This window comes from Vespa crabro, chromosome 12 (genome assembly GCF_910589235.1).
Source record: "Vespa crabro chromosome 12, iyVesCrab1.2, whole genome shotgun sequence".
Taxonomy (NCBI): domain Eukaryota; kingdom Metazoa; phylum Arthropoda; class Insecta; order Hymenoptera; family Vespidae; genus Vespa; species Vespa crabro.
In genome coordinates this window covers 2,791,779-2,863,867 of record NC_060966.1, presented here as the reverse complement: position 1 = coordinate 2,863,867, position 72,089 = coordinate 2,791,779, and the positions used below count along the sequence as shown (strand labels likewise).

The window sequence follows — 72,089 nt, the reverse complement described above, 5'->3', positions numbered from 1 at the left end:
TCATTAGGTTTCTTCTTAACGATTTCTCTAATTGATTGCGAAAAGGTAAAATATATTAACAAGACGTAATTTGTTTTTACAGACGGATTCTATTGTATCGGTCATAACGAACATGAAATAATCTTATGGACTGTATAATTTTTAAAAAATGGTCTTGATAAAGGCATTATAATATAAATTTACCGCCAATCGTGGTAGTGTCGAATGTAGTAGTGTATAGTTAAAGTATCAGGACGAACTAAATGCTCGTATTGCTGTATCCACGAATGTTCATTTACATCGTTACACTTCGTTCACTCCAATATTTCAAATATCATTAAAAGAAAATTAATGCATTGCCCGGCGATATGTTATACATAGAGAAAGGGTTAATTGGTATCAAATATCGAGCATGTACAAGAAAATTTATAAGAATGCATTCCTGAAGTTTTACTAATTTCTAGAAAAACTAATTTATAAGAATTTGGAAATTAACAGTAAGAATGATCATTAAAGTCTTTATCCATTGATTACTTATTATATAAAATTGCATGAGATCCTTGTGTAAAGTTTTTTTACAGTTACTAGATTGTACGATTAATAATTTACATCTGCTATAGATCTGTCATCATGTACGGAATTTATTATGTATACAAACATAATATATTAACAATGTATTTATTACATTTATATATATTATACAATTTAATTCTTTTTTCAAATTTTAGTCTTACAGGTCTGGCCGGCTTTAACATAACATTCATTTTTATCAGAATTTCTTCAACTATTACTAACCGATTTATTTTAATGATATAACTTATTAACAATGGAAATTATTATCATTATTTCTAGCATTGCAATTTATTGACTTTAGAATATAAAATCCATGGTACATGCGGCTTCTACAATTTATGGCATATAATATGTATAATATATAAATATAAATATAAGAAATAAATGTAAACTATGATAGCGATCAGAATGAGTATTAGTTCACGTTCAACTTCCAAGCGCTCTTGGACTAGATGAAGTTCGTTGGCCATTACTCTAAACAAATATACACGTGTATGACAGGTATGAAAGAGAGAAAAGCACGATTACATAACATATGAAATACTAGGCATGAGTGTGAGAGAGCACATCGGTTGTTGTACTTCAGCAATATCGAATATCGAGTATCGAGCGAATGAACAGATGAGAGTTTGTTTGGTCGATGACAATATAAATAAACTGAAAGCTTTTCACGGTTGAACTGTATGGCATTGAACGTGTAATTAAAAAATAATGTTTTAAAGGTACGTTAGGCAGTTCTCCTACCACATAAAAATATCTTTATTTTTTGTACTATAGGTAGATAACGTTTTGATGTGTCAAGGTATTGATAGTGGAGGCTTTGGCGATAGACGTGATGATATCGCTGATATCATACATTATTTGGATTTGCTGCATTATTGTTAATGTATACTGATTATCCATTGAATAATGTAAATCCGATTTATTGATTACCACAATATGTAGTAGATCGTTTAGAACTGAGAGTAACACGAGTGAACAGAAAATTCCATACATATATATATTACACAATTTAAAAATAAATTTAAATTATGAAATATTTAATTATATTATATTTATGTATTATAAATCATAATGGAATATGGAATATAATATTTCATGTACGATATTATCTTTTATACTTCCTATGGAATAACAAATTTTATTCAAAGAAAAGAGAAATGAAGTAGATCATTAATATGTTGCAGGAGTTTATATCATGAATGTTCACAATATTTGTCAGATTTTGGTTAACAAAGACTCATTCGAACGATAAAATTATTTTACACGAGGTTATTTTATAAGATTTTTGGAAAATGTTTTATCCTTTGCAAAAATCATGTGTTATAATAATTAATTTTCAAGAGTAGTTTTATTATGCTTGTCTATATCTTTCATGCGCATGCACCACTTATTTGGGATTGATCGTTTCTATAATTAATCGAATCGATTTAAGCATATTTTATAAAATAATATATTAAAACTTCCTGCGAGCACTAGAATGGATTTCTACAATTATCAAATATTTGTACTTGATTGATAGAATATTATTGTTAGTTTATCCTATTGTCTGTTCAAACAATAAAAGGATGAAAATTAAACAAAACCTATTGTAACAGATCTTTCTCACGCCTAATAAAGGAGGTATCTTAATATCGAATGATGACAAAACAAAAATCTACAAGGCTTTATGGTATAAAGGAATCTACGTTACCGAAGGTTACCAAAAAGATTCTTCGGTATAGATTAGTGGTTAAATAGGAATCTACTTTGGTGACTATTGATGAAGTAAGAATCTATTTAACTATTAGTTAATAGCAAAGATCACTGTATACAAACATCATTCAAAAGAAGATTTCTTTGTTGTTGACTGATACATTATCATCAATCGATAACGAAGAAATGTTTATTATTACTCTATTATAAAAAGAAAAAAGGAATCTACTTTATCGAGAATCGGTAAACAGGAATCTCGTTAGATAACCCTGGTAAAAGGGATAACTGAAATATAGATTGTCGATGAACGGCAGGCATTCAATTAGAAACATTTTTACAGCTATTAGAAATGGTCTGTGATGACGGCTGATTTGCACAGAGGATATCTTCGTCTCATCCTAAGAAGTCGGTATGAATGTTCTAATGACAGTTCCATATAATTAATAGAGAAAAAAGAATCAATAAAAATATATGATTTGTTTTTTAAATACTTTATTCAAATTTTTCCAGTTATCAATGTTATATTTTTTAACAATGTGTTCTGAATAATAAAAGAAGCTATCGAGTAAAGCAATCGGAGAAAGGAATCAATTATGCGACGTGCGAGAAAAGATGGCAAAGACAAAAATAGAATGGGTGATAGGAGATGGGTCTGAATGAAGGGGACAGAGAGAGAGAGATGAAATAAGAGATAGAAGGAGGAACATGTACTTTGATTATCATATATAAATTATCGTACGTATTTACATAATGATCAATAATTGAAGCAAATCATGTCGAATTATTTTTATTATATCAATTATTTATATCGATTCGACGTATTACACATGGTAACTCAATAGGATTATGCAATAATGATTCTTTTTCTGTTTACTATTCTAATAATATTGTTAACTTACACATCCTTTTCCTTTCTCTCTAAATCGCTCAAGAAAAAGTTATTAGAAATCGTAAACATTGAGGACGACTAATTTATCTCATTTTAATAATCCTATCAATGCGATATATATGGCACATTATATATTGTATTTACGTTGATACATATCATTAACATAAAATACTTTTAATAACAGAAAAAGTTCATACATAAGCACACAAAGATAAAAAGTAAAACAAAATGATAAAAATGGAAAGATATCAGTCATCATATGGAACCTATATATATATCCAAATGAAAAGTATCCAGTATTGGTGACCTAACATAACGAAATTTGGGGATGACATGTAATGAAATAATAGATATGATATATAAAAATCTTATTTTATTAAAATCATACATTTGGAAAATACATTCCTTATATATGTAAAGAAAGTATACTTTCTCTAGGTAGATTTGTCACGCGTCTCATGGCCCGCCCTTCCTTTGTTTTTGTTATCTACAAATTCTTTTTTTACCTACAAATCGAGCAGTTAAGATTTGGGGAGCGAAACTGGCAGTAAGAAATAGAACGTAGACGAAAGAAGTAGTACGAGAGTGAAATATAAAATTTAACAAAGTGAACAATAAACGTGAATTGTCGTTTCTTTGTTCACAAAGAAATATATTTTTCGTTTGTCACTTCACCCTAATTAAAACGAGTTAAAATAAAAAATTAAGATATTATATATATACACTTACTTATCCGCTATTAGACGTAATATTTAGTACTTTAACATAAATAACATAACTGTGAGATTGAAGGAGGTATGTATTTGAAGGATAAATATATGTACTTAAATATGTGTAAATGTTAGATAGTGAGTAGAAACCGTACAAAAGAACAAGACGAGAAATGCGAAGCCCATAAGAAAATTCGCTTTCTCTTTATCGGTACGCGAATGAAAAAAAATTCAAGTATAAATTACCTACATCTCGTTTGCGACGTTGGACACACATAGCATAAATAACAATAAGTTATTAAAGATTATATACTTAATCTTATGTGTGAACCTCGCATACAGTAACAAAAATAGCATTAAAGTATTATATATGTATGTCATGGGCTAAATGATTAAACAGATTTACTAATTTATAGTGCTCGACCATTGTGAATAATGACCAGAATGACTCCGTATTATGATAAATATTTCTTAATTTATTGAACTAATCAGACATTATGAAGACAGCTACATTTAATCTTGGGCAATTTAATCTGTTTTGGCATTGTAATAAATTTCAGCATGAAGGTTACATCTTTCTAGACAGTTTTCTATCATTATTTTATTACAATGCTTATAATAATGACTTTGTTCATATCATATCACAGACTATTACGATGCTTATAATAATGACTTTGTTCATATCGTAACACAGACTTACGAATTAGTCCTCACAGTCTAACTCATTGTAACTAATATATGTACAGATTTGCCTATTCCTTTTCATATTTATATTAATTGTTTATCGGACTTTCGAATGTTCTCGGCATTATTTCAGAAAATTAACAATAACTGAATGCTTCACAATCTTTTTTATTTCCATATCAAGGTAAATACGCGGCTCAAGCCGAGATTCTTCCTTCTTTTTCTTGAAATATAATACTGGAAAATTACTTACCAGAAAATAATAGAAAGTCTATTCCAAATGAGAAAAAAATTAAACTGCGGCAAGTATAATTGCATGCAACGTGAATTTACTGTTCGATACTATAACGTAAAATCATAACACAAAATCCAGACTCTATTTCACTCCTAGCCCAACTCGACCGATTCTTATACTGTCTAAATAGTATTATTTATATCATTTTGTCCTACCAAATAGTAACAGATCATATTGATCTGTTAATATGATGAATTATAATTAAAAAGATAAAATTTATTACTTTTTACTAGTAAATTTACGGTTTTGTTTGTCAATATTTTTGTTGAGTGGACATTAGAAAATTAAACATTTTTAGGCATTTTTATTACAAAAGAAAATATTGAATCATCGGTGTTGTGAATACTGACATACTGTCATGTTATCAAGTCAATAAAAATTTTAATTGAATTATACTTATTAAAAAAAAACATTTTACATACGCTGTGCAAGTTTTATTGCTTTATTAAAGTTAAATTTATAAAGAAACGTATCTCCTGGTTGTTTACTTTATCGTTACTTATTTTTATAAAAGAAACATTTTCTGTAAATATTTAAGAATTGTTTATTTCGAATAAACGCATAGAATCTCTTTACCAGTTTTCTTAGTTGTGTTGGAAAGTTCTGAAGAGCAAGTAGAGAAATAAGAAGAGAGAATTATGAATATTTGGCTTGTCTTGTACATATTTACACGTTTCTTCTGTAAGATACAATAAGCGAACAAATTCCTAAACAAATGGAAGAGAAATTTTATAGGCTTATTATATATACTAATATATTCTATATACTTAGATATGATTCGCTCATTAATGAATTTCTAAAATTGAATAGGAGTCCCCATCCCCGTGTTCTGATTACTTTACAGCATTAAAAGTAAAAAAGGTATAGAGAAGAAAATCTATATGGATGCAGCTTTGAGTTTTCACTATTTTATAAGAAATTCGAAATTAGTAGTAAAAGTAATCTTGAAATAATCAGATTTTGGTAGACGATTTTTATACACTACTTATTTAATACATTTATTAATTTATTTCTGCTACCGATTAACACGCACAAAATTCGTTATGCATGTATATATATTAATTAATTTCCTCTTTCAAATTTTATTTTTATTAGTTCCGCTAGTTTTAACTTTCAAATTTACTCCAACTTCTTCAATTCCTATTGGCTAATCTATTTTAATTATAGTTGTTCTTACCAGTGTAACAATTATTATTATCATCTCTAGCGTAGTGAATTTTTTATCTAAAGAAAAGAATAAAATCATTTATAAATGCATTTTATTCTATAAATTTATGGTATGCTATTACTATAATATATAAGAATATATAATTAACTATGCAATGTCTTCTTCCGTAGCTGAATGGTAAGAATTTTGATAAAGTAGTCATACTTGGTAGAAACCTATCCGCATTGAATAGTAACGGCTGGGTCGAATATTTTTCGTCTCGATAGAATTTATAAGACTCCTTTTCATTATAGTCCAATTTTTTGTAACTTGCTTTAATTAACCAATAAATATCATTATTAAATAATATTAACAATAACAAGTTATATCATTAATTAATTATTAACGATAACTAAATATAAAACTTATCATTTTATATGTAGAGATATCTTCTATATCTTTTTTTACTTTCCGAGCGATGACTAGACCTGAAGAAAAAAGAGAACGTTACCTTGATCACTCTTTCCAACAATTTTATACTTTTAATATAATTGTATGTTATTGTATGTTATATAATTGTATGTTATTTCGGATCGTTCGAACCTTAGATTTGGTTCAATTCCTCGTGTCCTTTCTGATCGCAATTGTGATAAGGATGATAAGAAGTTAATATGAAAATTATTTCCGTTATATAGATACGTACGCATACGTACATCTCTCCATTGTCCGCGGCACTTTGTCTTAAGAGTTTTATATCATCATTGGAAATATTTATACTTCGTCTTAAGGATTTTATATCACCATTGGTAATATTTAATTGGGAACCTATTGGATATTAACTAACAAAATGCATAGATAAAAACACGTGGCCACCTTTGTCTAGGCCTAGGCATTCTTAATAAATTATCTGGGACTTGATAATATGTCAATCCGGCTCATAAGTAAATAACAAGCATCGACAATTGTCACAGATCATACCGAATAGTTTCTTTTTTCGTGGATTTTGGTCCTATTGCATCCTAGCGTTCACACCCGAAAATTTAACTATTATCTAATAATAAATGTTCAGGTTTCTATCTCTTTCTTTCTTGCAATGATCGAAATACTGAGACAGCACATGTGGAGTTATTTTAGAAAACATAAAAATCTTGTTGACCAATTTATCTGATTTTAATAATGGTATACATACGTTATACATTGTAATGATTTATGTAAAATGCAACATAAAACGAGAATCATTTTCTATAATTCATTGAACTGGACGCTCTGGAAACCCTGAATGAAATAATCACGTACTAAACTTCTGATAGATTGTTTATAGCAGCTATATACGACAGTCAATTGATGTTATAACTGAACATCGTTTTATAAAACGGTTATTAATTAATTCTTCATTGGAATATTAATAATTCATATGTCATAAATCATACGAATATGTTACGAAAATCATCTTTTCTATTAGCTTGTTACTTGTATATATATGTCTACTTAAATTTCTAATTTTGGCGTAATAAACAGTAATTACATTATTCATTATACAAAAAGCAATTCTTTTCTATTTTCATTCATGAAAAATATTTCTTATATACATAGATATACAATAAACACTGATATTGGAAATAACAATATATATGAAAAGTTATCTATATGAAAAATTCTAACTATATGTAGAATTAGAAAAATATCCTCTGTGCAAATCGGCCGTCATCATTGACCACGGTAGAAGTGCAACGCACTTATAAAAAATTATTTTTTAATTACACGTCCAATGCCGTGCTAATTAACAGCTCCCAATTTATTTATGTCGCCATAAACCACACAAACTTTCATCTGTTCATTCGTTCGACACTCGACGTACGATATTCCTGAAGTAAAACAACCGATGTACTCTCTCGCATTCATGCCTAGTGTTTTATATAGGTAATCATGTGGATTAATACTCATTCTGATCGCTATCATAGCTTACATTTCTTCCTTATATCTATTTTTATATATCATACAAATTATATACCATAAATTATAGTAGCCGCATTTAACATGGATTGTATATTCTAATCTACTATATTGGTGGAAGTCAAATCAAGCCTTAAAGTATCAGTACGAGTTGATACTTAAACTTTATACTACTACATTTGATGTTATTGCCGGCAAATTTATATTACAATATCTCCATAAATATCTTTTTTCGAAAAATATACGGTTCATATTTATTGTGAACGATAGAACAGAATCCTATAAAAAGGATTTGGTCTTGCTTGTACACCTTACTTTTTAACTGTCTATTAGAGAAATCATTGAAAAGAAACCTAATGAAACAATAAAGTTTTCCTGTAAAAGAATGTGCAACATCTTTAAAAAGTTTAATTGCTCAGTCGAAGAATGTTAAAGAGCGGGAGAAAGAGGGAGAAAGAGAAAGATTGTGTGGATCATGAAGTGATAGAGGGAGATGGAGAGAGTGATAGAGAGAAAGAAAGGATAACATAGTAAGACTAACAAGAAGAAAAGGAATGTACGTATGATCAGTTGTTACAATTGTGACAATTATGTATCAAGGGATCCTGGCTATGAGCGTAGTGCATATTGCTCGTGAAAAGTTATCTTGGGATAATATAATTATGAATTTTTGCATTCTTTTTCTCTCTCTTTCTCTCTCTCTCTCTCTTTCTCTCCCTCAAATCAGAACGCTTAGGTCAAATATATAAATTTTTCTATTAAACCAAGAATAGACAAAGTGATTACTGTATTTCCTTTTAATGAACCTATCCACATCTGACATACTGCTATGATTATAATATTCATTCACACCAATATTCATGTTGACAAAATACTTTCAGTATGGCAAAATATAATTAGAAATAATCCAATTAACGAAACGAATTGAAAGAAACAAACAAATCCAGACGGTAATGTCATGATCAGGTCATGATTAAATTCAGGAATTTCAGATTGCCAAACACTCTTCGGGCGGAAGTCGAAGCAAAGCTTAACAAAGACTTATATAATCAACCTTCTATTTCAACAATTGACTGTCGCAAATAGCTACTATAATTAATCTATCAGAAGCTTAGTACGCGACTGTTTCATTTAGGTTTGCTGACCGTTCGACTTCAAAGAATTATATGTTCAGATGTAATGAACTTTTTCTTACTAAAGGTGTTTTACGGAAATGATTATCGTTTTTTACATAAATCATTACAATATATAACGTATGCATATCATCATTAAAATGAGATAAATTAGTCAACATAAATTTTATGTTTTCTGCAAAAACTAGTGCGACCTTTTCAATCTTGCGAGTATGTTTATTGCATGAAATAAAAAGAAAGAATGCCAAGCATTCCGAATTAAATAATATGATCTCCGTCAATCCACTGGCATGAGACGTATGGGAATGCAGAAAGAACGAGTAAAGCCTGCAAAAAGTAAGAGAGAGAGAGAGAGAGAGAGATAGACAGAGAAATAGTGAGCAAGATGAAATATGCAAAATTTGATCAAAATTTTGATTCGCATATTAACTACGGTGCGAGAAGGGTAACATAATTCGCTTTGGTAATTGATAATTTATAATGTAACAAATCTTTTTCTTAATGTAAACCAATCACTCTATGTTTAATTCGAAGTAATACATGATCGTTTTAATTGTTTCTCTAGCGATGATAAACAGTTTTCATTAACAAGTTAATGACTCCGTTTATATTTTACGTAGTGCAATCTTCCAATGGTCGAGTTCATATCGATATTTTGATTGTTTCACTTGCATTAAGTATTTCTTGTAGTAACTCGAAAAGTAGAATAATGAGAATCTTATTAAATATCTGATCAAAGTATACACAAACTATTACATAAATTTAGAAAATATTGTAATGAGAATTTTTTTATTATCAACAAAATGTGTGAAGTCTTAATAGAAATTTCTTTAATATTAGAGTATATAATTTGTATACATTATAAATTAATTGAAATATTAATGGAAAAATATGAGATGTTCAATTTTAGATATTAAATTTTACATTAAATTCAGAAAATATGCATGCAATTGCGCTGTAATTATTATTTAATAATATAAGTTCATTTAAGGATAAATTCTCTAGGTTACATTAAAATTTGTTAACTTTGCGGTCTACCTTCATATAATATCGTTTAGTTTCATATGTAATGCTTCGTATATAAGTGTCCTTCTCATTCATTACCTTTATGTTATTGTTCATCATATCTTATGATGATATACATAAAATTATTTCTTCAAAAATATTTCTTGCAATTGTAGTTACTCATTCAGTGTTTGTTTTTTATCATCAAGAAGGGCGAAATATTTGCCATTTCGAGGACTTTCAGAGTTGTACAAGGGACTCAACCATTGGGAATCTTCCATTTTTTTTCGATACCCGTCCATTATAATAAGTATATTGTAAAAGTCTTTAAATATAATTGATAAACAGTAGAATCTCATTATAACTTTTGAGCAAATATCATACTCCGTGTTTTTCAAATAACTCTAGCCGTCACAGGAAAAATTAAAAGATGTATTTCCATTTGTAATTCGAACAGGACGAAAAGAAAAATATTCCGAACAAGGTATGTGTAGATATAATGATAATCCAAGTTAACTTTATTAATATATTCCATTCTATAACTTCTACAGTTAAACGGACATTGCTTATAAGAAAAGACATATATATTCTCTCTATAAATCTCGTATATCCTTGTCCAAATGTGTACTAGTAGTAAGTCATTTCTAAATACTTGCCTTGTTTATACCCATCAGAGTATTTATTAAATTGTTTCAATGCAAATGAAGTTTCAACTATCCCATTTTAATAAATTTCCTTTAAAATTTTATTATCGTATATAGAAAAATATAAACGAGTAATGTTATAAATACGTGAAAAATAAAATATATATATAGACGTGTTTGTGTGTGTGTGTGTGTATGTATATATATACATTCACACACATATGTTCACATAGCAGAAAAAAGATGCAACAAGAGAGGTAAATGAAATGATAATTATCAATCGATCGGTACTAAATCAATACCAGTAAAGATAAAATCATTTTCTTCCCATTAATATGCATAGAAACATCGCGTGACTCCCGATCTATACGATATTCACTGTAATTTAAGTCATAATAATTATCTAAATTGTTTAGAATCACAGTCTTGTGCGACCTTCTTTCATAATCGGATTGAAATTTTCCCGTTTTTTTAGAACGTAGTCGTTGATACATTCAAATTGAAATATAGCACTATAATTATCCAATCAACAAATAAAAAAATGGCGTTGGTTGTGTCATTGAAAATGTTTTTTCTTTCTTTTCTTTTTCTTTTGAAGACCGCAAGTTCGTCTGACTTTCATTCTATAAGCGACGAACAAACTCCATTTCTCATAGATATATGCAAATTATACGGACCGAAATCTGTAGTATTTTTATATGCCGAATCGATAAAAGGTAAAGATATTTTTCATTCTCTTTTCTTCATTTCTATCATATTTATCTTCATATTCCTCAGAAATGGAAATGACAACGATGATGTTTAAATGGAGGCGTGCACTTTCTCGGGAAGGTATTGCGAGCACAAACTTGCACTTTTCACAATTGCACGAATCATCGTACTACGTAAAAGAAATTGTACGACCGTATTACATCGTAGTGATCCCTAATTACAACACGATTAATGAGTTTTCTTTAACAACAAGTACCTTTGATATGTCTTTAGCTGTGTGGCTAGTGATATTCATTGACAAGGGAAATAGTTTCGATTATTGTCACAATCCACCAGGTAATATATTTAATCTAAGATTCAACACCGAAATGGTGGTACGTTGTGATACAGAAAATATTTTACGAGAATGGTATTCGGTCGATACGAATCTAATCGAGATCAATGATATAGCAACATGGAGCTTAGAAAAAGGAATCATTAAATTAGTTCCAGATTTTCTTTACGAAAGAAGATATAATTTACAGGGTTTGGTTATGAGAGTTGTTGTACTCAAGGTAAAACATTTTCGTGTAAATGTTTACTCTATTTTATATTAAAAAAGATTTAACTTCATTCTTTTTCTTTTTACTTTTTTTTTCCCTTAGGAGACAACATCCGTTAACATTAAGAACAATGGAGAATTAGATGGTTCATTCGGTAAAATATTAAATGAGCTTAGTGCTACTCTCAACTTTACTTTCGACATTGTCTCCGAAATGGAAGAGTATGGAAGGTGGAATCCAAAAGAAAAAACTTGGTCTGGAGCAATTGCAGAAGTACATAGTGGACGTGCTGATATTGCTCTTGCAGATTTTTCCATTACCCATGAAAGATTAAATTCCGTTGACTTCACAATTCCTATTTTCACTTTCAAAAATTGTCTCTTCATTCGGAAACCAGAAAAACATGCGATTAAATGGACATCTTACTTTTCAGTACGATTGCGGTCGAATTTTTTATTATTTTATTTTGCATAGATTAACCTTCATCAATCATAAAGTTGTCACTTTTATAGACTTTCACTAATTCGGTTTGGATTACTACGTTTGGATTGTTAATTGCTGCATCGATCTTATTGATTTCCATCAAAATAAAAAGTGGGAATATATGTAAAATAGGACATTTATTATCTGATAATTTTCTGGATATTTGGGGCATATTTTGTCAACAGGGAATCGAAGGCTTGATTCAATATTTTTTAATTTATGTTTTATTTGTTTTTTTTTTAATAATTATATTTCCATAAAGTATTCCTTTGTTGTAGATTTTTCTGGTAGTTTTTCGTTAAGAATAACATACTTCTCTATATTTCTTTTGGTTATCGTCTTTTGGGCCGCCTATTCAGCGGCATTAATAAGCTATTTAACAACCGTTGTGTACATCATACCCTTTGATTCATTAGAGAGCTTCCTTCAAGATGGTACACATCAACTTGCCGTTTTACGTGGTACATCTTATTATGATAAATTTGCAGTAAGTATGATACATACGTCATTGTATGTATATGTATATAACCTACGTTATAGTATGCTAAAAAAGTACAGATGGACAAAAAAAAATATTTATTTGTAGAATTCGAATAATCCAATAGCAAAGAAATTAATGAACTTGATGCTAGAAGAGAAAAAATTACCTTTAACTGCTCTTGAGGGATTTAATATGGTACGAGGGACTATATATATATAATAGAAATGACATTTACATGAACAGGCTATAAAGAATCTACGGTGTAAAACTTCGGGAAAATATTATTTATATGGAAGAGGAAAAAGAATATTGCTCTTAATTTTACAATTAGTGTACTGCTATAATGTTTAATTTATTTTCTGGAATTAAATCTAAGATATTTGTTACATTATATACAAATATGTTACGCGTCTATTCAATTTCTTTTTATACAGAATATATTTAATATTCAACGTTATTAATGTTGAAATTTATTATTTAAATATTGAATCTATCATAATTGTAGCAAATAAATTTAATTTTAAGAGCCCTAATATCTTACTTAAAAGTCTTGTAATTCCAAAATCAAGCAGTTCCGAACTCGTATTAATACTTTCTCCTGTATATATGACGAATACATTCCTGAACTCTTGTTTGCTAATTTCGTTACATTTTTTTACATAGTTTTATTATTAATATCCGTTAATTAATTACAGATTTGTAACAATCCAAAATTAGCTTTTTACATGTTTGACGATATGCGAAAGAGTATAGGTAATATAAAACCATGTAATCTGATATGTGTTGAAACAGGAGATGTGAGCAGTGTTGCTATAATTTTATCTAAGCACAATTCATTCACCGACGTCATCAATTTTCAGTAAGAACACAAGAATCTAATAATGTAAATTTTTAATTATCGTACGTTAAAGCACTAGTTTATTTTAGATTGCGGAGATTTCTCTACAATGGTATGATTAATTGTTTTAAAGAAACGAAATTTACAAAGAAAACCGATGACATGATCAAGCACCAACCGGTCCTCCTAACCGACGTAATATCACTTATTCTTTTTATGTTAATTGGTATCATTTTGAGTATTTGTATATTAATCATAGAAAAATGTATTGTCATGTGTAAAAGGAAGAATATGTCGATTTTAAATCGTATCCCGTCGATTAAGTTGTCAGAATTTTATCTAAGGAGGAAAAAAGTTATTAGAAATATTACAAAAAATTATGTAAGTAGTAAATGTACTTACATAAAATATCAATGATAACAATAGTATATGTGCTCAATGAATTTTTATATTCAGATTAAAATTTTCTAATTCATTAGAAAATTATATTTGGATAGCAAAATCATTGTTCTAAAATTTACTAAAAATTACGCTGAAAATTATGTTGATTTGACCTTTCTTCTGGATGCAATCACTATTTACTAATTCTTATTAAATTTCAATACATTTCGTAGAAGATAACATGAGATTTCCTACTGCTTTTTCATGTATTTTTAACTTTATATCTATTTGTTAATTTAAACATTATGTAAAATTATTTTGCAAGAGAACGTTGAGTTCCCACTAATGATTCCTTTGAAATTCTTTATCCTCATGACGAATAAAATATATTGCACATGAATACTTAACTTTGAATTACAAGGTAAAAGTCAGTTTCTCCTCAGGTTTTTTTAACAAATCTCTATCGAATCTTACATGTAAAATCACACTAAAATAGTCTTGAAATTTAATTTACTTCCACTTTGTACAGCGAAACGTTTATTTTTTTAATTCTTCTTTGGTCCTTTTTATTCATATAATAATATATAATATAATAATAAATAATAATATAATAACTGGCAATCACTGAATAAGTTGATGGCGAAGCAATTTTAATCAATAAATGTACGGAGAATCCTAACCCGATCGTCCATACATTAATGTAACAACTATTATGATTTAACTATCGGAAATTTCATGTCTGTCTCATTAATAATGAATGCTTGTCGACATGAGTATTATTAAAAATGTCGTTTCTGTCATGCTACGTTTTTATGTTTAGTATGTTCATTGTCTGTAAATAAAACAGTTTTCTGAAGCAAAATTGTGACACTAATGAATTTTTTTTATCCATTTCTATAATAGATTATAGGATTCTATAACGAAATTATAATAATTTTATTCATACTTAATACAAAAATATTACAATTTCATGTATGAATAAAAATTTTTTTGATATATGTTTATTGTGATAAGAAAAAGTTTTCATTTTATATTTATTACGCCGCTGGCATAATAACTCCAAGAAGACTGTTGCTTTTCGTGTTTGAATAGTTGCAACAATTATAGTAGAAAATAGCTGAGTTGTTAAATATTGAGAAGATTCAAATAAACAAAATTTTTGAAAATACATTTATTTCGCCGTAATTACAAATTGGATACTACTTTTTAATATATCTTTGTTAAAATGTATAGATAAGATATAATAGATTATATTTTAATTACTCCTTATGAATTAAAGGGAGCTTATTGTAAAACATTAATATCAATTAAATGACAGGAATACAGAGTATACAAGTTTGATTTTAACATTAATGAGATATCATATTTCGTGTAAATTTATTTTATATTCTATATGAACAGATACAAAGAAAACGTAAAAATATCCTTTAAGAATGTATTCATTTTATATCCATTACAATTGTAATATCAGAAAATCATATTTTCCTTAAACAATTTCATCGTATAATATATTGGTATAATAGAATGAAAATATTTAAGAAATATTAAATTTTTCGATATTACATCTGCAACGAATAATTGATGTGAAATGATTACCGCATAATAGGATATTTTTATTGTATATATTCATACAAATTTTAAATTAAATTTACATGAAATATATTATATAATTTATGTCATAATTAAATTTGTATATTTCGTTAAACATTTTTATAACCGACTATAATAATTTTTTACGGTACGCTCCCATTTGCGGCTAAGGAATTATTAAAATATAATGCTTATATATATCTCGGATTGCTTATGGGAGGTGATAAACGAAAATATGTTTCTCTGTGAACAAAGTAATAAATCTTTATTTCTTAATCACTACATAATTGCCAGTTAGTCTTACCTGTTAACAAAGAAACGACAATTTACGTTTATTATTCATGCTTGTTAAATATTATATTACACTCTCGTGCTACTTCTTTCGTCTACGTTCTATTTCTTACTGCCCGTTTCTCTCCAAAATCTTAACGCCACGATTTGTAGGTAACAAAAGAATTTGTAGATTACAAAAGACAAAGGAAGGGATGGCCATGAGACGCGCGGCAAATCCACATGAAAAAAGTATACTTTCTTTATATATATATATATATATATATATATATATATATATATATATATATATATATATATATACGAATGTCATTTAAAAAACAATAGTCGTTTAGAAATTACGACTATATAAACATATTTTTAAAAGTTGCCTATATTTATAACATCATTTTATTTGTAAATATATACATAGTTATTTTGTAATACATTCGCTGTACTTATTTAATAAACTTTTATTTAAACGTCGGATGAGTTTTTTTCATACTTTCAACATATACTTTCGCTGCAAAATCATTTAACCATTTTTAGACATTATGCTATATTGTAAATCATTATTTTCTTCTTTTGTAACTATCAATGGATTCATTTTGAAAATTGCGGTCAAATGCAAATGACTGAACATTCAAACTCATCTGAATATATTCACTAAATTAAAATATTCAGGTAGAAATTTCTTTTAATTTTTCAAAGACAGGCCAGTCGATAATAACGAACTATTCATCTGCCAGTTACGAAGCTCGACAAATTCCATTTCAAACGACTGTAATATTGTTTATTTTTGAAATTATTCGATCAAATTTTTCAAAAATATTCTTAAGACATCATCTTCGATCTTATCGAATAGAAATACTTTCGTTAAATGATTTTTTGTAAACATTTTAGATATAAATAAACATCGTTGCACACCACGTTTTAAATCACTATTTTCTGGGAGCATAATTCTTCCAAGAACTCTTTAAATTTAGCAAAAAAGTTGTAATCGTTCGAAGCCAAGTCTAAACTGTAAGCAGGATATTCCAATATCTCTCATTTAAAATATTTAAAAATGTTTTTGGTCTTCAGAGATACATGAAAACAAGCAAAATCGATTAAGGATAAATCAATACCAGTAAAGATAAAATCATTTTCTTCCTATTAATATGCATACGTACATTGCGTGACTCCCGATCTATACGATATTCACTATAATTTAAGTCATATTAATTATCTAAATTGTTTAAAATCTCAGTCTTGTGCGACCTTCTTTCATAATCGGATTGAAATTTTCCCGTTTTCTTTAGAACGTAGTCGCTGATAAAATCAAATTGAAATATAGCACTATAATTATTAAATCGACAAACAAAAAAATGGCGTTGGCTGGGTCATTGAAAATGTTTTTTCTTTTTTTTTCTTTTTCTTTTGAAGACCGCAAGTTCGTCTGACTTTCATTCTATAAGCGACGAACAAACCCAATTTCTCTTAGATATTTGCAAATTATACGTACCGAAATCTGTAGTATTTTTATATGCCGAATCTATAAAAGGTAAAGATATTTTTCATTCTCTTTTCTTCATTTCTATCATATTTATTTTCATGTTCCTCCGAAATGGAAATGACAACGATGGTGTTTAAATGGAGGTGTGCACTTTTTCGAGAAGGTATAGCGAGCACAAACATGCACTTTTCACAGTTGCACGAATCATCGTATTACGTAAAAGAAATTGTACGACCGTATTACATCGTAGTGATCCCTAATTACAACGCGATTAATGAGTTTTCTTTAACAACAAGTACCTTTGACATGTCTTTAGCTGTGTGGCTAGTGATATTCATTGACAAGGGAAATAGTTTCGATTATTGTCACAAACCACCAGGTAATATATTTCATTTAAAATTCAACTCTGAAATGTTGGTCCGTTTTGGTACGGAAAACATTTTACGAGAATGATATTCGTTCAATACGCATCAAATCGAGATTAATGATGTAGCAATTTGGAGCTTAGAGAAAGGAATCAATAAAATGTGGTTCCAGATTTTCTTTATCAAAGATAATTTACAGAATTTAATTATGAAAGCTGTTATGATTGAGGTAAAATATTTATGTCTTTTTTTGCTTAACAAAATTTCTCTGCTTTCTCCTTTCTTCTTTTTCTATTTTAGACTTCTTCATTCATAACTATAGACAAGGATAGCGAATTAGACGGTATAATCGGTAGAATATTAGGAGAACTTTATGTCACTCTAAATTTTACATTGGAAATCATCTTAAATCATCTTACCTCTTAGTAAGAAAATTTGCAGTCAAATTTGTTATTTCTTGTTTTTTCATGCGTTAACTTTCATGAATAATAAAACTGTTATTTTTATAGACTTCCACTCAGTCTATTTGGATTGTTATGTTTGGAGTACTAATTGCTGCATCAATTTTATTAATTTTTCTGAAAATAAAAAATGGAACCGATCGAAAAATCAGATATTTATTGTTCGATAATATTTTGAAGATTTGGAGTATATTTTGCCAGCAGGGACTTGCAGGTTTGCTTCAATATTTCTTGATTTATTTTTGGTAAAAATGAAGATGAGGGGATACATTTCCGATGACCTTGATCTTGACATGTATTATAGAGCTCACCTTCCTTATAACTTAATCTTCGGTTATCGTTTATTAACACGTTATTAACAAAAAAATTTGGAAAATATTGCATTTATTTTGAGTATTATGACGTATAATGAGACGAATAAACCAAAGTACATGCATGTATAGCGAAAACAGAAAAACGCAACCCAGCATTTTACCTCCTCTCGCCTACTTTAGCTTCATCTAATCCTATGATTTTACCATCTCCACCAATATTTTTTATCCATTCATAATCAATTTTTGCAAATAACTTAACTAAAGTTAATACAGCATACAAACAACATTACTTAATAACAAACATAAATAAATAATATAAGGAGTACTTTAGTTACTTTTCAACAAAAATTTGTTCAATCGATAACAGTATGATCGTTTAGTTGTATTTCATTTATTAAAGATCTCTATGGAGGTGGCTTCATCATAACAAATATACCAGCAACAAATATAAACAATATACCAGCAAATTGTAGGACGATTCAAACGTAATTGTTCATGTCATGTTCCATGGAATGCAATGATTTTAAAATTGCATGTACTTTTTGTCGTTTTCGATTTTTAATAACTTTATTATATATCTTTTCACAGTGAACTATAAGATTTTCCGCAACATTGCTTAATTTCAGTGAATTTTTACACCTTGGGTATATTATTTCACTGCGCATAACTTTTTTTTACATAAATAATTCCACAGAAGATCGAAATTGTGAGTTATATCTAAAACTACTTCAAAAATATATTATTAGATGGTCACAAAAGTTTCTTAAAATTTTTCAAGTTATTTGACTTATTAACTGATACGTACTGAATAAGACTGTTTAATATATTTGATTGAAGAAATCAAAATAAATTTTTTGCATTTATACTACTATTGCATATAAATAACCTAACATTTTATATTAATATTTACAATATTTACGATAATAGAATAACGATGAAATATCTCTATTTGTAAAATTCGGGAGATCCGCTTGCAAAGAAGATGATGCTCAGCGAGAAACGGAAGAATTTAGGAGAATACGATATAGTTATTATAAAACAGAAAGATTAAATAACATTCATTTGTTCTGTGTGTCAAGTGACTAAGCGGCATTATTTCAGGAATGAAATTGGTGGATGAATGATATAATTGGCTCCGAATAGCGATTGTGATTTGTGTATTTATTCAGTTAAAAGAATGTATAAAAATAAGAAAACAAAATTTCCAGTTACTTCTGAATTTTGAAATAAGTATTATACAAAATTTATACATATTTAGCACATTTTTTGCAAATTATTGAGTCCTGAATGACACATTTGTCACACACATATTTTTTGGATTTGAAAGAAATCTTTGTAGACTTGTTTCCTTCGCAATATCTTATTTGACATTTTTTTCTCACACATGGGCCTACATTTATTGACTTTCCTTATATATCTTCTTATTCTTTGTGTTGCATATCTTGTAAATCGCCAGCAAGTTTTTCAGCCAATTGAAGTACAAATTGTTTCAAGTACAAATTTTTCCCGGATTGCTTCTTTATATAAAACCCACGAATTTATTCCGGGTAAATCAAGAATGTTAAAGAAGATCTACACAGGCCGTCTTCGAAATTTCGATTTTATGGGGTACTTTCGTGCTATCTGATCCGTCATGTCAAAACCGAATTTATTACAGTATTATTATAGTATTATAGAATCTGATTGTGTCAAAAATTATCACTTTTTTCAATTTTTATAGATTAACATTTTGGGCATATTAGAAAAACTTTTTTATTTAGCTTACTCGTAAACTCTATGTATATAATGATCCAATTTGTACAGATTTGTTGAGAAATATGGTATACAATTATCCAACTGTTTTACGAATTTTGGTTAAACTCTTTTATTTCCACGAATGGTTCCAACGATAGTGATTTGTCTATCTAGTAAATTTGCTATTAGTGATGTGCTCATTAACTTTATAAAAATTAGTTCTGCAAATAAGTATGATAATATATACCAAAAAATTATTCCACGAGTTTTATGGCAACGGGAACCATTGCAGTAGGTACGTCATTTATTTCTCAAAGAAAAAAATAAAACAGAATAAGAGAGAAATAAATACATTGGGATGAAAATAATAACAAAAGTCGTAAAGTCAAATGGCGATTTGATAACGTTATGTGTAAGAAATTCCGCCAGAAAGTTTAAAAAGGTTCATTTGATAGCTTTAGAATTAATACATTTTATATTATAATAGTAAAGACAATTAGGTTCAACTGATGGTGAGTAAAAAACAGTATGGAAACAAATGCATAACGGTCATAAAGTGGTAAGTCAAGAAGGGACTATAGTACACGAAAACAAAGGAAAAGTTTCGTACTTTTCATCACATATGTTATTTTTTTAGTTTTTGCACTCCGTTGTCATTGTTGCGGTGATTTTGTAATATAAAACGGTAAAACTATTGTCAACGTTAGCATCAATAAATAACTTTGTATTTTTATACATGTCGGCAGATATTTTGGCATATGCTAATTGTTATCAATCTGGAAAAGTTCTGGAATAGCTGGTATCTCATAGTAAAAATGAGTTGGAGTTGCAGAAAAAATATATTGAAAATTTCTCAAATTCAGAAGGATTAGATATATCTATCGATGGGCGGTCATACGTCGAAATTATCGAAGATACTGGTCACCATGAATAATGGCAACTCAAGGATTGGAATTTTTTGGTTGTTCCCATGAAAATTAATTTTTTATTTTACCATTTTTCTGAAAACTCTTGGGATAATGCAATTTCTCTGATGGATTCTGAAGGACTTGTGAGAAAGATGCACGATAAAAAGCAATTCGTGAATTTAAATTTATAACGATATATCTAATATATCTAAGGTATACGAAGGTTTATTAAGATACGAAGATTTCGGTATTCACGTTTCGTTATTGTGTATCGTTAAATTGTGCTAGCTACATTCGAGTGAGACATGACTAATTTAGCCAATAAGACTTACTATCTTTAACTTCAAACTAGAGAGTTGATTTCGACGATGGCTTCTCTCGGGTTATCAGCGAAGACGGTAATAAAATAAGGAAAGTGAAAAAGAATGGGTCGGGTTCATGGAAGAATAATAAGTTTAAAAAGGGAAGATATGATGCTTATTGGTCGTGTACGCACCAGGATATTTCGACCAAAATGGTTAAATAATTTCATGTTGGCTCCTTTGTAGAGGCGACCGTAGACAATCATAAATGATGAATTGTTAACTTAAGAATCGGTTCATTCGCGTACAGTGATCGATCATATGTAAATGTTCAGATACAGAACGACTCTCAAACTGTTATATACCAATGGACCCTAAATCATATCATAAAATATTTTTTTTTATTAATTTCATTTATATTTTTTTTATTTATTTTGGAAAAAAGATAAATTTTTTTGAGATATATTATTTCTTTAAGAGTATGAGGAGTAAGATATTGCTATTTTCGAACAATAAACATTTTTTCTCAATAATAAGTTTACACTATTTTAAATTAGTATCGAATCATTCCTTGAGGTCAAAAACGTCTCTCTTTTTCTTTCTCTCTATCTCTCATTCCTTGCACACCATCTAACTTTTATTGATACAGACAGTATTGATACACGCATTCGGATCCAGACACGCAAAATTTCTTAATACGATAGACCGAGTCATATTCCTTTTAACAAAAACGGAATTCTTGCAAATTTATTATAATAGCAACCGACTTTTCTTCTAAACTTTATTCATCTACTTTTTTTTGGATATGACCCACAATGATCTCAAGTGGTCAATTTCTGAAACTGTAACCAGAATATTTATTTCTGTACTTAATTAGGTTTTTTCTAGCAATTTTATCGCTACGACTTATAAGACAATAAAAAATGAATGGATCTTAGAATAGGAGGACCGTTACTGTAATAATATGAATATTTTTGTGATATAGCCTAGACGAATGCAAATTTATTGAGTAACGTTTCATTCAACGTCTGGACGCTGTAAGTGGAGAGGATACGGAAATGGCTACTTATCTCAGAAAATATTGATATAGCGAGAAAATTTTTTTACATCATAAAAATATCGTTAACTTCGAAGTGTCACGTAACCATTTAATTGCTTGATGAAAAAACATGAATAAATATATAATTAAGATTGAATTCATCCAAAAATGAGAATAAATATTAGTAAATATAACGGAAAAGTAGAATAATTATTTTATTAAGGATAAATGCTACGTTTTCGTTGTTGGTAGAAGTTGTTCTAACGTTTGCCAGCGATCAACGAGATAATATCAAATTATTGAACGATTTCAATATTAGTTAGTAATACTTTCAAACTGAATGTTGATAAATTCTAAAGTAGTTATCATACGGGAAAATTTCACCGACCACTTCAGAAACATGACCTCACAACTTACTCAATGTTGTTAAAATTAGAGAAAGTCTTGACCATTTATTATATAAAATCGTATGAAATAATGAAATTCTTTTGTAGTTTTTGTACAATGCTTATTTTATACGGTTAATAATTTATAACTGTTACATATTACCTACAGTTATCCACAGTATTTGTTATGTTTATATATTAATTGTCTATATATTATATTTATATACATTAAACATTAGATATCTCGCCGGCTTTAACGTAACGTTCATTTTTATCAGAATTTCTTCTATTCCTACTGGCCGTATTTTAATGATAAATCCTTTTAATAAAATAGCAATTATTACCTTCATTTCAGGCATTGCGAATTTTTTATCTAAGAATGTAAAATCAATAGTAAATTAATTTTCTAGAATTTATGGATTACAGTTTGAATATTATATAATATCAAACGTAAGGAATAAATGTAGCCACAAGATTGAATGTCAGTTCACGTGCTGAGATTAGGCGAGCACTTTACGCCGGACGTAGATCATTGGCCTATGCTCTAAAAAACGTACACGTGGATAGCAAAAAGCGACAATGCGAGAGTAAAAGAGCGAAAAAAATGATTATCTATATAGAACACTAGGCATGATAACAGGGAGTAGAACACGTAAATAATGTATAATTAACGAGTGAATTTTATTCTTCTTAATATTGTTAAATACGATGAAAAGACATTACTTGTATAGTTTCTATTTAATTGTTATAAAATGTCTGTCATTAAATACCTAAAGAAATGATTAATTTAACATAATGATCATTTTAGCATTTAAAAAATCTCATCTTCTATTTATTTTTTAATTTCTAATGGCTCTTTAGCGGGTTAGTTTGGAAACAATCTCGTGAATAAATAAAGTATTCCTGCAAGAATTTACACAAATCTATATAAATCTAATACTTTAACTGATATTCATAAATAATATTAACAAATTCCTGTTAAGAATGTGAGAGAAAGAGAGGGAGAGGATGATATGAAATAAAATGAGAATTAAAAGGAAGGATATGTGTATAGGATTAGAATACCAAAATTTACATAATATAGTTTTTTCATAAACTTCCGTTGTGTATGACGCAACTATTACATATGCAGCCTCGGCTGAATCCGATAAAAAAGAATGTTTTTTGCTTGCATACTTGATAAGTTATGCATTCTTTCTCTTTCTCTCTCTCTCTCTCTCTCTCTCTCTCTCATTCCCTCTTCCTCATTCCCTTTCTCTCTTTTTTTCTTTCTCTAAAATAGTACGAAGCCGCCGGAGTAGAGAGGGAAATAATCAATCCAAGCTTATATAGACGCAACGTAAAGACAGCGTTTTTCGCTTGTTTGGTAGTCCATATTTTGTCCAATCGCTGAAATCACACACGTTACAAATGAAATGTAATGAATAGCGTAATTGTTTGATGGATAAGATTATATTTAAGACTGAATCAAAAAATTGAAATTTATGAATTCACTCTTCACTCCATCACTTACCCGTCGCGTGCGTTGAATAATATCACTCGATTCGTCTGGTTGAACGACCTATGAATAATTACCTTATTTCATACTAGAAGTATTTTATCATTATATTTTATAATTTGTAGATAAGAATTTTTAAACAAAATAGATTATTTACCTTATTTAGTTTCATCGCATGATAAGACTCTACATGTGACAGTCGAGTATTCTGATTTATGAGGAAGAGACAGAGAGAGAGAGAGAGAGAGAGGGAGAATGTATTAAAATATTAATTTATTAGAATTTCGAAATAAGCAATGATAATGACCTTCGAGGCATCTATTATTTATTTATTCATTAAATCAAATTACATGAAATAATTAGTGAACGATTTTTGTATAGTTTTTATTTTATACAGATAATAATTTGTTTCTGCTACAGATTTTATATTATATTTCACAGAATTCGTTATGTATATATATATTAATTATGTATGTATTGCATATATATTATATGTTTTAATTAATTTCTTCTGTCAAATTTTAATCTTATTGGTTTCGCCGGTTTTAATGAGAGGCTCATCTTTAAACCTATTACTGCTATTCCTATTGGATTATCTATTTTAATCAGAAATATTCTTATTAGCGTAACAATGATTACTGTCATATTTAGCATAGCAAAATGTTGACCTAAAAAAATAAAATCAATTGTAAATGCATTTTATTTTAGAATTTTCTGGAATATATTATAAAATAATCCATAGGAGTATGTAATTACGTATGCAATTTCTTCGACCGTAACTAAATAGAAAGAAATATGTAAAACAATTCTTTCCCGATAGGAACCTATCGGGATCGAATACTAATGGCCGTGGCCAATATTTTGCGCTTCTAGGAAGTTTATAAATGAGAAACACTGCTGAACTACCTTTCGGTATAGTCCAACCTTCTCTCATTTAATACAATTAATAAAAAATATTATTACTATATAATATATTCATATTATTAATGATAAAGAACTTAAAACAAGTCATTTTGTATTCAAAGATACCTTTTATATCTTGCGTCACTCTCCGGGCGATAACTGGATATGCGAAGACGTAACATTTCCTTAATCACACGTTCCAAAAGTTTCATACTTTTAATATCATTATATGTTATTGGAACATGTTTCGGATCGTCCGAGTAGTAAATTTCATGTAGTTCCTCATATACTTTGTAGTTTGTAATCGAATATGTAGAAGACAGGATAAGAAGTTAATATGAATATAATTTTCGTCGGATACATAATGACAAATTATTAAGAAAATGTATTATACACGTACTTGAATATCCGGAAATGTAGCAAGCATTGAAAGTATAAAGCTAATGATTGTGGCTGAAGTTTCGCTTCCCTGATACTAATATACAGTTTTTCTTAATTGTAATAAAAAAATTGTAATAAAAATGGTATTTTAGTAATTTAGTAATTGCAAAAAAAATGCAATAAAAAAAATTTTATTGCAATTAAAAATAATAAATACGGTTTACAGCTATAATTATTGTATTCATTTCATCGCGGACATCTTGCTCCGAATATTTTTCCCTTTCGTGCGACAATTCAAACAAAAAATCTAGAAGTGTCCTTATCTTTGGTTCTTGAAAAACGAAAAAAAATCTCATTAATATTATTAATAAATGAAATGATTGAAAACTAAATTTTATTAAACGTATATTTCATATTTTTACCTAAATTTCCCTCTGTCAATTCCCGATTAATTTTACTTTTCAATATAAATTACTTTTTTTCTTTGATTATATTTAGGAATAAAAAACAACAATATATATAAAATATAATATTAAAATTTGGAAAATTTGAAAAGTAGGAATAAAATTTAAAAAACGTTTTTTCTAATTATACTTTGTTTGTAAAGTTATGCAGATAAGACAAATACGCCTGATATTTCTTTTCTATAGCAGTGTTATAAAAAATTATATTCGGATGTAACCATAATATGAAGATCCTCTGTGCAGCTATATCCATTCTACTGATTAAGCAGACAAAAAACATACAATACATTACAAAAATAAAAGTATCATTATTATTACCATTCTATTAATTCAGCTAATTTGCAATCCGGATTTGTCAGCGAATTTATTTTCTTACCCAGCATGTCGTCTTCCAATAAAAAGTTTAATAAAATTATAATAAACTTTAAACAAAAGCGTCAATTATATACACGTATAAAAAATTTTAAATTCTACCACATATTATATCCAATGTAAAGCGAAAAATATAATGAAAAACATCTAATTCTTCTCCAACTGAAGTTTCCAATTTTTTCATTAAAAAGATAGAATAATTAATGAATACATCCATATGCGATTTTGTACGTTTTAAAAGAAAGACGTCATTTAAAATTTTTCAATGACGATTCCATAATGATGCTTAAAATCAAAAGGAAAGCAATACTTCACTTTACATACTTTACTTATTTTATTCGTCTAGACATACATATAATACATTTATTTGTATGTACAAATAAAGGAGCAAAAATTTTTACTGTTCAATTTTCTAAAATTTAATATTTTATATATGTAAAGAAAGTATACTTTCTTCAGATAGATCTGCCGCGCGTCTCATAGCCCGCCCTTCCATTGTCCTTTATTATTTACAATTTCTTTTGTGACCTACAAATCGTGGCGTTAAGATTTTGGAGAGAAACGGGCAGTAAGAAATAGAACGTAGACGAAAGAAGTAACACAAGAGCTATAAGAAAATTTATAATATATATTAAATAAAATTTAACATTGTGAATAATAAACGTAAATTGTCGTTTCTTTGTTCATAGAGAATATCATATTTTCATTTATCACCTCCCATAAGCAATCTGAGATATTATATATATATATATATATATATATATATATATATATATTTATGTATTAATTAACAATGTAGCAAATATACTTCACCTGGAGCAGTTAACAAACCTTTGTCCACAAAAGGTTTAAATTTTTTATATTCCTCGCTCTTATCAGTAATATTTGGACTATTGAGTACAGTCATCCGATAAAAAATAAAAATATAAAATAAAACGATTATATGATTATTAAAAATTATTAAAATTACGTTAATATATCTTACTTTGATATATTCGGGATTGTCTATGATTACAAATAATTTCGTTCCTGGCCATATGCACCACTTGATGACGAGCGGAATCTACTCCCAGCAAGACCTGAAGAATCTAAGGGATCACAACATGTTCCCAGCAGAAAGACCTAGTCTTCTAAATACTATAGCGAGAGGAGCAACTGGACACCATGTTCCACCAAATAACATTTCATTCTACAATCTACTAGGAGAAGGTGATCTCACTAAAATAACCGAGAACACCCTCTTGAAATTGTGGCAAGAATTTTTCGTGTTCCGATCAGCGAGTGCCGGTGTTATTGGACTATTTATAATAATGGCATAAAAATGGAATTATGGCATTAAAATTTGTGTTGATCCGGGTATCCGAGGATACGTGTTCCACTCAGTGTATGGTTGGAATTTACACCTGCTAGGTGCAATCTGGAGTTCATTGACACATCTGCTTTTATACTTGGGACGACAACGACCACCGAGGATCCACAAGAACAAGATCAGGAACGACAACAAAACCAGTAAGTTTTCAAGTAAGTGTCGAATATGAACAACCAATGCTAGCAGAAGGAAGCGATGCGACTCCGACTCCCACCGCAAGGATATCGGTAAAATACCCTATTTTTGAGAAAATAATTGCAATATGAGGTACTAAGTCACTGAAGTACCGAACTCAGAGCGATTTATTTAAGGGGGCAAGTGTCACGTCTTCGTGTGTAGAACGACCAGAAACTATGACAGACACTTTAAAGAAGAGAAATTCTTATAGGCATGAGTACGTGTGCTTGTAGAGCGATATCATTTTTCATTTGTTTCTCCTCTATCTTTCCCATAAGAATAATCATTTTCAGCTTATAGTTAATAAATAATTTAGAACTATCTATAAGACACGTAGTAAGGAAATACGAGAAAACAAAGGAGGACGAAAAGTACGTGCAGGAATGCATCGGCGTCATACCTCTTTCACCTTTGGCAACGGAGCGCGTCCGAGAGCCACACGTGCAAAGATAAAACTGACCAAGGAGGTAGACGCAGGAACAGCGTAACGCAATGGCTTATAGTCCTTGACGACAGGAAAACGCGAGAGAACGACTTGTGTAGGGGGCGCGTGTAGTCGAGGCGCGCGCAGAAAACACTTCGTCGTCATTATAATCCGCAGTCGTCTAGATAAATTCATCGCAGCCGTTATCAACAGTTCGTTGTAATCAGTTGTTATGATCACTTCGTTACAGTCAGTCGCTAAGCACAGTTCTTTACAATTAGTAGTTAAGATATCTAAGACTTATAATCTTGTTATTTCCATCACCGATTTTATACCAAATAAATCAATTCGTAAAAGAGAAGAGGAGGATGTCTAATACTGAGCATCGCTTCGCCCTATTATTCCACAGTTATCGCTAACAAGAGGGAACCAATTCAAGGGTCAGTAATAGGAAGACACGAAAAAAATATAAACGCAAGGTATGATATTCGGAGCCTCTACCATCATTTCATCGAATAACTAAGTTAAAGAAAATCTTTCCTGGCGCAGTTTAACTGCCCTATTGTGAAGGAAAAAGAAGAAAAAAGAATCTCCCTCTCTTGTAAGATTCCGAAAAGATTTACCGAAAAAGAGGCGCGTGATTCGTTAGGTGTAATTGGAAGGCTGCAGGCACTTCGGTAATTCTACAGCCATTCAAGACACAATTGTTAACGTAACATTATATTTATTTATATTTTTAATTCTTTTCTGTTGTTATTCTGTTGTTATTTTTCTTCACAAGCAAGCGAAATGTCTTCGCTACGTTGATCTCCTTTAACGAATGTAAACCTTACCGAAAAAGAGAGTAGAGCATACGAAAGCGCATTATTACACCGCGAACAAAGCCTTCAAGATGTTATGAACGAAATTTCTTCCTTCAAGGAACAGTTAGCCTATATGAAAAGGCAATCGATCAATAGAACTTTACTCTATATAGGAAAAGAATAGAATTGAAAGAACGAGAACAACTACTAATTCGCCGCGAACGCGATTTAGATAAACGGAATGGATTCTGAATTATCGATGACATACACGACGGTAACCACTCCTCTAGACATACCACAACCAGTCGCGAAAAGAGTCGTTGCTCTTCCAAAAGCGATTCACACCTGCAATTCGATATCGATAACCTCAGGCGAGAACTCGACTAATTGAAAAGGAAATTGAGTAATGAATCGGGAAGTAGGCAACATGTACAATACAGACCGACGGCTGCACCTAAACTGAACATGCCATAGTTCAAATTGGCATGAGACATAACGGAAAGCATACCTAATTTCGACGGACACAATATGCCCGTTCTCCGCTTTACGCGCGCATGTAAACGTGCCATGGGACTCTTCGGAGAGATCCCATCAGCCGAAGCTGAGCAGGCTTTAGTAAGGGCTAATCGCACTAAATTAGAAGGGCACGCGTACTTGGCGGTAGAAGAAGAAAAAATCACCACGTTAGAAGAACAAGAGAGATCTTAAAGGCAGCGTTTTAACCTTCAAGGTCTGTGAATTACTACAGAGGCTTACTTAGTAGCACTTAGAAGAAATCGAGCGAGATTACATAGGCAAGTTGCACGATTTAAGACAGGCCATCATCGAGGGAGAATCAAAACAGCCTAATGGAATCCCTTCCGAGGAAAAGCATAAGATAGAATTCGAGATATTAGATAGCTTCATAAACGGGTTACCGCCGGGACTTAGAATCCCGCTTATTATGGAGAGATACTACGATTTCATTTCCGCATCGAACGCTCTCATCCGTATTGCTCAAGTGGTTGCGCGAGATCAGGAAAGTGCTGAATCCCCTAACAGGAATAAGACCATAGCCATTCGAACGATAGCTGTCAAGGAATCAAAATGTGAGTCGTGCGGAAAATGGAGACATCAAACCGCGAAATGCTGGTCTACCTCGCAACCAACTACGTACGCGAAAGTAACAGCTAGTCCTGCCCCACGAGCAAGAGAACCATCGCCCGACTCGGTTGCGAGACGAAAGTGTTACCAACACCTCCCAAGGGGAAAAATGTTAAGATAGATTCTAAAAGGAACGCGTCGTGTCCCACTAACCCGAATGTTAAGAAAAAATGTGATTAGTGTAACCGGACAGGACATTCGGCAGACGAATGCTGGAAAAGGGCATTCGACGACAGTCGCCGAAATTTAGGCGCGTCCGCGTCGGGAAACGCCGAAGGCGTCCCGACCCGCAACAATGTGGACGAGCCAGCGTCCAAGTATGTTCGTCCAAAATAGAGCATTGAAAGCAACCTGCACAGACGAATAAATGTGGACAATTATTGCCCAACGGCCAAAGGCCCTTCGATATTTTTTAAATCGGCTATGTTCCACGGACAAAGCAATTTCATGAAAGATACGAGTTCGAAATTGGACATCGTCCAAGCAAACCCTATCAGAAACGGAATGGCCTACCTAAACGGAAACCCTATCAGAAAGTGAATGAGGAAGAAGCTATAAGAATTAGTGAAATAACTAGCAACCGCATATCTACATAAGGCTCTATTATAATAGATCTCCTCAATAAACTTATAAGCATCCAAGTAGCGGACCCTGCCTATCCTATCAATCTGGACGGTATATTAGGCAGTTAATTCCTTGGAGAAATTGGTGTGAATGTAAATAACTCCAAGGAATCATTAGAGTTACCCGATAGGGAAATTCCGTTCATAAATCGGGAAGTAATTCGCGATCACGCGAGATCATGCACAATAGTTCGTTGTGCATCGAGACTAATGAAGTCAAAGAGGTTTACGTACCCAGACTCGAAACTCTCCCGGATATATTTATAGAAGACGCGTTAGTCAAGAATAACCAAGCACAGGTGTGTCTCAAAGTCATTAATACTACGGAAAGAGATTTCGACCTAATAGTTCCCTCTTTAAAACTTCAGCGGTGCGAGATCCACGACCTAAGTAAGGCCAAGTCAGTGGGTCGAGGAAATAAAAAGTTAGGAGAAGGGTTTCCGATCGCATCTATTAAGGCTGTAACTGCCGTTTCCGTAGTTACCGAGACTACCGGTCAAATAGAAAGGAAAACACATAAACGTAAGGGTAAAAATAGAGCAGGTACGATCTTTTCTAATACTCGAACACCTAAATAAAGAGAAAAGAGAAAACGTAGAAAGACTACTAGCCATCAGTGCGGATTATTTTCACCTGCCTAGAGAATCATTAGGAAGCACCAAAATTATAAACCATCAAATTATAACAACGGACAAGATTCCAATACATACTAAACAATATAGATTTCTGCCTATCTACAAAAAAGAAATTGATAAATAAACGAAAGAACTCATAACAGATGAAATAATCCTGCCATCAATAATCATGCCGTACAATTCACCTATCTGTGTAGTTTCCAAGAAAGCAGATTTGAAGGGAAACCCAAAGTGGCGAGTAGTAATAAATTACAGAGGGTTGAACGAGAAAATGATACGGGGAGCGTACCCATTACCTAATATTACAGAAATCTTAGATCATTTAGGATCTGCAAAGTATTTCTCGATTTTCGACCTCAAGTCGGGCCTTCATCAGTTCGAAATGCATCCAGAAGATAGGTAAAAGACAACATTCTCGATGCCACATGGACACTAAGAATTTAATCGTATGCCATTCGGCCTCAAAAATGCCCCGGCAACATTTCCTCGTCTTATGGACCTTGTTCTAACAGATTTCCAAGGCGAAGATATGTTTGTTTATCTGGATGACGTGGTCCTGTACGCGAAATCGCTTTGGGAACACGAAATTAAATTCAGAAAGTTAATACAGCGGCTGAGACTAGCCAATTTAAAATTACAGTCAGATAAATGCGAATTTCTAAAAGAAAAGTATTTAGGCCACATAATTAGGGAAGGTGGAGTAAAGCCAGATCCCAAAAAGCTTGAAGCGGTTAAAGAGTTCCCACGACCGCGAAACATTAAGAACATTCGCCAGTTTTTAGGGCTTGCTGGACACTATCGGTGATTTATCCTAGATTTTTCCAAATTAGCGAAAACACTTACGGGCCTGCTAAAAAAGAAGGTAACCTTCACGTGGAACCAAGTACAGGATAACGCATTCACCTCTCTCTGGGACGCATTGTGTCGAGAACCCACTTTGCAATATCCTGACTTTACAAAATAATTCAATGTAACTCCGGATGCGTCGGGATATGCAATCGGCGCCGTATTGAGTCAGAGCCCTATCGGCAAAGACCTTTCAATCTCGTATTGCTCAAGGTTGTTGAACCAACCTGAAAGGAACTATTCAACAATCGAAAGAGATCTAGATTAGAGATATAGATTAGCTATAGTCCACGCAATACATTATTTCCGTTAGTATCTGTATGGACGAAAATTAAATTTATTAACCGACCAGAAACCCTTAGTGTGGTTAAAATCAGTTAAAGATCCAACTTCGCGGCTAACAAAATGGACTTTAAAACTAGCTGAGTACAGTTTCAAAATCATTTATAAATCAGTAACCGCTAACGCTAATGCGGACGCACTATCTAGGAATCCTCCTGAAGCTAAATAGGTTCTATCCATTCGCCCGTCGAATGAAACATCTTCCGACGAATACCCATATTCAAGTAGGCCGGAAACGAGCGAACAAATAAAAAAATTGAGAGAAGAATCACCAGTAGGAATTTCGGCGGCATTAGATACGGATGAAGCGTCGAGCAGTGGTTCGAATATATCTCTCCACCCTAGTCAAGGGGACGACGATTCAAACACTAGTTCGGAAAATATGTTCGATACTGCCACGTGTCCATACGTTATGTCGCCTCATTTAGAGGAAACGTATAGTTTCACGGAATCTAATAGAATCACGCGACCAACTTTCTTCTAAAAGAAATAATTTAGCGATCTTTATCACTATGCACGGAACACCGTGTAATGAAGGAGCAAAACAATTGGCCAGAATAGGTAAACTCCCACAATATAAAGGAGAGGCGCGTGCAGAAAACACTTAATCGTCAGGCTTTATAATCCGTAGTCGTCTAGATAAATTCATCGCTGCCCTTATCATCAGTTCCTTGCAGTCAGTCGTTGTGATCACTTCGTTGCAATCAGTCTTTAAGCGCAGTTCTTTACAATTAATAATTACGATGATTAAGACTTATAATCTTGTTATTCATTGTAAATTTCCATCACCGATATTATACTAAATAAATCAATTCGTAAAAGAGAAGAAAAGGATGTCGAATACCGAGAATCGATTCTCCCTATTATTCCTCAGTTACCTCTAACAAGAGAGAACCAATTCAGGGATCAGCAGTAGGGACCCTCGAAAGAAATATAGAAACGAGAAATGATATTCGGAGCCTCTCTCATCATTTCATCGAATAACTAAGTTAAAGTAAATCTTTCCTGGCGCAGTTTGACTGGCCAATTGTGAAGGAAGAAGAGGAAAAAAGATCCTCGCTCTATTGTAAGATTCCGAATGGATTGACCGAAAAAGAGCCGCATGATTAAATTGGTGTAATTGCTAAGCTGCAGGCACTACGGCTAGTCTACATCCATTCAAGATCCAACTGGTGGCGTCACAATATAAATAAATAACATTACCTGATATCGATAAAACAGAAGTCTACCCTAACTATAGTTGTTGATAATACTACGTTTAGTAAAGAATAGTCAATTACCTGAATTGATATCTTGATGATCCGTCGAATATATGCCCGATGTTATGCAAATAGAAATTATCTATCTGCGGTTGATTAAATTTTCAATGATGATATCTAATTAACAGTTTCACTAAAAAATTAAAAATGTTTCGATTAATCTGAGATTATACTTTTCTTTATTATCTCGGTTATTTGTAATTAAAATGGAAAGGTAGCATTCATCGTCGTGGAATAATTCAAATTTTATAATGAATCTGGTTGTTAATTTTGAAAGTAACCAAACTCCATTCTTGATAAGAAAATGCATATTATTCACTTAATAATTGCCACTATTTTAATAGGAACTATAAATTTAACACCCTTAGGTACACTTATGTAGTATGACTCGATAGTATCCTATACGTATATTTATAAAATCATTGAAATGCAAACCCTTAAATATCTCGATTTGAAGATAAATGGATTTAAGCCACTTTCACAATAAACAGTTCAATTATTACTTTCCATTTTATTAAATATTACATATATTTAACCCAATTTTTTGTGGAATTTTTTTCGTCAGTTCTTCCATTCCGTTTTAATTATACAATTGTCCACGCTCCTTTCTTCCAATAATTCAATGTTTAAATAACACTTTGACAACCCTAATCGTTCACAGTTTCAGGATTCAATGAAAAAATTAGACGTTTCGATACTTCCGTCACTTACAGCACAGATAAATAAGCTCATACAATAATACCTTACTCAATATTTTTCTATTCATTCAGAAAGTATTATACAAACATTTCTAATTACGTTATCAACTCTCCAATTCGAACGTCAGATCATTCTTCATTGTCTCGAAAGTCATAACAACCAGTTTTTTAGAAAAACTAAATTTAAGAAACGAATAATATTACAATCCTAAATAAAAAAGTAGACGAAGGACATGCAAAATAAAAGACAAGAAAATAAATTTTGCAAAAATTGCAAAATATTGTCGAAAGAAATCTGACTCGGTTGCTCGTACTTATGAATATTCAATAATACGAGCATGCATGCGTACTCCTTGTATGATTAATGTGAAATGTAGAAGGAGAAAGAGAAAGAGATAACCTTGACGACAAGAAATGATCCGATACTTTCTAAAAATAGAATAAACCGATAACTGAGAAGAAATGAATATCATTAAAGAAATAATAAAGTCTTATTCCCACATATTTCTTATAACTATCTCAACAAAATTTATCTCATTTAATAATAATTAAAAAAATAGTTTATGAACGTTTCCATCTGATTTGAATGAACAAAATTAAATTTCAAAATATGAGATTGATTTCTATATAGTAGTACGGTGGTTATTCAGTTTCGCACCGTTTACATATAATCGAATTTAACCATTTCGAGCGGTATAATCTGATACACCACGATCAATCAACATCATTCTTTTTCTTTCCGTGCACGTTCTTATCATCTTTATGGGTAGTTCGAGAAAAACAGCCATTTTAATCAATTTGCACATTTAAAGCTAATAATAATAAGATAACCGAGTTTTACTAGGATAATTACCGATACACAATAACGAAACGTGAATATCGACATTTTTTATCATTATACTTAAATTACATCCTTACAGATTTAAATTGAATTAATGCTTTTTATCGCGTATCTTACTCATGAGTTTTCCTGGATCCATAGAAAACATTGCGTTATTCCATTAATTTCCGGTAACACGGCAATATAAACAATTAATTTTGCAGGAAAAACCGACGATTTCCGAGCCTCGCGCCTAGTGTAATGTCATTGCAACCAGTGATTCTATGACACTTGTCCCAAATTTCTTAATGATTTATGCCATCATGAGATCAGGCATAATTCTTGACCAATTTTGAAGATCACGTTCTTATTTTCAAAACGAATTTACTGCATACCTTTTTCGAATTTTGGAGAGGACTTTTCGTTTATGCATAAATTATCCTGGAATAAAAATAACATACTTTACACGATTTTTTCGAAGATAACTTTTCGAAAATTCAATATATTGGATTAAATCTTCGTCCTTAAAATGACACCTTTTTTCAATTGTTCAAGATATTACTTCTGTCTTCATCGTCGGCGTAAATGCCATTTTCGACATTCTTCGAAGAAAATATTTATTACTGTGATGTTTGTAGTTCTTCATTATATTTATAGATTAAAAATATAGAGATTATGTAAGCAATGTGTAGCACATTTGCTAGCATTTAGATTAGTAACACAAGAAATCATACGTTCAATTCTAACGAAACTAATGAACTAATTTATTCTCCCCTTCTCCTTATTTGATAATTTAGTAAGGTGTTACTATTCAATCTCTTACATTTCTGTACATTTCTACCACTAATAACTGATGAGAATTTCGCGGTGATCCTTGATACAGCAACAGTATAATTTTGTGGGATTATATATGAATATAAAGTATATACATTTGTCGACTACTTTTTCAGAATTAATGAAAATATATATCATATATTAGTGAACGTATACATTATATATTATTTTTAATAAGGATCAAAGCTCAAGGTCTTTTCCAGATTATCTGCGAGATTTTTCTCCCAGCGTTATTTCGATATGGTTTTTTCTGTGTGAGTTTACTTTATATTATTCCAGTTACTACTACTGTAGCCACTATGCCGTCCTGCGACACCGCAGTGGTGTCGGGCGCAAATTATCGGCCAATGACCGGCGACATCACATTGCTGTGTGCATATTATCGGCCAATGACCGGCGACATCACATTGCTGTGTGCATATTATCGTTCAGTGGCCGGCGACAGAACTTCTGCATTCTATAGGTGTTTAGTTTAGGTAACAATAAGTTGAAAATAAAAAGCGAATAAACATTGGATTTATAAGATATTCGTCATTCCAATAAAAAATTAATTTAAAATCGATTTATAACGCAATGTTCGGACATCGCATTTCTTGTATTAATAAGAAGTGGGGATAGAATCAAATTTTGGTGCCATCTCCGATCTTTCTAGACTGTTCTTGTCCAATCAAAAGAGAGATGCTATATGTAAGCGGTAATCACGTGAGCCAACTCAGATTTATACTTTCTTTAAATATTTCTCGCTTTTCTATTTCATCCTCAGTTTCTGTAAGGACAGAAGTGTAGTAGGAGTCGTTGCGCGGTGCTATCAAATTATCCGTAAATCTCAACAATTCTTATTAGGGATATAAGATTATTTTCATTATATTTAAGTTGTTTATATATATTCCTATTGATACAATTCATCATGTATTTCAATGTAATATTAATTATTATTCTAACAATTTTATTTGGACTATACTATGGAATAGCAGAATACTTTCTAAATAAATTACATATATTTAATATTATCAAAGGAATTCCTGGACCAAAAGCATTTCCAATAATTGGAAATGCTCATCTGTTTATTGGCGACACAACAGGTAAATTTATATCATAAATTCTTTTATATTTAAGTATTTCATACAATAATTATTTATAATCTCTATTCTAGCTATATTCAAACAAATAATAAATCTTGGTAAGAATTATCAATTATTGTGGCGTGTATGGATAGGCGCGAAATTACTTGTAATAGTGGAAAATCCTGAATATGTCAGGGTAAAATTTATTAACGTTATTTTAATAATTTTTAATAAATTCATAATCTTTTCATTTTATATTTTTATTTTTTTTCGGAAGACTGTACTCAATAGTCCAAATATTACTGATAAGAGCGAGGAATATGAAAAATTGAAACCTGTTGTGAGCAATGGATTGTTAACTGCTCCAGGTGAAGTATATATCTTCCAGATTGTTTACTAGTACAAAAATAATTATATTAAGTATGTACTATCTAATATATTCTTTTTTGTAACATTTAATCTTATGAAATTGAATAGAAAAAAATTTTTTCTCCTTTACTTATACATATAAATGAATATATTATATGAATATGCACAAGATCTTTTTTCTTTTACTCTTTTATTATAAACATGTACGTATAGACGAACAAATTAAATAAAATATGTAAATTATGTAAAATAAGTGAAATATGTAAATTAAACACTAATTGTTTTCCTTTTGATTTGATTTTAGCATCAGTATGGGATTCACATCGAACAGTTTTAAATAAAATGTTCCTCATGAAAAATATAAAGTCACATATAGATGTATTTATTAATCATTCTATCGTATTAATGGAAAAATTGGAAACTTTTGTTGGAGGAGAATTAGACATTTTTGATTATGTTTTTCGCTGTACTTTGGATATAATATATGGTATTTTAATTTAGAAACTTTTAATGTCTATAAAATTTATGTACATTTGTTTGAATTTACTATAATTCTGCTAAACTTTATACTGGAAGATGCCTCGCTGGAAACGCAACTAAATTCATTGACAAATCCGGACTGTAAATTAGCTGAATCAATAAAATGGTGGTAATAATGATACTTCTAGTTTTGTAATATATTATGTATACTTCTAACATTTTTTGTGTGCACTTTCAGTTTGATGGATATAGCAACACAAAGGATCTTTAAAGTATGGTTACATCCTAGCTTTATTTTTTATAACACTGCCAGAGGAAATAAATTTCAGGCGTCCTTGGCTTACCTGGATAACATAACAAACAAGGTATCATTAAAGCAAATATTTTTTAAATTGCATTACTTCTTTTCAAAATTAAAAAATTCTAATATAATATTTTCTATACATATCGTTATTTCTTGTTCCTAAAGATAATCAAAGAAAAAATGAAATCTATGTTAAGAAGTAAAATTAATCGGCAATTGACGGCGGAAAAGTTAGGTATAAGTAAGCAATATACCTTTAATAAAATTTAATTTTCAATCATGTCATTTTTTAATGATAGATTCTTGTTCATCTTTCAAGGACAAAAACAGAAGACACTTTTCGATTTTTTATTCGAGTTATCAAACGAAAGAGAAGTATATACGGAGAATGATATTCGCGATGAAATGAATACAATAATTATAGCTGTAAGTCGTATTTATTATTTTTTATTGCAATAACATTTTTTTTATTAATGACAATTAAGGAAAACTTTCAGGGAAGCGAAACTTCAGCCACAACCATTAGCTTTGTCCTCTTAATGCTTGCAACATTCCCGGAAATTCAAGTACGTATATATAACATTTTCTTAATAATTTTACATATCCGACGTAAATTATATTCATATTAACTTCTTATCATCTCTTCCAAATCTTGGATCACAAAGGACAATGTATATGAGGAAGTTAATCGAATTTACTGCTCGGACGATTCAAAATATGTTCCAATGACATATAATGATATTAAAAGTATGAAACTTTTGGAACGTGTGATTAAGGAAACATTACGTCTATTTCCTGCAGTTCCAGTCATCGCCCGGAAAGTGATGCAAGATATAAAAGGTAGCTCTGCATGCAACATAATTTTAGACACATCTTCTCATTGTTTTACGTTTTATATTTCATTTTTAATAATATGAACGTATTATAAAGTACTAATATTTATTTATTAATTATATTAAGTTACTAAAAATTGGACTATACCGAAAGGATGTTCAGTATTATTTTCCATCTATAAACTACATAGAAACGCGAAATATTGGTCACGGCCATTAGTATTTGATCCCGATAGGTTCCTACCGGAAAGGAATTGTTCTACGTATTACTTTCCATTTAGTTACGGTCGAAGAAATTGCATAGGTAATTGCATACTCCTATAGATTATTTGAAAGTATATTCCAGAAAATTTCAAAATAAATTGCATTTACAATTGATTTTATTTTTTTAGGTCAACATTTCGCTATGATAGAGATGGCAACAGTAATCGCTATGCTGATAAAAAGATTTAAAATTACAATAGACAAGCCAATAGAAATTGCAAAAATAGATGTAAAGTTGAGCATCACATTAAAACCGACGAAACCAATAAGATTAAAATTTGAAAAAAGAAATTAATTAAAACATATATATATATAATACAATATATATATATATAATACATAATTAATATATTTACACATAACGAATTCTGTGAGTAATAGCATACAATCTGTAGTAGAATCATATGATTATCTGTATAAAATAAAAACCGTCTACTTGTCATTTCATATAAATTTATGTAATGTTTATGTATTATACACCTTGAAGATCATTATTATTGCTATATTCAAATTTTGTATAAATTATTGTTTTTCTAGTAATATTACAAAAATGCATACTCATAGATTTTCTTCTCCATAATGTTCTTTTAATTAGCCTTTACCTTATGAAAGGCATGTTGTGAGGCAATGTACTAAATTTTTTCTATCGGATTAGGAATATTGGATTGATCAATGTCTGACGAGATAAACAAGCTGTGATTGAAGGAGGAATTCAATTATTCATTTCGTAATGAAATATTAAAATTTTATTCTACTAAGTACGACGAGATTGTAGACATCTTAGTATTATATTACCTCTATAAAGGACCAATATTTTAGTAGGATACGTTCAACGGGATAATTTCTTGTTTATTGGGACCGATACAACAGAATCCTTCTGTAAAATAAATCCCGTTCTGTATTTATCCCTTATTTCATAACGGCCAATTAGAAAGATCTTTAGCGGTAATCCTCAACAGTTAATAAATTTTTTCTGAAATGAGTACGACACCGTATGATTTTCATCGCTCCGTCGAAGCTTGTTAGAGAAGGAGAGAGATAAAAAGAGAATGACATGAAATAAATGTAAGAAAGCAACGAAAATGGGACATACATACAAAAGCATATTAACATTATGACAATTAAGTAAATAATAATCGATCTTGGATGTCTAGTTGTCTCCTTTCTTGGAGCCTCTGATTACGAGCCTAGTGTTCATTACACGAAGAAATTTGCTTTGAAATGATGTCATTATGAATATTTGCATTCTTTCTGATCCTCTCTCTCCTTCGAAAATCAGAGTTTACAGATAAGAAAACTAATATATCTCGTTTAACTAATTCCATTTACATGTTATAAAATGTAATAGTATACATCGATATACATCAATATTCATGCCGACAAAATACTTTTTTGAAAATTAAGATTATTATATATCGTCCGATCTAGCAGATGAACCGAGAGATGTTAAAAAATGAATGCGACGAGGAAGCGATCGAGTCAATTGTGAATTCACATATTTCAAATAGCCTAACACTCTGGGCCGATGTCGAAGCAAACTTTAACATAGGTTTATGTAATTTCACTTCTGATTACAACAATTAAGTATGGTTCCCGATTTGCTAGTGAAGTAATTTATCACCAGCTTAGCACGCGACAGTTTTTTTTGTTTGACGACCGATCTCGTTGAAAGAATTATGGATATATAATTATTTTCTTCTTACTGAAGATATTCCAAAGAAGTGATTATCGTTATTTGTTACAATCTACATATATGATTGCTATATATAACATGTCGTATTTAATATTTATATCTTTTTAAATTAGTCGATACGTATTGTTATATTTACCATAAATACTCCACGTGTACATTCACAGTAGCCTCTTCATCGCAGGAAAGAAAAGCAAAGAACATTAACCATTCGTTATTAGAGAAAGGTTAAATTAACACGTGTTACAGCTATGAAGCTATAATGGAAATGCCCGAAAAGAAAAACAATTCGATATGATTTGCGGCAATTGTCGAATGATTGCATATTTAATTATCATTAAATAAATATACCAATCATATTTAAATATCCTTCATTCCACTTTCTCTTATTTCATATCATCCTAATTATCTCACTCCTTCGCACTCACACACATAGCATCAAATTAAATATCTTCATTTGCTGAATCACATATTCCTACAAATTGACCATAAGGAAGAGAAAAAGTACGTGCAGGAATGCTGATGCGTCATACTTCTTTCACTCTTGGCAACATAGCGAGCCCAAGAGCCACACGTGCAGAGATAAAGCTGACCAAGGAAGTAAATGCAGCGACAGCATAACGCAATGGCTTATAGCCCTTGACGACAGGAAAACGCGCGAGAATAACATGTGCAAGGGGGCGCGTGCATAGTACGCGTCTAGCGACTAGACGCTGCAATTAAAACTAATTGAAAGAACGGACGAGAAAATTTTGTCCAAAAATTTGATTAAATATATGTAATTACAAAAAGAATGAAAAATAATTATTTTATGTCGATAAATGATACTTTTTCTTTGTTAGTGGAAGTTTTTTAATGTTTGCCAGGGATCAGTCAGATAATCATGAAATGTGTAATCTCAAGATCGAAATTGTTGTCGAACGATTTCTTATCAATATTAATTAATAATACCTTCAAACTGATTGAAAACAAAATTCATTTTTCTGAAAAATTCTAAACTTTAATAAATTTAAAGTTATTATACTGAAAATTTTACTGATCACGGATACATAATCCCTTTGGATATTATTGACTTACTCGATATAGTTCAAAGTAGAGAAGATAAGTACAATTAATAATTAATTTTCCTTAGTGAACTATTTAATCAATAATTAATTGATTTACTACTCTCCATTAATAACATGTGCACATTATTTACTTATTTTATATATTTAATTAAAACGACTGTTCTACATGAACAATCATATATGAACAAAAATATATGGATGGAACAGCACTTCAGCCTATCGATCATTGGTGAATGTACGTTTGTACAAAAATATGAATTTTAATATAAATTATAATCTTCGTAATATATCGGTCAATTATATACGCCTGTCGAAATATATGTATATATATATATATATATATATATTGTATCATATATAAACGTATCTAAAATTTCTGGAACTATTTTAAAAGTCATTTGCCTTTGTCTTCTATATTATCAAGAAACACTCGATTGGAGAGGATACATTTGCACGACATTATGATCTTGTGATCCTAACATAGAGCATCAAAAGGTGATGATTCGACATAGTATTTGGCGATCTATTATTATTTTCAATTATTATTCTATTAATATACTATTATTATTTTATATATAATGTGTTTTAAATACTAGTTTTAACAAAGTGAATAAAATGAACAAAACCAACAATATTATGTAGTAAGATTTACATTTGAAATTTTGTTTAGTTATGTACCCATTTTTTGCCTCGTTTCATCTATACTTTTATATTTTAGTTTTTACTTTATTATTCGTTTATTTATCCCAAAAATGCCAAAGCATTCGAAGAATATCTGTAAGGATTTAATTATAGTATAATGATAAAAAATTGCTACATTTACGTTTCGTAATTGTGTATCGGTAATTACCCTAGTAAAACTCTATTATCTTCTTATTTTTAGCCTTAAATGTGTAAATTGACTGTGTAAAATGACAGTTTTTCTTGAACTATCCGTGAAGACGATAAGAATTTGGACGGACAGAAAACGAATGATCCTGATTGATCATTGTGTATCAGGATAGATTGTCCGAAATGGTTAAATTCGATTGTATCTAAGCGACACGAAATTGAATAATCACCGTACTGCTGTATAGAAATGGACCATTAATCTCAACTTTTAAAATTGATTTTCGTTTATTCAAATTAAATGGAAACGTTCATAAACTATTTTTTTAATTATTATTAAATGAGATAAATTTTGTTGAGATAGTTATAAGAAATATGTGGGAATAAGACTTTATTATTTCTTTAATGATATTCATTTCTTCTCAGTTATCGGTTTATTCTATTTTTAGAAAGTATCGGATCATTTCTTGTCGTCAAGGTTATCTCTTTCTCTTTCTTCTTCTACATTTCACATTAATCATACAAGGAGTACGCATGCATGCTCGTATTATTGAATATTCATAAGTAGGAGCAACCGAGTCAGATTTCTTTCTACAATATTTTGCAATTTTTGCAAAATTTATTTTCTTGCTTTTATTTTGCATGTCCGTCATTTCCCTTTTATTCTATATGACCATAACGGGTGCATTACATAATCAATAGAGTAGAGGCAATTTTCGAATTTCTGTGGCCAGGATTGTTATATTAATCGTTTTTCAAATTTTTTTTTTCTAAAAATCTGGTTGGTTTGTTTTGCGAAACGATGAAGAATAATCGGACGATCAAATTGGACTGTTGTTAGCGTAATATTAGAAATTTTTTATAATACATTCTGGATGAATAGAAAAGCATTAAGTAAGGTATTATTGTATGAACTTACATATCTGCGCTGTAAGTGATGAAAGTATCGAGACGTCTAATTTTTTCTTGACCACATTAAAAAAATGTCTTTACATCGTAGAAAATCTGTTAATGATTAAAGGAGTCAAATAGCCATATAAACATTGAATTATTTGAAGAAAGGAACAAGGATAAAAGAATCATTAAAACGGAATGAAAAGAAAAATTGTCGTGAAAATTTCTACAAAACATTGCATTAAGTATCTATAATATTTAAGAAAATGGAAAGTAATTATTCCATAACGATGAATGCTACGTTTCCATTTTAATTACAAATAATCGAGATAATAAAAAAAATTGTAATCTCAGATTACACTTTTACTGAGATAAACGAGATTGTTAACCATCGATTTTAGATCGCTATTAGAAAACTCTTCTTCCTAACTGATTGCCAATGAACGTCAAAATAATTTTGATTCTTTAGGAAAACTGTAAATTAAATAACATCACTGAAAATTTTATCGACAGCAGATAATTTTTGTTTGTATATCGACAGACAATATTCGACAAATATATTACCAAAATTTCAATTCAAAGAATTGATTATACTTTTCCAAATTTAGTATTTTCAACAACCGTTAATAGGATAGACTTCTATTGTATCGATGACAGGCACAGAAACTTTTTTATATTAATGTACCGTTAAATTTACGAACGTGATTAGATATTTACGATAGATTAATTACGATCTTTAATGAATATCCAAAGTGAATTAATACCAAAGTGTCAATTGCTCTATGACAAAGGAAGCTGTTACGAAGGGAATTTATGTGTGCAAGCTATAAATTTTTATAGTACTCCATTTAGTACCGGATATGTATATTCACGCTTACATACTATATCTGAAATATTATAAAAAAATACAGGCTGGAAAAGAAATTGCGAAATTTTAAACAATATTTTATATTAGTGTCGAAAAGGATTACGAAGAAATATATTTCGATTTGCATGATTTTCATATGTTTCATATCAGAATTGATTTAAAATGATGATGCAATTATTGAATTCTGTTATTAAATATTAGAAATAATAGAATCGCTCATTAGATTAAAAGTATTTTTTAAGTGCGAATACTCAATGACAAAACCTTGATGATGACCGATGCATTAGACTTATAACAAATGTATAAATTAAAACATATTTTCAGTGCTAAGATCAATTTACTGGAATGTGTGTTTCAGTAAATGGAAATATTCAATTTGTTGCTATGTGTGTGAGCGCGAAAGAGTGACAGAATTAGGATGATATAAAATAAGATAAAATGGAAGAAAAGACATTTACATATGATTTGTATATATCAAAATGTGTAATCATTGACAACGGTAGATCATATCAAATCGTTTTTATTTTCGTGCATGCCGAGTATGGCTGTCATATGTGTTAATTTAACCATTATCTAATAACGAATACTTGATATTCTTTGCTTTCATTTCCTGCGATGAAGGGCTACTGTGATTGTACACGTGGAATTTTTGATGGTAAATATAACAATAAGTATCGACTAATTTAAAGAGATATAAATATTAAATACGACATGTTATATATAGCAATCATATATGTAGATTGTAACATATAACGATAATCACTTCCTTGTAATATCTTCAGTATGAAGAAAATTATTATATATCCATAATTCTTTCAACGAGATCAGTCGTCAAACAAAAAAAACAGTCGCATGCTAAGCTGTTGATAAATTACTTTACTAGTAAATCGGGAACCATAGTTAATTTTTGTAATCAGAAGTGAAATTACATAAATCTATGTTAAAGGTTGCTTCGACATCGTCACAGAGTGTTAGACTACTTGAAATATGTGAATTCACACTTGATCCGATCGCTTCGCATTTGTTTTGCGTCGCATTTGTTTTTTAACATCTTTCGGTTCGTCTGCTAGAACGAACGATATATAATAATCTTATTTTTCAACAAAAGTATTTTGTCATGAATATTGATGTATATCAATGTATACCATTACATTATATCACATATAAATTGGATTAAGTTAAACAAGATAGATTAGTTTTCTTGTCTGTAGACTCTGATTTTCGAAAGAGATAAAGAATCAGAAAGAATGCAAACATTTATAATGACGTCATCTCAAGTCAAGTTTCTGCATGCAATGAACGCTAGGATCGTAATTAAAGTCTCCGGAAAGGAGACAACTAGACATCCAAGATCGATTATTATTTACTTAATTGTCATAGCAAAATGTTGACCTAAAAAAATAAAATCAATTGTAAATACATTTTATTTTTGAATTTTCTGGAATATACTTTCAAATAATCTAAAGGAGTATGTAATTACCTATGCAATTTCTTCGACCGTAACTAAATGGAAAGAAATACGTAGAACAATTCTTTTCCGGTAGGAACCTACCGGGATCGAATACTAATGGCCATGGCCAATATTTCGCGCTACTATGTAGTTTATAAATGGGAAATATTGCTGAACATCCTTTCGGTTTAGTCCAATTTTTAGTAATATAATTAATAATATAATTCATATAATTAATAAATAAATTTTATTACTATATAATACGTTCATAATATTATTAATGAAATATAAAACATAAAACAATGAAATGATATATAACAAATTATTTTGTATGCAAATGTACCTATTATATCTTACGTCACTTCCCGTGCGAGGACTAGAACTGCAGGAAATAGACGTAACGTTTCCTTGATCACACGTTCCGAAAGTTTTTTTTTTCTAATTATTTTTAATATCATTATATATTTTTATTCGAAAATACTTTTAATATCATTATATGTCAAAGAAACGTTTGATTTAGTTTCCTATATACTTTGTCCTTTGTGATCGAAGATTTGGAAGACATGATAAGAAGTTAATATGAATATAATTTACGTCAGATACGTAATGACAAATTATTAAGAAAATATATTATACATGTACTTGAATTTTCGGAAATGTAGCAAGCATTAAAATTATAAAGCTAATGGTTGTGGCTGAAATTTCGCTTTCCTGAAAGTAATATACAGTTTTCCTTAATTGTCATTAATAAAAAAAATTTTATTGCAACTAAATAATAAATACAGGTATAACTATTGTATTGATTTCATCGCGAATATCTTGCTCCGAATATATTTCTCCTTCGTACGATGACTCGAATAAAGAATCTAGAAGTGTCTTCAGCTATTTTTCTTGCAAAATGAACAAAAATCTATCATTAATAAATGAAAAGATTGAAAACTAAATTTTATCAAGGGTATGTTGGTTATTTTTACCTAAATTTTTGGCTATCAATTCCCGATTAATATTACTTCTTAATAGAGATTCCCTTTTCTCTTAGATTATTTTTAGGAACGAAAAATAACAATATGTACAGAACAATATGTATAGAAAATATTATATTACAATTTGTTAAGAAGTAATGTGTTTGAAAAGAAGTAATGCAATTTAAAAAATATTTGCTTTAATGACACCTTATTTTTAAGTCCGTTGTATCCAGGTAAGTCAAACACACCTGAAATTTTTTTTTTCTAGCAATATTATAAAAAATTATATTCGGATGTAACCATACTTTAAAGATCCTTTGTGTTGCTATGTCCATTGCACTGAAAGAGCAAACGAAATATATTGTAAGAATATATAATACATTAAAAAATAAAAGTATCATTATTATTACCATTCTATTGATATAGCTAATTTACAATCCGGATTTATCAGCGAATTTATTCGCATACCCAGCGTGACATCTTTCAATAAAAAGTTTAGCAATATTATAATAAATTCAAGCAAATGTACATAAATTTTATAAACGTTTAAATGTTTCTAAATTAAAATACCGTATATTACATCCAATGAACAGCGGAAGACGTAATGGAAAGCGTCTAATTCTTCTCCATCTAAAGTTTCCAATTTTTCTATTAATACGATAGAATATTAAACGAATATATCCATATGTGACTTTATATTTTTTATAAGGAACTTTGATTTAAAGCTTTCCAATGTGGATTCCATACTAACGTTAAAATCACATCAAAAGGAAAACAAGTATGCTTTAATTTACATATTTTACATATTATTTTAATTTAGATAGTTTATTTAATTTATTTGTTTATACATACATGTATATAAGAAAAAAGTAAAAGGGAAAAGAAATTGTACATATTAATATAATACATTCATCTGTATGTGTATATAAAGAAGCAAAAATATTTTCTTGTTCAATTTTATAAGATTTAATGTTACAAAAATGGATACATTTTATAATACATATTTAATATAATTATTTATGTAATATTAAATAATGTAGAAGATATGTATTTCACAGTAATATTTGGTATTGAGTATATTATTTTGTACAATATACACGCCACAATAATTGATTATTCTTACCAAGATTTAGTATTTGGTTAAATACAGCTAGAATAGAGATTATAAATAAATATCGGATAAAATACTTAAAAATAAAAAATTGATGATACAAATTTACCTGTCGTATCGCGAATAATCAAATGATTTCCAATAATTGGAAATGCTTTTGGACCAGAGATTCCTTTGATCTTATTAGTCACGTTTAATTTATTTAAAAAGTATTCTGCTATTCCATAGTATAGTCCAAATAAAATTGTTAGAATAATAATTAATATTATAGTGAAATACATGATGAATTGTATCAATAAGAATATATATAAGCAACTTAAATATAATGAAAATAATCTTATAATCGTAATAATAATTGTTAAAATTTACAGATAATCTGATAGCATCGCACAACGACTCCTACTATACTTCTATTCTAACAGAAAGTGAGGATGGAAAAGAAAGCATAAAATACTTTTATAAGTAATTAAATAATTATTCCCTATTAATTATATTATATCATAACACATTAAAGCCGGGAGTCTTAGTACTACGATTTATCTCGACTGTAACTTAAAGGCGGGAGTCGTAGTACAACGATTTATCTCGATTGAAGCTTAAAGGCGGTCGCCGCGTTAGCTAGCATACTTTCGTCAAGATCCCCCGCCTTTAATGTGATAATATAGGTAATTATTCCCTCTTAAATTCTTTTCTTTTTCAACAGTCTCGTAACAATTTCTTCTAAATTTTTTATATTAATCATTACAATATTCTCTATATTAATCCCTATACATTCAGTAATATGCATAATTCTTCTACTTGTGCCATTCGACTTGTCATTATTTACAGATTTTACTATATTACTAATACTTTTCACATATGATACGTCTCACTAGACAGAGGCCTTAATAAACTAATTTACTAAGGAGCTTCGGCTTTCGTGAGATCTTGTGCCTTTTCGGCCGTTACCTGTCTGGGCAGTTCTTTTGGCTCGGGATCGGCACCAAAGAGAGTGTCGAAGCGACGTTGCAAGCGCTCTCTTACCTCTTGGGAGAGTGATTCCAGACGATGCTAAAGCCTTATCTCCAAATAATTCGGAGTCCTAGGATTCAAGACTGGAAAGTTCAGCGGGGGAATTCGCCTTCTGGATGGCAGTAAAGGGATCAGGCGGTATGGTGGAAGGTTCTCTTTCTTCTCTTCCACGGACTCGACATCCAGTGCGTCATTGTAATTTTTCGTTTCGTGATAAAATTCCTTTAATAAGCGACGCAATTGATACTGCCTGCCATCACGAAGTACTTTAGGCATAAAGGTAGGAAGACGCTAGCGGAAAGAGCGGTTAATTGATAGTAGAAAAGGAGGAAAGAGAATAAATCATCGTTCGTGCGGGGACTCCTCACCGAAACGTCAATTTATTTGACAAAAATGCCCGTGGGTTTCGTCCTCACCGAAACAACAAAGTTGCCCGTGTGGAAGATACTCACCGAGAGCAATGAGGATGGGTAAGTAGGTTAATAGGATTTTTGCCTGCGCGGTGGAGGGTGAACAAATTGCACTGTTGCATTTGAATTAGTCGAGTGCGTCGCGAATACTAGCTCCCGATTTAGAGATATGCGCGAGGAAAAGAGCCGCTACGAACACAATCCGGGTTACTGACTTGAGACGTTTTAAAAACAATACTTTTATTTAAGAATAACTAAATGTAAATTTAAACGTGCAGATGTAAACTCTAAATTTAATAAATGCGCGTGATTCGTCTCGATTCTCGCTGGAGATGTGTACTCATCGGAAAATCCGGAGCAATAATCATGGAGGAGCGTTGTGTATTCGCTTGTATGTCTAGCCAATCAGCGTTCGGCGGCGCTCGATGCATCCTCACTGGCCCACTGCTGTCCCAATCGGAGGTGGTATGGTGGATTCAAGTAAGTGGGGAGTACTGCAAACGCCGAGACTCGACGGGTGGGGTCTTGGTGAACCGCAAGTATGGACGGTCAGGCAGGGAAGACGACGGAGATTTCTGAGGCTAGATGTTTTCCTTGAATTTTCTAGACCATGTGTTTTACATTAACTTAAATACATCAGCATTTTTACAGAGAGTTTAGAAAGTTCTCGGGTATTGTTTCGCTTCCTATGTGCGCAATTGTTTGGGACCGGACTGTCCCATGTACTTACGTATTAAACGCAAGTTTTTAGAATTTATGTTTTTCCTGTAAGATTTATATGCTCCGTCCGTTAAATACTCAGGTAAAACTGTCCTTTATGTTTACATTAGTTACAATATTTCGTGTACACATAATAAGTCTAGCCTATGAATTATTGTACTTACTAGAATGTATGCCCTTCGTACTTAACATATGTTTGCAATGTCGGAATAAATGACATTATAAAGGTCGATCACCGTGACTCAATTAAAGCTAAATAATGTTTTAAATTTAATTTAATTTTTTACAGGTTTTCGTCGTGCGACGTAACACATAGTATATATTAAATTTATCAACTATGTTATATCCTTTATTCTTGCCCAAACTCTCGAAATCTGTACTGTCTATATCTTTCATATCCCTTGATTTTCCTCTAATTATTTCTTCCAGAGCTCTTCACATTTTCGTAAGGTTTTCTCTATTATTATCTATCATACTTTCGTAACATTTCTTCTTCTTTTCCCTGATTAACTTTACCACTGCATTTCTTTCTTATATCTCAATTATAACCAATGAATAAACTTGTCTTGTTAATGTATAAAGGATAATATTTTAGTTATTATATCCAACAAATGTATCATTAATATAACTATGGTATACGAAATCACCGAGATTTTAAGTATATTACCTAATTTAGGTATATTATCAATGTACACGTGTATTTGTTATATTAAATGAGCAATCCTTTTTATACATACTGTTATTATTTCTCATACTTATAATAATATAATTATTATTCATATAAACAATTATTTTTAATATACAAGTTTATTACATAATATTTGTCATGAATAAATATAGCAAATTGTTACGTTCATAACAAACGATATATGTAATTATAAATTGAAGTAGAAATATATATTAAAGTATAAGAAATGAATGAAAAATTTATTGTATAAAAGCTTTGTCGTTTTAATAAAGGACCAAACGAATAACAGTTTATTCTAGGAAGGAGTTATAAATGTATATAATATATATTATTTTCTCGTCGTATATATAATCGAGAAAAAAGGAATCAACGTTGAGAAATAGAATTAGTCAAGAATCACCGAAGGAAAATTCAGATAAAAATAATGAATATATGTATAGCAAAATTATATTTTTAATCTTTTTTTATATTAATAATAGATCATTTTTTAAGGTTGAAGAACAAAAGCCAAATGTATTTCTGGACATTTTATTCGAATGATTGCATGAAGGAGGAGAACATTCGGAACAAGGTATTCGAGATGAAATCAATACTATCGCTATTGATATAAGGCATATTTATTATTTAATTAAAATAAAATTTATAGAATAAAATCAGAGAAAAGTATCTATGTCTATTCAAGGAAGGGACATTTCATCTTCTAAAATTTACTTTGTACTTTTAATGCTTGCTATATTCTTTGATATCGAAAGTATATATTTACTTAATTATTTGTCATTGACCTTGAAAATTACTTTCATTTTAACTATTTATCATCTTTTTTACATTTTTGATCACAAAAAAAGTACACGAGGAATTGTATCAAATTTACGACTTGAGGAATCCGAAACATGTTCTAATAATACATGATGATATTAAAAATATGAATATTGCGGAAGGAGTAATTAGAAAAATGTTATGTCTTTTTCCTACAGCTCCAGTCATCGCTCGGAAAATAACGCAAGATATAAAAGATATCTCAACATATAAAATGATGAATTTATATATTCTTATCGTTAATAATATTATTATACTATTTAATAGTAATATTTATTTACTAATTAAATCAAGTGACAAAAAATTGGACTATAGTAAAAGGAAATTCTATTTCCTAACCATTACTATTCGCGATCTGAATAAGTTTCTATCGGATATGCTTCCACAAAATTTTTATCATTTAGCTACGAAAAACGAAATTGCATAGATAATTATATATTCTTATATATTATTGAAGTATCGTTCCATAAAGTTACAGAACAAAATGCATTTCCAATTGATTTTATTTTCTAGGTCAAGAATTCACTATTCTAGAGATGATAATAATAATTTCTATGCTGGTAAGAATGATTATAATTAAAATAGATCGGCCAATAGGATTTGAATAAGTAGGAGTAAATTTGAATGTCACGTTAAAAGCACCAATGAAACGACGACGATATGAATGACACGATTGTTATCCTTGGTTTTACTGATTGCGGAAAATCTACTTTGATGATTTTTCGTTTATCTATCTTAGAAATGAGAACTCAAGAGGAGGAATTTGGTAGGAATATTAGGTTGATATTTCTGCATGATTTTTTTAAAAAGGTTAATATTTGTTCTTAAAAAATAGTTTTTCTGATTCATAGGCCTCATTGTACCTTGGATATGCCGATTCTAAAGACATGTTGATCGTTTATTTTGACAAAGTTTATGGGACGTCAAATAAAAAAAGTAAGCAAATGGATAATTGCCGAATTGTATTTTCAATTGTCTTAAAAAGAAATGAATTAAGGAGTCCGTTGAAGATTCAATTCATTTACCGTGTATGATACGTGCAGTCGTTAGGAACAACATAAGAACAAGTTTTATTATATGGTACAGCTAACTAGTCCTACAATGGCAACTATACTCACGGAAATAGTATGAAGAATAAGATATGTTTCTGATTTCTTCTGAGAAAAGTTTCTATTTATTATCTAATGTTTCTCTTTGTTCAGAGTTGTTTTATGATCAGACACCTTCGTGATGACGAAAATTATAATTAAGAAAAAATTTGCATACTTTTTTAAATCTATCATTTTGTTCATTCTTCCAAGTTTAGAGTAATGCTTTATACTTTTTCAATAAGTTATATTTTCATATATTTTATATAGACTACAACTAATATTTTTTAACATGTATAATTAGCATTTGAAAAAAATTTATTTGAAAAAATTTATATTATATTATGTTGTTCATATGATTTTTAGCGATTTGTTAAATATTACATATAATCAGTTTCGTTTTATATTAGACTATTAAGAAATAATAATCTTTTTTGCCAATTACCTATAATTCTTCAAACAAATATTGGTTTTTACGCCTGTTATTAGGCATTACTCCATACTTTTGTAATACAATATTATGATGAATAGTTAATAGCATAATTCCCCTAAATGTCACAAAGATGAGCATTTTGGTTATTATCGCTTAAAGACATAAACACATACACACATATTTCTGAAGTATATAAAAGAATACAGGAAACAATTTTCCATGGAACAAAATAAAGTAAATATCGGAAAAAGATAAAAAAAATTTTATATAGTAAACCACTGGATCTTGCAACCAAAATTTTTTATAATTTTTAAGAGCATCTTTTCACACGTATGTTACATATATGGATAAATACATATTTGTGAAGTATGTATGTAATGATACAAAAAAGAAATTTTTGTGTAACGAAAAGGAAAAACTAAATAGAAGAAGAACAAAAAGATTCATGCGTTGCATACCCCAATATGACAAATTCTAAAACAGTATTTTTCTAATCGTTTACACCCTTGGATTTTTTTCTATGCGAATATTTAAAATCCAGAATATATGTCACCCAACAATCTTTCGAAGTCGAAGCATACCGTCAAATTATACCTGATGAGTTGCAAAATTTTCGATGTAACACTGAGGAAAAACTATATTACTGCAGAAGAGCGATTTGAACATTTTGACCATTTAATAAAATAAAAGTTGTTTTCAACTAGAAACTTAAAAGCGCATTTCTTCGGTAACTATGGCAGTTAACCCAAAGTAAATGAATCTATTTAAGACGTGTTCTCCTCGAAGACAAAAATTATCTTGATCTGGCATTATTTGAAAGTGTCATTAGATTTCGTAATAAATCTAGTGAACATTTTTCGTTTGGACACTCTGTATACGTATGTATTTTACATACTATAACCGATATCTTTCCGTTTTTATCATTTTGTTTTTGTTCTTGCATTCGCACCCTTGTATTTGATCTATTTCTATTATTAAATTAATTTATCGAAATAAATATTGATGAGTATTGACCTAAATATATAATGCATGTGTTGATAGAATTAATAAAATGACATAAATTAGTTACCATGGATGCTTACAATTTGTAATAAAACTTTACATGTGCGAATGATCATCACTCCGATTTTTGTAAGAAAGAGAAAGAACAAGTAAGTTAGTAATATTATTAAAACAGTGAACAGGAAAAGATTTATTATTATTTAATTCTGTTGTCTCCTCTTGTAATACGTAGAAATAGGTATGATAATTTATATATATACATAACTTCTTTTCTCTTACAGTTCCTGTCTCCCTCTAGATATATTTTTACTAAGATAGACATTTTAGAAAATGTATTCTTTCTTAAGTTCCGTTAATAATTTGTCATTACTTATATAATGAAAATTATTATCAGATTAAGTATACGAGTAAAATATATTCAGATAAAAGTATACGAGCTGAACCAAATTTACAATCCGAGCGATCTAAAACATGTTCCAATAACATATGATGATATTAGAAATATGATTCTTTTGGAACCCATGATAAAGGAAACGTTACGTCCTTTTCCCGCAGGCTCCGCCATTGTTCGGAAAATAACGCAAGATATAAAGTGACACACATATAAAATCAACCTATGAAATAATTTTAATAAATTAATATATTAATAATTTTAATATATTAATAAGTTTTTATATGTTTCATCCTTAATACAATATAATAATATATTATATAAAAATAATATTTATTTTGTACTTCAGCGGCGCCGATACGGCGTTCGGCTAATTTGAAGTATCAACACGAGCGACGCTGCTACGGTCTTTTGTAACTTGATCTGCTTATTTATGATGTGCGATAAGATATTCCTCTCGGAAATATTTTCGTGGTCTAGGCTCGGCTTTAATTTTTAGCCAAATCTTAGCTCAGTTTAGTTAGTCTCATCATAGCGTTTGCTTGAAACAGTCTTGGCAGTGAATATAGCAATTGAAAAGTTCTTGAGCCCTTAAAATATGTATAAAGCTCAGATAAGCTCAAGTGTGGACGAAACTTCATTTTGCCGCTTTGGATGAAGAAATTACATTGATTCACGACGGATTACGCCACTAAACGAGCGAATCCAGTGGAGAAGATGATGAGGAACTAAGAGGTGCGAGAGGACGAAAAATTAGAATTATAGAGAGCGAAAGTGAAGTGGAACTGCGAAAGATGCAAGGAGTTCAAAATAGGTACTTTGCAGGGAGTACAAAAAAGTGCCGGATCAAGTTAATAAAGACCGCAGCAGCGTTGCTCGAGTTGACACTTCAAATGAGCCGGGCGCCGTATCGGGTTAATTGCGACCAGTGATTCTATAACACTGATGTAAATATCTTGCATGCAAATCGATCGTTATCGCAGACCACAGTGCCACAAAAGTAAAGTTGAAAATAAAAGACCTTTTTAAATTCCTTGAAAATTCAATATATAACAACGGGTTGTTATCTCTATTTAAAGGGAACTCGACTTGTGAGGACGTGAATAAGAACAGGCATAATTTTTGATTGATTTATTATATAAAATTGCATGAGATCCTTGTGTAAAGTTTTTTTACAGTTACTAGATTGTACGATTAATAATTTACATCTGCTATAGATCTGTCATCACGTACGGAATTTATTCTGTATACAAACATAATATATTAATAATGTATTTATTACATTTATATATATTATACAATTTAATTCTTTTTTCAAATTTTAGTCTTACAGGTCTGGCCGGCTTTAACATAACATTAATTTTTATCAGAATTTCTTCAACTATTACTAACCGATTTATTTTAATGATATAACTTATTAACAATGGAAATTATTATCTTTACTTCTAGCATTGCGATTTATTGACTTTAGAATATAACATCCATGGTACATGCGGCTTCTACAATTTATGGCATATAATTAGTATAATATATAAATATAAATATAAGAAATAAATGTAAACTATGATAGCGATCAGAATCAGTATTAGTCCACGTGCAACTTCCAAGCGCTCTTGGACTAGATGATGTTCGTTGGCCATTACTCTAAACAAATATACACGTGTATGGCAGGTGTGAAAGAGAGAAAAGCACGATTACATGACATATAAAACACTAGGCATTAGTGTGAGAGAGCACATCGGTTGTTCTACTTTAGCAATATCGAATATCAAGTGTCAAGCGAATGAACAGATGATAGTCTGTTTGGTCGATGGCAATATAAATAAACTGAAACCTTTTCACGGTTGAACTGTATGGCGTTGAACGTGTAATTAAAAAATAATGTTTCAAAGGTACGTTAGGCACTTCTCCTACCATATACAAATATCTTCATTTCTTGTACTATAAGTAGGTAATGTTTTGATGTGTCAAGATATTGATAGTGGAGGCTTTGGCGATAAACGTGATGATATCGCTGATATCATACATTATTTGGACTTGCTGCATTATCGTTAATGCATACTGATTTTCCATTGAATAAAGTAAATCCGATTTATTGTTTACCACAATATGTAGTAGATCGTTTAGAACTGAGAATAACACGAGTGGACAGAAAATTCCATACGTATATACATAACACAATTTAAAAATAAATTTAAATTATAAAATATTTAATTCTATTATATTTATGTATTATAAATCATAATGGAATATGGAATATAATATTTCATGTACGATATTATCTTTTATACTTCCTATGGAATAACAAATTTTATTCAAAGAAAGGAGAAATGAAGTAGATTATTAATAATATGTTGCAGGAGTTTATATCATGAATGATCACAATATTTGTCCGATTTTGGTAAACAAGACTTATTCGAAGGATAAAGTTATTCTACACGAGCTTGTTTTATTAGATTTTTGGAAAATGTTTTATCATTTGCAAAAATCATGTGTAATAATAAATAACTTTCAAAAGCAGGTTTATTATGCTTGTCTATATCTTTCATATGCATGCAACATTTATTTGGGATTGATTGTTTCTATAATTAATTGAATAGATTTAAGCATATTTTATTTCAGTAGTTTAAAATAATGTATTATTAACTCCTACGAACACTACAATAGTTTTCTACAAATATCAAATAATTGTACCTGGTTGATAGAAAATTATTATTATTTTATCCTATTATCTGCTCAAACAATAAAACGATGAAAATTAAACAAAACCTACTGTAACAGATATTTCTCACGTCTAATAAAAGAGATATCTTAATATCGAATGATGACAAAACAAAAATCTACAAGGCTTTATAGTATAAAGGAATCTACGTTATCGAAGATTACCAAAGAGATACTTCGGTATAGATTGGTGGTTAAATAGAAATCTACTTTGCTGACTTTTGATGAAGTAATAATCTAATTAACTATTAGTTAATAGCAAAGAGCTCTGTATACAAACACAGTTCAAGAGAAGATTTCTTTGTTGTTGACTGATACATTATCATCAATCGATAACGAATAACTTTTTCAACAATATAATAAAAAAAATAGAAAGAAACCTACTATATCGAGAATCGGTAAATAGGAATCTTCGTTAGATATCACTGGTAAAACGGGTAATTATGACATAGATTGTCGATGAACGGCAGACATTTAATTAGAAACATTTTTACGGCCATTAGAAATGACCAGTGATGACGACCGATTTGCACAGAGGATATCTTCGTCTCATCCTAAGAAGTCGGTATGAATGTTTTAATGACAGTTCCATATAATTAATAGAGGTAAAAGAATAAATAAAATTATATGATTTATTTTTTAAATTCTTTATTCAAATTTTTCCACTTATCAATGTTATATTTTACAACAATGCCTTCTGAATAATAAAAGAAGCTATCGAATAAAGCAATCGGAAAAAGGAATCAATTATGCGACGAGCGAGAAAAGGTGGCAAAGCAAAAAGAGAATGGTGAATGATAGGAGATGGGTCTGAAAGAAGGCGACAGAGAGAGAGAGATGAAATAAGAGAAAGAAGGAGTAACATGTATATGTGATTATTACATATTATCGTACGTATTTATGTAATGATCAATAATTGAAGCAAATTATGTCGAAATATTTTTTTTATATCAATTATTTATATCGATTCGACGCATTACACATGGTAACTCAACAGGATTATGCAATAATGAATATTTTTCTGTTTATTGTTCTAATAATATTGCTAACTTACACGTCCTTTCCCTTTTTCTCTAAATCGCAGAAGAAAATTTTATTAGAAATCGTAAACATTCAGGACGAAAAATTTATCTCACTTTAATAATCCTATCGATGCTTTATATATTATATATTGTATTAACGTTGATACAAATCATTAACATCAAATACTTTTAATAACAGAAAAAGTTCATATATAAGCACACAAAGATAAGAAGAAAAACAAAATGATAAAAATGGAAAGATATCAGTCACCATATTTAACCTACATATATATCCAAATGAAGAGTATTCATCAAGATTATTATGAAATTTAATGACTTTTTCAGAAAACGTCATATCTAGTTAACATTGTCTTCGAGGAGAATAGGTCCTTATCATAAATGCATTTTTCTTTAGGCTTACTACCTGAGATGACAACCAACTAAAAAATCTTAAACGGCAAAAGGGGCCGGGAGGCATATCATTTGAAACGCCTTTTTATTCTTTTTACAACGGTATCATTTTTTCCATTTTAAATCGATAGTTGTTGAAAAAATGCAATTTTAATTTTCTGGTTGATAACAACTTTTATTTTATTAAATGTTAAAAAGGTTCAAACGTAATTAATAAAACTAGTTCTTATTTTGTTTCTAATGACTGGACGAATCATACATGTTAAATAATTGATTCAGCTGACTCTTTAATTCATTCCTCCTTCAGACATTCGAGAATACAATCCGGTAATCATCTATCCGTTTTCTTCTTTTAACTCGACTACACGTAAATTTTGTCGAAATAAACAATCGGCATATCCTTCGAAAAAAAAATATCCAGTTCGCTAATGAAAATTGTCTCGCCATTTAATGCTATAAACATTAGATTCAGTGATCGAGCTTTTGTTCATAATATAATAAGTATTTAGTTAATGAAAAATCTGAAATCAGTATTGGAATAAATTTAATCACTTATTCGTTCCAACCGTTCAAATTATCGCCAAATAAAAATCTCAAATAAGCCACTGCTTTGGTTTACGCTTCTTACTATCGTTATTATAAATATCACTCTCTAGAATCTTCGATGATGCTTTAGCATCTGGATTTTTTGTTCTTTTTCATAAAAAGCTTGGAAACTGGAAGTACAAAAACTTTAATTGACGGATCCCTAAGATGATTATTTTGTTTTTCAGGCATCCTCATATTTATACTATTCAACGATACATTTACTTACCAAAGCGTCTATCGCTAAATTCGACCATAAATCTTAAACGGTTTTTCGATAACTATGGATTTAAAATGGAAAAAATGATACCGTTGTAAAAAGAATAAAAAGGCGTTTCAAATGATATGCCTCCCGGCCCCTTTTGCCGTTTAAGATTTATGGTCGAATAGATAAACGTACGTATGAAGATAGATTGCTATAGCAAGATTAATACAAAAACGTGGTCCGCATCTTATTCTTCTTTCATCAACGATCGTTCTACCACCATGAAACAAACCAATTTCCTTATTCAATTAGCAGAAAATATGTTCCGCATGATTGATGAAACAAAACTCCATGACAATGAACCAACATGAGCTTTCTTACCATTGGTTTCCACAAAATTTTCACTGTCAATTCTTCTTAAGTATTATTTGTAATAAACTGCTTTTCTCCTCCTCTACGATTGTTATTAGACTAGCAGATTCGATAGATAAATTTACTCTCTTTCATCTATACATATTTACTGCAGCTATATTCTTCGATATCCCTTCAGATGATCTCTTGAATAGTTCCCTTGTTTTTCTCAATCTTTACGTGCATAATGAATCTTTCGGATGAGAAACCATCGACTAACTGACGAATACATATTATCGAATGATATTCTTGAATTCTAAGATGTTTTTCTTTCCTATTTTTATACAAATAACATTCGTTCTTATCCAATAAAAATCCAGTAATCATGGAGGATGGAACTATGTTGAAGCATGATCTTATCGTGGCAACATTCTCGTTGAGGGTCTAGTAATAACCTGCGAGAACATAAGTCAGAATCGAGATGAAAACACAAACTCTTGGTACATACCAATTGAAAGCCAGTCCAATCTATTACACAATGGAATATTCCTTTGTTGCGTTCATTTCCTTAGTATAGTAATAATCCAGTGCATAATGATACATTTCTGGATCGACGTCAACATCTTTCATTCTTAAATGAAATAATTTCAACGGTTGGCCAATTCTGAAACGTTGCATATTACGTACAGTCATACATTGACATAATTTGAAAATAAAGATAAGATACACTTTTGATGCAAATATTTCACTTAATAATAATAATAAAGTCAGTATCATCTTCTATTTTCTTATTAAAAATAAATGAAAAAACTTGCGTTTAACAAAAGCAATAAAAGAATTATTTATTTGACAGAATAATTATTAAATTCTATTTCGCTTGCTAATGAACTATATACCAATAATAGAATATTACCAATTAACGGGATACTTCTTTCAAAACATTTTGTCAATTCTCTGCAGGATTGTGACTCAGATTCGTTATTATTCTTTGTAAAAATCTTTTGACCTTCCCACATTTTAATATACCAAGTAAAAACGTCTTACTAAATATCTTTTGGAAATGTGTTTTGGAAATAAAAGAAATAAAATAAAAAGAAATACTAACCTTAAAAATCTATCTCACCTTTCACAACGTGCCCGACTGCGGCGACAACTATGAACAAAATATCAACTACAAATGAAAGTGGTGATGACTGTTCCCACCATGCGTCTGTCCAATAATTGTATAAGCTTGCATTGGTTATAACATATCAATGAGTTTCGGTTGGTATAGAATAGGTGATGTTAGTAGGCTGTGACCTCACAATTTTCAATCTCTTAAATGTAGATCTTTTTTAGATGGTCGCTTTTAGGTGGTTTCGTAGCGATCCGAATTAGATATAACGTTGGTACGCATTTGTTCCGCAATTGCATAAAGAATAATATATATAATTGTTATAATTAGTATATAAATATAGGTTAAAAAATAAGATTTTGTAGAATATTTTGCTAAAAATAAATAGTGAAAACTTATATATTATATTATTTTAATATAAATTAAAACATGAATTCATTTCCACTCTACCTTCGAGCGTATTTTTCACCTGATTTTCTTTTCATGACTATTCCACTCTATACTATTTCAACTATTACTTCTATTGTTCTGTTGTACAACTATTACTACTACTACTAGTATTAGTAATACTCTATTACTTATTATAAATATACTAGTAGTAGTAGTAGTCTATTACTGATTATAATTCAATAATAATAAATACGTATTTAAGTATTACATACATTATGTTTATTTTATATTATATAGTAAAAGCACTGGTGATACTTTGCTATTTGAAAATCTCAGATTAAACGTCCTAAGCATGTTGTGTTTCTAAAATATGCGCGGAATTACGAATCGGAAGATAGTAAACTTTACGGGAATAAACAATTTTGGACAGAGGACACATGTGATAAGTGTAAGTATATTCTTTTACTTTTCCTTCTTTTTATTATTCTTCCTATTATTATATTGTTATATTATGTATTATTATAGTAATAGTAGTAGTAATAGTAATTACTCCTACAGAGAAATTCATAAAAAATAATGTGAAAACGAACTCGTATTTTGAACTTTAATCTACTACTAATTATTATTATTGGAAAATCAATCGAAAATCAATCGGCAACATAGATCACATCAACTATCAGTGGAGGAGATAAATATAAAATATTGGATAGTAACGTCTTATTAAAGTATCAAATAAAAAAATCAACGAATAAATTAGTCGATTATTTTCTTTTACATTGATACAACAAAAAAAGAAAAAGAAACAACGGAATCATTCAGCCTCAGAGAATCTACGATTTCAGAATTATTAATCTAGATGTTTGTCAATGTATTACATATTGCTTATAAAAACTCTACGATTTAGTTTATAAAATATAAAAGGAACTACAAAATTTTCTAAAATTTAACAATATCTTAAAAATTCAGATCCATTGACATGAACGATTGAACACGCATTTCCTCATTTTCGCCGTAAAGACACTTGTCGAAAGTTCATGAAAATGTCCTTTGTTTCTCCATAAGAACATCGTGAAACGCATTTCTTAGCGTTCAGAAAATCTTAGCATCATCAGTTTATGCAAACAAACAAGCGAGCTATCGTTTACTAAACCGAAACAAATCATTCCAGTGTAGATATGAAAATCAGTCGTGGAGGTACCAACTTCTCTGTTGGCGCAGATTTCACAGGGAGGACAGTGTACAAAACTTTTTCTTTTCAAAAAATGTCGAAATAGCAATTCAACAATTTTTAAACAAAGCATATTTCTTAATTAAAGCCCCATTTTGGAAATGAAGGTTTAATCTAGGACCTCACTGTTTGAAATTTTTGAAAAAGCTTCATATTTCTGCATAAACTATTCTAGAAAGAACATCATTTTTTAACACAATTTTTTTCATAGAATATAAAGCTTTTGGAAAATTTCGAAAAAGTGAGTTCTATACCTAAACATTCTTCTTTAAAATGAGATCTTCTCTATCTAAATCGGTCAAAAAATACGTTTGTTTTCATTGTTTGCGTAAAGCATTGTAAAACTGGGGATGATGAATATCCTTTACAAAAACGAAATAATTAATTATTTAAATAAGAATTTTATACAGTATTTAGATCTAATCATTGCTAAATCATTAATAATCAGTTAACAATTAATTAATAAGTAATTAATTATTATAAGTCAACAATATTTATGTTTGTTATTTGAATAATATTAACTTATTTGAATTAGGCGATTTTAGAGTAAGATCACTACCTGAACATCGCGTTCAATTTTCAAACGTATGCATATAACCGAAGATTGAAGGATCCAATAGATTTTTATTCTTTTTATCGTTTGTATTTTGTGTTAACGAAAACATACATAAATAATAATTATTTTAAATCAGTTCGTATTAATTACTATTTCAGATTATCAGATTAAAAAAGTTTAATACAGGAAATGTATAAGCTAGTATTCAATTATGTATTTATTATTAATAATTAAAATTTCATCATTTGTCTCTGTTTAGTTTTTATTAATAATTTAATAATTAATTGTAACTAAACATTAGCTATTAGTAATAATTAATCTGATTTTTTGAAGGAATTATTGTTAGAAATTTCGGCTATAGTTCCGTAGGTATTGGTGACCTATTATGACGAAATTTGGGGGATGGCATATAATGAGATAATAGATATGACATATAAAAATTTTATCTTATGAAAATCATACGTTTGGAAAATACATTCCTTATATATATACACTTACTTATCCGCTATTAATATAAAGTAATATTTAGTACTTTAACATAAATAACATAACTGTGGAGGGAGGTATGTATTTAAAGGATAAATATATGTACTTAAATATGTGTATATGTTAGATAGTGAGTAGAAACCGTACAAAAGAACAACAGGAGAATTCGAAGCTAATAAGAAAAATCGCTTTCTCTTTATCGGTACGCGAATGAAAAAAAATTCAAGTATAAATTACTTATATCTCCTTTGCGACGTTGGACACACATAGTGTAAATAACAATAAGTTATTAAAGATTATATACTTAATCTTATGTGTGAACCTCGCATACAGTAACAAAAATAGCATTAAAGTATTATATATGTATGTCATGGGTTACATGATTAAACAGATTTACTAATTTATAATCCTCGACCATTGTGAATAATGACCAGAATGACTGCGTATTATGATAAATATTTCTTAATTTATTGAACCGATCAGACATTATGAAGACAGCTATATTTAATTTTGTGCAATTTAATATGTTTTTGCATTGTAATAAATTTCAGTATGAAGGTTCATCTTTCTAGACAGTTTTCTATCATTATTTCATTACAATGCTTATAATAATGACTTTGTTCATATCAAATCACAGACTTACGAATTAGCCCTCACAGTCTAACTCGTTGTATCTAATATACGTACTGATTTGCCTACTCCTTTTCATATTTATATTAATTGTTTATCGGACTTTCGAAAGTTCTTGGCATTATTTCAGAAAATTAACAATAACTGAATGCTTCATAATCTTTTGTATTTCTATATCAAGGTAAGTACGCGGTTCAAGCCGAGATTCTTCTTCCTTCTTTTTCTCGAAATATAATACTGGAAAATTACTTGTCAGAAAATAATAGAAAGTCTATTCCAAATGAGAGAAAAATTAAAACTTCGGGCAAGAATAATTGCATGCAAAGTGAATGTACCTTTCGATACTATAACGTAAAATCATAACACAAAATCCGGACTCTACTTCACTCCTAGTCCAACTCGATCGATTCATATACTGTCTAAATAGTATTATTTATATCATTTTGTCCTACCAAATAGTAACAGATCATATTGATCTGTTAATATGATGAATTATAATTAAAAAGATAAAATTTACTACTTTTTACTAGTAAATTTACAATTTTGTTTGTCAATATTTTTGTTGACTGGACATTAGAAAATTAAACATAAACATTTTTAGGATTTTTTATTACAAAAGAAAATATTGAATCATCGGTTGTTGTGAATACTGCCATACTGTCATGCTATCAAGTCGATAAAACTTTTAATTGAATTATACTTAGAGAAAACATTTTACATACGCTGTGCCAGTTTTATTGCTTTATTAAAGTTAATTTTATAAAGAAACGTATCTCCTGGTTGTTTCCTTTACCGTTACTTATTTTTACAAAAGAAACATTTTCTGTAAATATTTAAGAATTGTTTATTTTGAATAAACGCATAGAATCTCTTTACCAGTTTTCTTAGTTACGTTGGAAAGTTCTGAAGAGTAAGTAAAGAAATAAGAAGAGAATTATGAATATTTGGCTTGTCTTGTAACTACTTACACGTTTCTTCTGTAAGATACAATACGCGAACAAATTCCTAAATAAATGGAAGAGAAATTTTATGGGCTTATTATATATACTAATATATTCTATATACTTAGATATGATTAGCTCATTAGTGAATTTCTAAAATTGAATAGTACTCCCCACCCCCGTGTTTTAATTACTTTACAGCATTAAAAGTAAAAAAAGTTAGAGAAGAAAATCTATATGGATGCAGTTTTGAGTTTTCACTATTTTATAAGAAATTCGAATTTAGTAGTAAAAGTGATTTTGAAATTATCAGATTCTGGTAGACGGTTTTTATACAATACTTATTTAATACATTTATTAATTTATTTCTGATACCAATTAACACGCACAAAACTCATTATGCATGTATATATTTTAATTAATTTCCTCTTTCAAATTTTAGTTTAATTGGTTCCGCTGGTTTTAACTTTCAATTTTTTTTTGGTTTTAACTTCAATTCCTATTGGCTAATCTATTTTAATTATAGTTGTTCTTACCAGTGTAACAATTATTATTATCATTTCTAGCGTAGCGAATTTTTATCTTTGTATATATCATATATTTATAAAATATTTATAAAATCATTTATAAATGCATTTTATTCTATAAATTTATGGTATGCTATTACAATAATATATAACAATATATAATTACCTATGCAATGTTATCTTCCGTAGCTAGTAAGAATTTTGATAAAGTACTCATACTTGGTAGAAACCTATCTGCATTGAATAGTAACGGTTGGGTCGAATATTTTTCGTCTCGATAGAAATTATAGGACTCCCTTTCTCCATTTTTTGTAACTTGCTTTAATTCATAAATAAATATTATTATTAAATAATATTAACGATAACAAATGATATCATTAATTAATTATTAACGATAACAAAATATAATACTTATCATTTTATATGTATAGGTATCTTCTATATCTTTTTTTACTTTCCGAGCAGACTAGATCTGGAGGAAAAAGACAATGTTTCCTTGATTACTCTTTCCAACAATTTTATATTTTTAATATCATCATATGTTATTGGAACATATTTCGGATCGTTTGAACCGTAGATTTGGTTCAATTCCTCGTATCCTTTCTGATCGCAATTGTGAAAAGGATGATAAGAAGTTAATATGAAAATTATTTCCGTTATATAAATGTTGACGCATACGTACGTCTCTCCATTGTTCACGGCATTTTGTCTTAAGAGTTACATATCATCAGTGGAAATATTTGCACTTTGTCTTAAGGGTTATATATCACCATTGGAAATATTTAATTGGGAACCTATTGGGTATTAACTAGTAAAATGCATAGATAAAAACACGTGGCCATCTTTGTCTAGGCCTAGGCATTCTTAGTAAAGTATCTGGGATTTGATAATATGTCAATCAGGCCAATAAGTAAATAACGAAAATAGACGCCTAGGAGCGATAAGTCAAGGGTTATCTGGCTTCTAACTTTGTAATATCCATTGTCATATTCTAATCACACGATTATTAGAACAAAGGAAGCACACACGGATTGTTTTAACATTCCAACGAACTTTCCCCGACCATTGAGCATTTATTCTTTCCCTTTCCATATTCAAACTCCGCCCATTACCAATCTCTGCATGGATAGTTCTAAAGAGCTCAAAAAAGCAGTCAAGTTACATCTTTCAAATTCACAACATCTATGCTTTCAAGCCTCCTTCAGAAACAACCAGTACAACTAACTACACATCATACAAGAGCCACACAAACAATTGTTACTCATTTAAACAAATACACTATGAGATTTACGTAGCACGCATCATTTAATATCGCGCAATTACTTCTCCATTTCTCACGAGATCCTTTAAAAGAACACGGGTTCTCCTATTAATTTGCAGGAACGCTACGAGTGGTATTTTGTTGACGGCCTACAACGGTATCCTAACTTAGTGCCGCCGCCCTTATTCATTGCGACCAGTGGGTGTATAGCTCGGACAACAACGACGAAACGGGAGAAATTTCATCCGTGTGAATCGACTGTCATCGCTGGTCCGGTACGAGACACGCATTTAAAAACGCTCTTGTCAACAATCTATAATAAATAATCACAAATAATTAAGAAAGTGTAATATGTATGTACTTATATTTGTAGCTATCGTATAGATGACATCCCGAATATATTGCTCTGAATATTTTTCTGCTTCATGCGTTGATTCGAATAAAAAATTTAGAAATGTCCTCAGCTTTTGTTTTTAGAAAATAAATAAGGATCCTTGATTAGAACAAAAGAAGATGAGAATTAAAATTGTATTGTATGTATTATAGTTATTCTTTTCCTCTGTCTCATTAAATCTTCTAATAAAATTACTCATTAAATCAAGAGTATTTAATAAACACGGATAACCAATGAAAGAAATCTAGATAATAACCGTTGGGTTAGGCATGTGCCAAGTGTATAATGTAAAATATATTTTGAGTGTAATGGTTAGTTAGTAGGAATGTTTGATTCGGCAAATAAGAATATTTAATCTACTACTATGTGTTAGTGTAAGTGTGAGAGAAAAATAGAATGAAGGAGATATGAAATAAGAGGAGGAGAAAGCAATGATAATATAATAATTAAACATGCAATCACCGACAATTGTCACAGATCATACCGAATAATTTCTTTTTTCATGGATTTTGGTTATTACATCGCAGCTTTCACACGCGAGAATTTAATCATTATCTAATAATAAATGCTTAGCTTTCTATCTCTTTCTTTCTTGCAATGATCGAAATACTGAGACAGCACATGTGGAGTTATTTTAGAAAACAAAAATCATGTTGATCAATTTATCTGATTTTAATAATGGTATACATACGTTATATATTGTAATGATTTATATAGAATGCAACATAAAACGATAATCATTTTCTATAATTCATTGAACTGGACGCCCTGGAAAACCTGAATGAAATAATCACGTACTAAACTTCTGATAGATTGTTTATAGCAGATATTTACGACAGTCTATTGATGTTATAACTGAACATCGTTTTATAAAACGGTTATTAATTAATTCTTCATTGGAAGATTAATAATTCATATGTCATAAATCATACGAATATGTTATGAAAATCTTCTTTTCTGTTAGCTTGTTACTTTAATATATATTTCTACTTAAATTTCTAATTTTGGCGTAATAAACAGTAATTACATTATTCATTATACAAAAAGCAATTCTTTTCTATTTTCATTCATGAAAAATATTTCTTATATACATAGATATACAATAAACGCTAATTTTGGAAATAACAATATATATGAAAAGTTATCTATATATAAAATTCTAACTATATGTAGAATTAGAAAAATATCCTCTGTGCAAATCGGCCGTCATCATTGACCACGGTAGAAGTGCAACGCACCTTTAAAAAATTATTTTTTAATTACACGTCCAATGACGTACTATTTAACAGCTCTCAATTTATTTATATCGTCATGGACCACACAAACTTTCATCTGTTCATTCGTTCGACATTCGACGTACGATATTCGATCGTCGTGCTGTAGTAAAACAATCGATGTGCATTCATGCCTAGTGTTTTATATAGGTAATCATGTGGATTAATACTCAATCTGATCGCTATCATAGCTTACATTTCTTCCTTATATCTATTTTTATATATCATACAAATTATATACCATAAATTATAGTAGCCGCATTTAACATGGTTTGTATATTCTAATCCACTCTTTTGCTGGAAGTCAAATCAAGCCTTAAAGTATCAGTACGGGTTGATACTTTTACTTTATACTATACATTTAATGCTATTGCCGGTAAATTTATATTACAATATCTCCATAAAGATCTTTTTTCGAAAAATATACGGTTCATATTTATTGTGAACGATACAACAGAATCCTATAAAGAAGATTTCGTCTTGTTTATACACCTTACTTCTTAACCGCCAATTAGAGAAATCATTAAAAAGAAACCTGATGAAAGAATAAAGTTTTCCTGTAGGAGTATGCACAATATCTTTAAAAAGTTTAATTGCTCAGTCGAAGAATGATAAAGAGCGGGAGGAAGAGGGAGAAAGAGAAAGATGGTGTGGATCATGAAGTGATAGAGGGAGATGGAGAGAGTGATAGAGAGAAAGAAAGAATAACATAGTAAGACTAACAAGAAGAAAAGGAATGTACGTATGTTCAGTTGTTACAATTGTGACAATTATGTATCAAGGGATCCTGGCTATGAGCGTTGTGCATATTGCTCGTGAAAAGTTATCTTGGGATAATATAATTATGAATTTTTGCATTCTTTTTCTCTCTCTTTCTCTCTCTCTCTCACAAATCAGAACACTTAGGTCGAATATATAAATTTTTCTATTAAACCAAGAATAGACAAAGTGATCACTGTATTTTCTTTTAATGAACCTATCCATATCTTACATATTGCTATGATTATAATATTAACCAATATTCATGTTGACAAAATACTTTTAGTATGGCAAAATATAATTATAAATAGTCCAATTAACGAAACGAATCGAAAGAAACAAACAAATCCACACGGTAATGTCATGATCGGGACATGATTGAATTCAGTAATTTCAAATTGCCAAACACTCTTCGAGCGGAAGTCGAAGCAAACCTTAACAATGATTTATATAATCAACCTTCTATTTCAACAATTGACTGTCGCAAATAGCTGCTATAATTAATCTATCAGAAGGTTAGTACGCGACTGTTACATTTTGGTTTGCTGACCATTCGACTTCAAAGAATTATATGTTCAGATGTAATGAACTTTTTCTTATTATAGGTATTTTACGGAAATGATTATCGTTTTCTACATAAATCATTACAATATAGAGCATATCACCATTAAAATCAGATAAATTAGTCAACATGATTATGTTTTCTGTAAAAACTAGTGCGATCTCTTCGATCTTGTGATTATGTTGATCATTGCATGAAATAAAAAGAAGGAATGCCAAGCATTCCGTATTAAATAATATAAATATTGATTAAATTTCCTCGTTTGGCATCTACGACGCAATAACGGATATCTGCGAAAAGAGAAACTATTCGATATGATCTCCGTCAATCCATTGGCATGAGACGTATGGGAACGCAGAAAGAACGAGTACAGCTTGAAAAAAAAGAGAGAGAGAGAGAGAAATTCAGAGAGAAAATGGTGAGTAAAATGAAATATGCAAAATTCGATCAAATTTTTGATTCGGATATCATCATTAACTACGGTGCGAGAAAGGTAACGTAATTTGCTTTGGTAATTGATAATTTATAACGTAACAAATCTTTTTCTTAATGTAAACCAATCACTCTATGTTTAACTCGACGTAATACATGATCGTTTTAATTGTTTTTCTAGCGATGATAAACAGTCTTCATTAACAAATTAATGATTCTATTTATATTTTACATAGTGCAATCTTCCAATGGTCGAGTTCATGTCGATATTTTGACTGTTTTACTTGCATTAAGTATTTCTTGTAGTAACTCAAAAATTAGAATAATGAGAATCTTATTAAATATCTGATCAAAGTATATACAAATTATTACATAAATTTAGAAAATATTGTAATGAGAATTTTTTTATCAACAAAATATGTAAAGTCTTAATAGAAATTTCTTTAATATTAGAGTATATAATTTGTATACATTATAAATTAATTGAAATATTAATGGAAATATATGAGATGTTCAATTTTAGATTTTAAATTTTACATTAAATTCAGAAAATATGCATGAAATTGCGCTGTAATTATTATTTCATAATGTAAGTTCATTTAAGGATAAATTCTCTAGGTTATATCAAAATTTGTTAACTTTGCGATCAACGTTCATATAATATCGTTTATTTTCATATGTAACGCTTCGTATATAAGTATTCTTCTCATTACCTTAATGTTATTGTTTATCATATCTTATGATGATATACATAAAATTATTTCTTCAAAAATATTTCTTGCAATTGTAGTTACTCATTCAGTGTTTGTTTTTTATCATCAAGAAGAGCGAAATATTTACCATTTCGAGGACTTTCAGAGTTGTACAAGGGACTCAACCATTGGGAATTTTCCATT

General features: G+C 29.8%; 3 protein-coding genes and 1 long non-coding RNA gene across 6 annotated transcripts; 1 reads left to right on the top strand and 3 right to left on the bottom strand.

Annotated features, from left to right (window-relative positions):
- Window positions 1-24,320: 24,320 nt before the first annotated feature.
- On the bottom strand, window positions 24,321-25,439 carry LOC124428366 (cytochrome P450 4A14-like). The gene is made up of 4 exons (XM_046972310.1): window positions 25,262-25,439; window positions 25,046-25,173; window positions 24,583-24,593; window positions 24,321-24,396 (listed from the first exon to the last, which is right to left on the bottom strand). The coding sequence occupies exons 1-4, from the start codon at window positions 25,437-25,439 to the stop codon at window positions 24,321-24,323; spliced, it is 393 nt and encodes a 130-aa protein (XP_046828266.1).
- An 11,956-nt stretch (window positions 25,440-37,395) lies between these two features.
- On the top strand, window positions 37,396-40,358 carry LOC124428284 (cytochrome P450 4C1-like). Its single transcript, XM_046972197.1, has 12 exons — window positions 37,396-37,680; window positions 37,752-37,858; window positions 37,940-38,030; window positions 38,336-38,518; window positions 38,608-38,680; window positions 38,750-38,876; window positions 38,981-39,056; window positions 39,135-39,241; window positions 39,313-39,381; window positions 39,481-39,655; window positions 39,776-39,952; window positions 40,041-40,358. The coding sequence occupies exons 1-12, from the start codon at window positions 37,506-37,508 to the stop codon at window positions 40,205-40,207; spliced, it is 1,527 nt and encodes a 508-aa protein (XP_046828153.1). The 5' UTR covers window positions 37,396-37,505; the 3' UTR covers window positions 40,208-40,358.
- Window positions 40,359-46,622: 6,264 nt separating this feature from the next.
- Window positions 46,623-49,066, bottom strand: LOC124428365 (cytochrome P450 4A14-like). The gene is made up of 11 exons (XM_046972309.1): window positions 48,895-49,066; window positions 48,798-48,824; window positions 48,245-48,322; window positions 48,085-48,154; window positions 47,923-48,013; window positions 47,684-47,741; window positions 47,493-47,575; window positions 47,346-47,420; window positions 47,053-47,147; window positions 46,740-46,852; window positions 46,623-46,651 (listed from the first exon to the last, which is right to left on the bottom strand). Exons 1-11 carry the CDS (start codon window positions 49,064-49,066, stop codon window positions 46,623-46,625), a joined length of 891 nt encoding a protein of 296 aa, XP_046828265.1.
- A 9,630-nt stretch (window positions 49,067-58,696) lies between these two features.
- LOC124428288 lies at window positions 58,697-61,861 on the bottom strand. Of its 3 annotated transcripts, XR_006943121.1 has the most exons (4): window positions 61,745-61,861; window positions 61,148-61,303; window positions 60,670-61,094; window positions 58,697-60,561 (listed from the first exon to the last, which is right to left on the bottom strand). It is a non-coding gene; the product is annotated as an uncharacterized LOC124428288 (long non-coding RNA). The 3 variants fall into 3 exon arrangements; XR_006943120.1 differs by having other exon boundaries at window positions 58,697-61,094; XR_006943122.1 differs by lacking the exon at window positions 61,745-61,861 and adding an exon at window positions 61,553-61,721 and having other exon boundaries at window positions 58,697-61,094.
- Between the last annotated feature and the right edge of the window lie 10,228 nt (window positions 61,862-72,089).

What these genes read in the sequence shown, in the direction of transcription:
- LOC124428366 (XM_046972310.1), bottom strand. Translation starts at nt 25,439, where the DNA reads ATGAGAGAAGGTTGGACTATACCGAAAGGTAGTTCAGCAGTGTTTCTC. An exon ending in CGGTCGAAGAAATTGCATAC is followed by an intron (nt 25,174 to 25,261) that starts GTAATTACATAC and finishes TTATTTTTTTAG; the next exon opens with GTCAACATTTTGCTATGCTA.
- LOC124428284 (XM_046972197.1), top strand. Translation starts at nt 37,506, where the DNA reads ATGTATTTCAATGTAATATTAATTATTATTCTAACAATTTTATTTGGA. An exon ending in TACTTTGGATATAATATATG is followed by an intron (nt 38,519 to 38,607) that starts GTATTTTAATTT and finishes TTATACTGGAAG; the next exon opens with ATGCCTCGCTGGAAACGCAA. An exon ending in GCTGAATCAATAAAATGGTG is followed by an intron (nt 38,681 to 38,749) that starts GTAATAATGATA and finishes GTGCACTTTCAG; the next exon opens with TTTGATGGATATAGCAACAC.
- LOC124428365 (XM_046972309.1), bottom strand. Translation starts at nt 49,066, where the DNA reads ATGTATTTCACTATAATATTAATTATTATTCTAACAATTTTATTTGGA. An exon ending in TCAATACAATAGTTATACCT is followed by an intron (nt 47,421 to 47,492) that starts GTATTTATTATT and finishes TATTACTTTCAG; the next exon opens with GAAAGCGAAATTTCAGCCAC. An exon ending in AGTGACGTAAGATATAATAG is followed by an intron (nt 46,853 to 47,052) that starts GTACATTTGCAT and finishes TAAACTACATAG; the next exon opens with TAGCGCGAAATATTGGCCAT.